Genomic DNA, 59454 nt, shown 5'->3' with positions numbered 1-59454 from the left:
CTCGATCCCAGGGCCCTGGGATCGAGCCCCACATCGGGCTCCCTGCTCGGCGGGAAGCCTGCTTCTCCCTCTCCCACTCCCCCTGCTTGTGTTCCCTCTCTCGCTGTGACTCTCTCTGTCAAATAAATAAATAAAATCTTAAAAAAAAAAAAAAAAAAAAAAACTTGGGAAGCACTCTCTTCAGGAGCAGTGAAGCTAGAATAACGTGAGGTGGCGCCTGTAATTGCACTGGAATCTGCCCGCGGCTGCAGTTCTCACGTAAATTGACTAATGTGGTGGTGCTTGTTCTAAAGCTGCAAAGGCTTCCCACAGCGCTGTCGAACCAAACCCCAGGGCTCATCCTCTCTAGACTGTTAACAAAGAGATGATGGGAAATGGTCTACATAGAAACCTGAGCAAGGTATCTATAAATGTAATGCTTTGGGGGGAAAAAATACAAATGGAGTGCAAATTCCACTCATTATAACAAGTGGGCTTTGTACTATGAGAAGAAAAATGTAGGCTGATTTCTTTATGGAAAAAAACCACATTTATATTTGAGAATATCTGCATGGGGTTTCCATACAATCTGAGAAAATTTTGTATTTACATTAGAAGCTATAATTATTTTTTTTAAGATTTTTATTTATTTATGAGAGAGAGAATGAGAGAGAGAGAACACATGAGAGGGGGGAGTGGGAGAGGGAGAAGCAGACTCCCCGCTGAGCAGGGAGCCCAATGCGGGACTCGATCCAGGGACTCCAGGATCATGACCTGAGCCAAAGGCAGTCGCTTAACCGACTGAGCCACCCAGGCACCCTAGAAGCTATAATTATTTTAGTGAAATTAACACTCTGAACTTTTCTCAAGATTTACCTCTTGGAATATATTTATGAAATTGCTGTATCAGGGGGCACCTGGGTGGCTCAGTCGGTTAGGCATCAGACTCTTGATTTCAGCTCAGGTCATGATCTCAGGGTCATGGGATTGAGCCCTGCTTCAGGCTCCACACTCAGCGGGGAGTCTGCTTCTCTCCGTCTCCCTCTGCCTCTCCCCTTGCTCTCTCTCTCTCTCAAATAAGTTAATTAAAAAAGAAAGAAAGAAAGAAAGAAAGAAAGAAAGAAAGAAAGAAAGAAATCGCTGGTTTTGTAGGTCAAAATGGCTGAATATCAGCAGTTCATAGAGGTCAATTCTATACACCAGGCCATAACTCTCTGAGCCTCATAATTTCATTCAACAAACATTTATTGAGGGCCCTAATATGGTGTTTCTTCTCAGGCAACTCCCATTATATTTGGAGATTCTAAAATGTCAACAAATAATTGAAAAACAGAACGATAAATGCAACGATAGAGAAGGTACAGAATGACACAAAGGAAGGTGTGAAAGATTCAGCTCAGTCCAGTGAGGAAAGGCATTGCAAAGCAGATGCTGTTTGAGCTGAGTAACTGGAAAGCGGTTGAGCCAGTTGAGGAATTGGGAGTGTCTTTCCAGGTGGAGGGAACTACTTGTACAAATCTTTGAGGCATAAAACAGGATGACAAGTTCAAGTAACGATGCTGTTAAATCATTTAGGCTGTTTGGATCAAGGGTGAGGGAAAGTGGCTGGAGGCTGCAGGAAAACAGGAGTAAGGACAGAAAATAAGAAGGGAGAGAGGTTGAACAGGTGTGGTTTGTGGAGGGTCTCGGATGTCATACTATAGAGTAAGAATTTTGACTCTCGGGGCGCCTGGGTGACTCAGTTGGTTAAGTCTCTGCCTTCGGCTCAGGTCATGATCCCAGGGTCCTGGGATCAAGCCCCGCATGGGGCTCCTTGCTCGGCGGGAAGCCTGTTTCTCCCTCTTCCTCTGCCTGATGCTCCCCCTACTTGTGCTCTCTCTCTCTCTCTCTCTCTGTCAAATAAATAAATAAAAGTTGACAGAGAGAGAGAGCACAGCAGGGGGAGCAGCAGAGGGAGAGGGAGAAACAGGCTTCCTGCTGAGCAGGGAGCCCCATGCGGGGCTCGATCCCAGGACCCTGGGATCAGGACCTGAACCGAAGGCAGAGACTTAACCGACTGAGCCACCCAGGCGCCCCTCTAATTATCTTAATAATAGAATAAAATCACTGCATGATCAATTCAATTATCATCTAATCGAAAGATTAATTTTCTTTTTTTTTAGACAGAATGCTCATGCACAAGTGGGGGTGGGTGGGGGCAGAGAGGGAAGGAAAGGGAGAGAATCTTAAGCAACACGGAGCCCCTCTGGGGGCTTGATCTTATGACCCTGAGATCATGACCTGAGCAGAAACCAAGAGTCAGGCGCCCAACTGACTGATCCACGCAGGGGCCCCTGGAAAGATGAATTTTATTTTATTTATTTATTTATTTTTATTTTTAATTTTTTAAAAAGATTTTATTTATTTTTTTTGAGAGAGAGAGAGAGTGACAGTGAGAGAGGGAAAACAAGCAGGGGGAGTGGGAAAGGGAGAAGCAGGCTCCCCGCTGAGCAGGGAGCCCGATGTGGGGCTCGATCCCAGGACCCTGGGATCAAACCCCATGTAGGGCTCTGCTCCATGCTCAGGGTGAAGTCTGCTTGTCCTCCTTTGCACCTCCCCCTGCTTGTGCTCTCTTTCTCTCTCTCAAATAAATAAATAAAATATTTTTAAAAAATCAGTTTAATTGGTCATTCTATGTGGTTTCTGCTTGAGACATAATAGTCTACAAATCTTCCACTCCAAAGGAACGTTCTTTCCCTAGTTCTGAGGGAAAGCATTTCTGATATGTGAGAACGGATTTTCATTCTTAAACGGGAGTAGTAATGCCCACAATGTTCTCATCTTCATGTCACCTGAAAAAGGAAAAAGCTAATTTTCTCTTCTCTTCCTCCACCCCAGAAATCACTATCCCTAAGAAATAATCTCAGAAAATAAAAGTTAAGTTTTTACATTAGTTTAATCATTAATTTGGGCAATGATTACTTAAAATTATATATCCATGTGAAAATTTTGAATAATAATACTTAAATGGCCAAATTCCTCCCATTTTTCACTAAAACTTGCCCCAAAAGTTAAGCAAAATAAATAAATCTTTTTCTAGAAATTTCTTTAGAGAGATTTTTAACTGAGGAAAAACATTATATAATGTGCTTTATTAAAATGGACAGTGTTGCTTCTGGTCAACAGATGTTATCTGACAGGACAAATACTTGGCACAGAAATTACTAGCACATTCAGAAACTAATCTTCCCTGAATTCAGCTTTGACTCAAAGGCTGGCTGTGGAATACACTGCATTGGAAAATTCACATTTAAAAAAAAATGGACAGAGTAGTTATCTCAGATTATTTAAGACTGCTCCATACATTTCTTTCAAGAGTGAAAGTTATATTTAAATTTCAGGGGCATGGCACTGATTAAAATATATGTTGTGTTGTTTTTTTGTGTGTGTGTGTTTTTATAAATTTAGTCCTCTTTTATATCCTTGTCTTCATCAAAAAGAACTTGGTTATCTGATTTTGCTGCCATTTTTAATCTTTTGTAACTGGTTTCATATTCTAAGCCCCACACCCTATCCCATTTTGACTTTTTTAAGGTATATTTTTAATTTTATTAAAATCAGCCAATGGTCTAATAATAAAAATATTATTTGTAAAAGACTGTTGTTAAACTTTCATTACATTGCTTGTTAAAGTCTAAAAAAGGCTAATAAAATATAAGTTGCTTTTGGACTTGATAGCTGCTGTTTCAAAAGTTTGTTCTAAATAAATACTGGACTTTAAAAGGAAAAAAATCCTCTGTATGCAGTCACAATTGGCATTTAGTAGTTCTAAAAAATTTTTTCAGAAAAGGCAACAATTGGCCAGAAGGTAAAGCCAGACAAGTTCTGGACCTGCGAGGTACAGCTCATTCTTCCTTCATCCCTGTTGAGGAACGTGACAGGCAACAACACAAAAGCCAGTCTGCACCAAACTCAAAGTTAAGCTTTCTTTCCTAACTATCTTAACTACATATTGCTGCTTACAACTGCCCCAACTTCATGGCTTAGCACACAACCCTCTGATTGCTCACAATTTTATGGATCAGCAATTTGGTCTGGGTGTTCAGCTGGGTGGTTCTTATCTGGTCTTGCCTGGGATCACTCAGTTGCAGTCATCTGGCATGGAGGCTGGAACTGGAGGGTCTAGGATGGCCTGACTCACATATCTGGGCTTAGTGCTGGCTCTAGGTGGAGCCTCTCTCTCCGTAAGTTCTCTTATTCTCATGGAGATCACATGGTAGTCTCAAAGTTCCAAGAAAGTGAGAATTCTCACAAAATCACTTCCACAGCATTCCATCAAAGCAAGGTACAAGGCAAGCTTAAATTCAAGGAGATGGAAAAATAGTCTCCATCTCTTGATGGGAAGATTTTATTTTATTTTTTTATTTTATTTATATTTTATTTTTTTAAAGATTTTATTTACTTATTTGACAGCGAGAGAGGGAACACAAGCAGGGGGAGTGGGAGAGGGAGAAGCAGGCTTCCGGCTGAGCAGGGAGCCCGATGCGGGGCTCCCTGCTCGGCTCGATGCAGGGCTCGATCCCAGGACCCTGGGATCATGACTTGAGCTGGAGCCAAAGGCAGACACTTAACAACTGAGCCACCCAGGCGCCCTTTGATGGGAAGAGATATAAAGGCATACTTCACTGGAGTATATGTGGAAAGAATATATGACTGCTTTTTCCCAGTCTACCACACTAACAATGACTCAAATTTCACAAACAATATGGAAAAAGATTGATCAGTTTAATTATGTAAAAATAAAATTTCTTGTACTACAAAAACACCATAAGTAAAGTAAGAAGATGGATGACAAACTTGGAAAATACTTATAATTTATATCAGACAAGAGTTTGCTATCTCTAGCACATAAAGAGTTTCTTAAAAATAGAAAAGTAACGGACTAACAACACTATAAAAAATGCATTGGAGGGGCACCTAGGTGGATCAGTTGGTTAAGCCTCCGACTCCTGATTTCAGCTCAGGTCATGATCTCAGGGTCGTGAGATGGAGCCCCGAGTTGGGTTCTGCACTGGGCGTGGAGCCTGCTTAAGATTCTCTCTCTCCCTCGCCCTCTGCCCCCCCAAAAAAAATTTTTAAAAAATGCATTGGAGAGATGAACAGAAACTTTGCAGAAAAAGAAATGTACATAGTCCTTAACCAAATGAAAAAATGTTCAACCTCACTCTTAATAAAGAAAACACAGGGCGCCTGGGTGGCTCAGTTGGTTAAGCGACTGCCTTCGGCTCAGGTCATGATCCCAGGGTCCTGGATCGAGTCCCACATCGGGCTCCCAGCTCAGCAGGAAGCCTGCTTCTCCCTCTCCCACTCCCCCTGCTTGTGTTCCTGCTCTCGCTGTCTCTGTCTCTGTCAAATAAATAAATAAAATCTTAAAAAAAAAAATAAAAAAAATAAAGAAAACGCAAATTAAAACCACACTGAAATATAATTTTTCATCTATCATACCTATCAAAAATCCAAATGTTCGACAATATACTCTGACGGGAAACAGGCACTCATATCCATTGGTTATTTTGGGAATACAAAATAGTATGACTCCTAGGGAAGGACTTTTGCAATAGATAGCAAAATTACTTATGTATTTGATCTAGTAATCCCTCTTTCAGAAATCTATCCTAGTGAAACACTGGCAAAAATGCAAAAAGACATTTTGCAGAAAGTTATTCATTGCAGCAATGTTTATGATAGCAAATAAGAGAAACAACTCAAATGTTCATCAGTAGGAGACTATTGAGTAAATCATAGTACCCACACATGTAGCTCCATGCAACTGTAAAAAGTAATGAGAACTAAGGGCACCTGGGTGGCTCAGTTGGTTAAGCATCTGCCTCTTGGTTTCGGCTCAGGTCATGATCTCAGGGTCGTGGGGTTGAGCCCCAGGTCACGCTCTGTGCTCAGTGGGGAGTCTGTTTGAGATGCTCTCCCTCTGCCCTTCCCCCCATGCTCTCTCCAAAATAAATAAATAAATCTTAAAAAAAAGTAATGAGGATTATCTCTACATAGTACAATAGAGTGATCTCCAGGTGCATAGTTAAATGGAAAAAAAAAGCAAGGTGGAGAAATATATATATAGTGTACGCTGTTTAAGAAAGAAGGGTAACAAATATGTGTGTGTGTGTGTGTGTGTGTGTAGTTTACCCAAAAATATGGAAGGGAAAAAACCCACAAAGTTTTATAGTTTATAGGGGAATGGAAGGAATAAAAAGGTAGACTTCTCTGCATATATCTTGTTCCATAGATTTGACTTTAGAACCAAGTAAGTAGTTTACATTGTTATTAAGAAATTTGGGGATGCCTGGGTGGCTCAGTTGGTTAAGCAGCTGCCTTCAGCTCAGGTCATGATCCCAAGTCTTGAGTCGGGCCCAGGGGGGATTCTGCTTCTCCCTCTCTCTCTGCCACTCCTCCTTGCTCGTGCTCTCTCTCTCTCTCAAATAAATAAATACAATTTAAAAAAAAGCAATTTGACATTGGGGCACTTGGGTGGCTGTCAGTTAAGTGTCCGACTTGGTTTTGGCTCAGGTCATGATCTCAGGGTCATGGGTTTGAGCCCCAGGACAAACTCTGGGCTCAGCGTGGAATTTGCTAGAGATTCTTTCCCCCTCCCCCCTCCCTCCCTTTCTGCTCCTCACTACCCCCACTCAGGCTCTTTCTCTTTCTAAAGTAAGTAAATAAATAAAATCTTAAAAAAAAGGAACTTAAGCAAATATTGATCAACTGCAATTTGTGGACTTTTAAAAACAAAGAACAAACTGAAGGAGGGAAAACGCTTTTGAGGCAGTTGAAGAAATTTGATCACTGACTAGATAATTAGTAATATAAAGAATTGTTGTTATCATTATTATTATTCTACATACAGGCAGCGGTGGTAGTGGAAGATAAGTGGGTGGGACTAAAAATACAGGATTTGCCAAGAGTTGATAATTGGTAATTGGGATGTAGGGCACATGAAGACTCCCTTATACTGTTCTCACTACTTTTGTTTAAAATTGTCCACAATAAAATGTTAAAAAGAAAAAATGTATTTAAATTATTTTTTTTAAGATGAGGACATTCTTCTTTTTGAAAGACTTCTGGGGGACATTATTGTATCTGAATAAAATACTTAAAATTGAGGTGATTCATCCTGTGAATATGAGGAAAGCCTACCAAGGATAAAGCCAAACATTCTTGGTAGTAGAGTAGAATAATAGAAACAACCTGGTTCTTGATGACTGAACCACAGAATAAACCAGCCCTGGAGCAGCTCAACCTCTGGATACCTAGTCAGGTAATAGTTAACTGTCTTTGTTGTTTAACCCATTTTGAGTTGGTTTCTGTTATTTGCAGCAGAAACCATCCTAGGCAAAACAGTGGTGAAGAATGTGTTTTTGTGTGGATGTTGAAGTCATAAATGTGGTACTGAGTAGTGTTTCTGCTTTATCTTACAGAATGTTTGGTAAAACAGCATCCCTTAATGTGCCATGGGCCTTAGGCTTATGAGTCTAATGCAGAGTTGACGCTAAGACAAATTCAGAACAAACCCAAGGTACCATCCTTATCCCAGAGTTAAACATCGCTCTGCAATGATTAAGTCCATATAGTTCAGGTTTCTTTGTACTTCTCAAATTCCAGAGGCATTAAGCCAACAGTAGAGCACCTTCCACCTAAAGGCATACCTCATTTTATTGTGCTTCATGGATATTACATTTTTCACAGACGGAAGGTTTGTTGGCAACCCTGCATGGAACAAGTCTATCACCACCATTTTTTTCTTTTTTCTTTTAAAGATTTTATTTATTCATTTGAGACACAGAGATACAGAGAGAGAGCGAGCATAAGCGGGGGGGGGGGAGGCAGAGGGAGAGGGAGAAGCAGGCTCCCCGCTAAGCCAGGAGCCCGACGGTGGGCTCGATCCCAGGACCCTGGAATCATGACCCGAGCTGAAGGCAGACGCTCAACCATCTGAGCCACCCAGGCGCCCCACCATTTTTTTCTTTTTAAGATTTTATTTATTTGTTGGAGAAAGAGGGAGAGTGAGCCCACGAGCTGGGGGGAGGGGGAGGGGCAGAAGGAGAGGGAGAGGCAGACTCCCTGCTGAGCAGGGAGCCCCGTGTAGACCTCGATCCCAGGACCCTCGGATCATGACCTGAGCTGAAGGTAGATGCCTAACCCATCGAGCCACGCAGGCACCGGGCACAATTTTTTTTCAACAGCATTTGCTCATTTTTGTGTGTCTGTGTCACATATTTGTAATTCTCACAATATTTTAAACTTTTTCATTATTATTAGATTCATTATGGTGATCTTTGATCAGTGATTACTACTTACTGAAAGCTCAGATGATGATTAGCATTCTTTTTTTGGCAAACAAAAATTTTTTTAAGTAGGCTTCACACCCAACATGGGGCTTGAACTCACTATTCTGAGATCAAGAGTCACATGCTCTACCAACTAAGGCAGCTTGATGTCATAACCCTGAGATCACTATCTGAGCTGAAATCAAGAGTCAGACTCTTAATCAACTGACCCACCCAGGCGCCCCTAGGCATAACTTTTATACGCACTGAAAAACAAAAAAATCCATTTGACTTGCTTTATTGCAATACCCGCTTTATTGCAGTGGTCTGGAACCAAACCCACAATATCTCTGAGGTATGCCTGTATATTCCATCCTAGTTTACCATAGGTGAAAATCTCAGCAATCACATTGCTACAGAATGCCAGGAACTAGCAATCTTCCACCTACCACCAGTGATGAGGTCCTTGTTACCATTGAACTGAAGAGTGACAGAATTCCAGAATCCTATTCTTAGTGTCTGTGTTCAAGGACCACATCCAGTACCAATTATCTTAGGTGGAGTTCCCTAAAAACAGAGCAGGAACTTGGGGGCAAGTGATCTACTGAAGGGGTGTTGTTAGAATAGTAGGGAAAAAGCAGGATAGGACAGGAGAGAAAATCTAAGCAAAGATGTAATCTAGATTGGAAACAGCTTCAACCTGAGCCCCCCAGGGAGCTCGAGAGCATGAGTTGTCGCACAGACTTGGCCCCACCTTTTGTACCACTGTGGCAGTCAGTCATTGGTTGTGAACTGTCTGGGGTGAGGATGGGGTGTGTGTGTGTGTGTGTGTGTGTGTGTGTACCACTCACAGAAGCTGGGAGTAAATGGCCCAGGTAAGGGGATCTAGGCAGAGCATCAGAAGCATCCACTACAACACCCCAACGTACTCTAAGTAATAGCCCAAATCGTACAAGACCCTGCCTGATACAGCCCATCTCTGCAGAACCATTGCATTCTTTCTGAAATCATCTCCAACTACTCTCTCTCCTTCCCACTCCACTTTAGCCACTTGACCACCTTACAATTCCCCAAATTCTATAGGATGTTCATGTTTCAGATCCTTTGCACTGCTCAGTTTCCTCATCTGGAATGACTCTTCTTTGCCCATCCCCCCATATCTTCATGACTAGGTCCCTTGTACACCCTTCAGGTTTTTACTCACTAGACATCTTCTTCGTAAGGCTGTCTCTGGCCATCCCATCTAAAATTACACCTTTCACCCCTAACCAACACTTATAAATCCCTTCCCTTTCACTACTTTTCTTTTTAAACACCTATATAGTATCTAGCACAATAGTTTTCTTATGTAGCTTGTTTATTATTTGATCATATTCTAGAATATAAGCTGGGAAGGGTAGGAATTTTTGTCTTTTTTTTTAACCTCAACACTTAAAACAGTGCTTTGTAGGTTATAGGTGCTCACCTAGTATTTGCTGAATACATGAATGAATGAATGAATGAATGATTCCTGGCACTAAGTATAAATTCTCACTAAACATTGTTTGAACTGAAATAAACTGAAATTAAAGATGTTGGCCCAGTCCCCCATGCAATATAGACAGGAGAACAGAGATGTAATGTACATTGCTATACGCAGAGTTGTCCATAGATTATATATTTTCTTTGATTGTTCACGCGATGCTGTATGTTAATCTACAATTGATATTATAACATATATTATACATGATCTTTAATATTATAGATTATTTATACATATACATATTAGTGAATAAAAACAAGCACTAAAGATTTTCCAATTCTATTTTAATGAGTTCAAATCAAAACTCAAGAATCTAGATTAACATAAAGATACAGGTAAAGCAAAATTAAAGTGAATGCAGATTGTATAGATAGCTCAATTCCTATGATATAAAACTTAAATGCAAAGATGGAACTCGGTAAGTTCTTTACTGCAATGTCATATTCTGATCTCAGAGAGCAGGAAACTATTCAGACATGTAAAATCTCAAGTCTCTCAATCCCCAAATCTATCAGTAGATACCAAAACTCTTCAAGGCACATTCAAGTTTTCTAGCAAAGAAGCCTATTCTAAAACTACGATGACTGAAACTACAAAAGCACCTATCGGACACTCGATGGCATTTTTTTTGCTCAAGTGTCCATCAGCGCGAAATTAGCCTTGAGCCAAGGCAGCATCGGAAACCACACTGGCTTCCTCCTGTAAATCATCCCCAGCAGAGGATTCTGATTCAACGGGAGGATTCTTCTTCTCGTTCAGCACTTTCACCAGAGCTTTCCTGCTCCGTTGTCCCTTTATCATCATTTCTGGCAACCGTTTCATGCGAAGCTGCATTCTGAGCCTCTGAGGCCATTTCAGCGCTGCTTTGTGCGGTGGCTCCCAGGGCTGCGGCGGTCACCTCTGGCCCAGCTTCAGCACTGACCGCGCCGGTCTCTGCCGCAGCGGCCTCCGCATCCCCAGGAGAGGCTGAAGCCTCCTCTATGGTTGCAACTGGAGCGTCTGAACTGTCTTCCGCATCTACCTCCGGAACTTCCGCGAAAGATGCTTCACACACTTCTGAACTTGCTTTCTCAGCTCCCGCCACCTTCTCTATTTCACCTTTAAGATTTAAGATTTAATTAAGATTCACCATTAAGCAAAGGGTTAATTTAAAGAGCATGGGAATACAGTGGAAGTCTGCACAGTCATTTGTAAAAATGAGACAAAGCTATATGGACTGATATGAAATGGTCTTCGAGGTAGCCTGTCAAGTGAAAAAAGGCAAGGAAAAGAGCAATGTATACCCTATGGTACTATTTGTGCTAGGACCAAAGGAGGTAGGACATACCTAGATAGTTTTTATTTGTAAAGACTCTCTAGGAGGATACAAAGAAGCTGGTATTACTGATTGCCTCTGGGGAGGGAAAATGGGGATCTGCTTTTTCATAAACCCTTTTGAACCTGTTAAACTTAAAAAAAAAATTACAGGGGCGCCTGGGTGGCTCAGTCGTTAAGCGTCTGCCTTCGGCTCAGGTCATGATCCCAGGGATCGAGCCCCGAATCGGGCTCCCTCCTCGGTGGGAAGCCTGCTTCTCCATCTCCCACTCCCCCTGCTTGTGTTCCCTCTCTTGCTGTCTCTGTCAAAATAAATAAATAAAATCTTAAAAAAAATTACAGGGCGCCTGGGTGGCTCAGTCGTTAAGCGTCTGCCTTCGGCTCAGGTCATGGTCCCAGGGTCCTGGGATCGAGTCCCACATCGGGCTCCCTGCTCCACGGGAAGCCTGCTTCTCCCTCTCCCACTCCCCCTGCTTCTGTTCCTGCTCTCGCTATCTCTCTCTCTGTCAAATAAATAAATAAAATCTTAAAAAAAAATTACAAATATTATTGATTTAAATACAAAGAACATGAAAATAAACAGCCAACCTTTCATGTGAAATAGCCTGGAAGAGCAGCCGACTTACTAGTTGATGACTGAGCAATCAGTAATATTCTCTCAACCTCAGTTTTATCATCTGTAAAATGGGGATATCGATAATATCTGCCTCAAAGAGCTATTGTGAGGATTGATTAAAATCATGTGTATGATAAGGGATTTAAAAACAAAAGTGTGGGGCACCTGGGTGACTCCGTAGGTTAAGCACCTGACTCTTGATTTCGGCTCAGGTCATGATCTCAGGGTTGTGAGAAAGAGCCCCTCAGTGAGCTCCAGGCTTAGTGGGGAGTCCACTTGGGATTCTCTCTCTCCCTCTGCTGTCCCCTCTCTTTCTCTCTCTCCCTGTGTGTGTGTGTGTGTATACATAACGGAAATGCTGTATTTCATTATTATTGCAATCAGCCTTCTCATGATTATATTCAGTAATGTTTACTGAAGACATTCCATTTCTTACTGTTGTCATGACTAAAAGGTTAAAATTGGTTCATAAGTAGCTATTATCTGTCCCTAAATAGTGATCATAGTAATTGATAATAATGGCATTATAATTGAGATGGAAAAAAGTATTTAAAGCAAGCAGTTCAAGGCAAGAAATATGTATTAGGGTGAAAATGTAAAGTTTCTGTTCTAGTAGTTGGCATTTTATCAATCAGATCAACTGAGGGACTTAATAGACATGACTGATTGTACTAATGTCAAGTGTACTTTGGGCAAAGACACATGGGCGAGCTTAGCCAAAACTGAAACAAAAATTAGTTTTATGATTTAAAAAAATATAATGAGGGAAATGAGAGGTGAAGCTGCTGAGAGAGACAGATACTAAAATTATGCTTGCCTGAATGGAAGCCTGAGTAGGGGAAAAGTAATATTACCACACAAAGAATTCAAAGCCACTGGTCAGCAGTACAAATGTAAAACGTTTCATTTATCTAATGCACTCATCCAAAACATATAACAATATTCTTTAGGTTTTGGTTGGGCTTTCCCTTTCTGAATGAACTCCTGCCCAGAGCCATTCTGTCAAGTTAGTAAAGAAGCCAAAAGCAAATAGTGTTCATTGCTAGACTAAGATCATGGAAATCAATGCCTTAAGAGAAAAAAATAATAAATTCACTTTACCTTGAAGTGGATGTAACTCTGCTTTGGTTTTTTCTTTCAAATTTGTTATATGTTCCGTGTGTTTGGCTTGCTCTGATGTGACCGTCTTGTAAGTCTGAAAGTAAATGTGTGCTTAAGTTTATTTCTTGAGCTCTAAAATTCATCATGCCAAGTTCAAAGGTATATAAAATTCAAAGAAGAGAAACCCCACCTACTCTTTTGCTTCCCCTTTGGAAACTTTTGCTATTAAGTAGAACACTTTAAAAAGAAAAGAAACAAATGCTCTAACAGGAGTCAAAGATAACAGAAAACACACAGTAGATACAAAGATGAAGACAAAGAAGAAAAACAAATTATGCTAGAATCAAAATATTCTGACAGGCATTTGCAGATATCCTCTGGCATTTATCCCAGGGAGATGGGAACTTATGTGCACACAAAATCCTGTACACAAATGTTCACAGTTGCTTTATTTGTAATAGCCAAAAGCTGGAATCAGCCTGGGGGTCTTACAACAGGTGAATGGTTAAGCAAACTGGTACATCCATAACATAGAATGCTACTCAGGATTAAAAAGGAACAAACTGTCAATACAGTATAACAATTTGGATGAATCTCCAGGTAATTATGCTGGGTGAAAAAAGCCAGTCTCAAAATATTATATACCTTATAATTCCATTTATGTAACATTCGTGAAATGGAAAGTTATAGAACTAGAGAACAGATTCCTGGTTGCCAGGGCTGGGAAGAAGTGAGGAGACTGGCAAAAGAGACTGAGCGCAATTACAAAGGGCTACACAAGGGATCCTGTATCTTGACAGTGGTGGTGAATACACGAATCTACACGTGACAGAACTGCCCAGAACTAAATACACACACACACAAAAGTGCAAGTAAATGTGGTGAAATCTGAATAAGAACAATGGATTTTATCAATGTCCATTTCCTGGTTGTGATATTGGATTATCCCTATAAAAGATGTTAATCACTGGGGGAAATGAGGTGAAGACTATATGAGATCTCTCTGTATTAGCTCTTATAACTGCATGTGAAACGCATTCATCTCATAATAAAAATTTTGGAAAAAAATCTTCCAAAATGGCATATTTGTAGACCCTAATGAAGATTCCTTAAGTAAGCTAGAGTTATTCCTTAAAAGCAGCACTGTGACCTGACCATCGGTTATTTCAGAAACAGAATAGGCTAAATGGCCAGCCCAGCAGTGACATCCCAAGGAACATTACTTTTTTTTGTTGCTCAAGGGGCTAAAACACAAGATGGGAAGAAAGACTAGTTTAGGTAGGACTGAAGAGATGATGGTATTAGAATAATTCATACTCAGGTGTGGCCGGAGAAGCTAGCTTTTCCAAATCTAATGCGGACAAACACAGAGTAGAAAAAAGGCCTGTCAGAAGAGGCCTTTGGAAAGCCTCGAGTCTAGACTTTGGAAGTTATTTCTGAATGATATTACTTATTACATGTAAGCGTTTAAAATAGCCCACAAATACCCCAGACCCTCAAAAAATTGACGTGACCTGGGCCTCTCTCAGATTCTATGAGGCCCTCGTAGTAGATTTTACTTGGAAATGAAAAACTGGCTAGTGAGCATCTGTGAATTCAATTCAGATAAATCTAGCAGAGAACTTATTTTAAAGTATAGGACAAGGGGAGGGGGGACTAGAATACAGGTTTTCAAGTGCCTCACATTCTGTATTTCCTCCTGACAAGAGCCTAAGATTCTTGGGAATTAAAGCTTCCAACATTCAAGAGTAAAACCACAAATTCTCAGAGGTGGAAAGGGACTTGGAGCTCATCGCCTTGTCCAACTTCCACTCCCACTGTGAGAGAAAAAGGCCAGAAAGGGCTCGAATGAGAAGCCAGTTTATAACGTCCAGTTTACGATTGCTTTTGCGAAGAAAGATTTAGTGGGCTGGAGAGGTTCATGTCTGGCACTAATAAACATAATTATGGGTATAGTGAGTTCCAGATGAAATTCCATCTTCCAGCTCCCCACATAATCACATGGCCCAGCCCAATCTCTGTTTCTCCAATGGCCTATATCCAACAATAGTAGCCCTGGGCAGTGAATTAACATTAAGCAGTAGAAAGACGGTAGAAGGAAAGGAATCTGGGTATGAGTAAAAGCTGATAGATCAGTGGAGGACAATAATATAAGTGACATATTTGAAGTTTCCTGGTTTCTTGAGGCTCTCAAAATTCTGTAGATTAGAATAAGTTATTTTGGTTTGGCCATCTACATACAAACGGCTCCTAGTTATGCCTAAAAGTCCCTTTATGCATATTTCTTAGGGTCAAACCAAAATGTAGTGACTCTTGTGTACTCTTAGGGTTTCCAAAGAATTTATTTTACTTTTATTCACACTGAAGATTAAATTTTGATTTAGAAAGTTTAGGACAAAATGGGGAATGATTCGGGGTGCCTGGGTGGCTCAGTTGGTTGGGCGACTGCCTTCGGCTCAGGTCATGATCCCGGAGTCCTAGGATCGAGTTCTGCATCGGGCTCCCGGCTCAGCGGGGAGCCTGCTTCTCCCTCTGACCCTCTCCTCTCTCATGCTGTTTCTCTCTCGCTCACTCTCTAATAAATAAATAAATAAAATCTTTAAAAAAAATGGGGAATGATTCAATAGACTTGTTATTACTTATTTAATGCAAAAATATCTCATCATTTTAGCCCCCAAATCATACTATCAAAAGCTTCATTTTATAGTGATTACCTGGAAGGAGTGGGTAAAACATTCTTTTAATTTTGCATATGTCTATTTTGAATTTTTAAAAATATATGAATATTACCTTTTTAAAATAATGAAGGTATATAAAGATATATAAAACTAATAAAAACTATGGAGACAGTAGAAAGATTCAGGGAGGAAGGAATGACTAGGTGGAACACAGGGAATTTTTAGGGCACTGAAACTATACTGTTTGATACTATAATGGATATATCATCATGTATTTGTCCAAACCTATAGAATGTACAATACCGAGAGTGAGCCCTAATGTACACTACAGACTTTAGTTAGTTATAATGTATTGATATTGACTCACCAGTTGTAACAAATGTGCCACACTAATGTGAGACTGTTGATGGAGGGAGTGTTGAGAGGAGGTATGAGAACTCTGTACTTTCTGCAGATTTTTCTGTAAACCTAAAATGCTCTAAAAACATAGTCTATTGGGCACATGGTTGCTCAGTCGGTTAAGTGTCTGCCTTCGGCTCAGGTCATGATCCCAGGGTCCTGGGATCGAGCCCCACAGCTGGCTCCCTGCTCCACGGGAAGCCTGCTTCTCCCTCTCCCACTCCCCCTGCTTGTGTTCCCTCTCTGGCTGTGTCTCTCTCTGTCAAATAAATAAACTGAATCTTTTTAAAAAAAAAAAGTCTATTAATTTAAGTTAATCTTTCAAAACAGTTCTTGTTAAATGTTAATAATAGTACCTACTTACAGAATTACTGTAATTATTAAATGAGCCATGAGTCTGTCATATGAGAAACACTCGAATGTCAACTATTATTAGTATTTATAGTAACATCATTTTAAAAAAAGATTTTATTTATTTATTTGAGAGAGAGCACAAGAAGGGGGAGGGTCAGAGGGAGAAGCAGACTCCCCGCTGAACAGGGAACTCCAGGGACTGCAGGAACATGACCTGAGCCCAAGGCAGTCACTTAACCAACTGAGCCACCCAGGCGCCCCTAATGACATCATTTTTACTAGAAGTCACCCGTACTTGGCAGTGTATGCTGTGTAAGAAATGTTGATTTCACACCTAAAAAAAATCTTCATAATCTTGTATATTTAATTAATCCCATGTCCTGACCTTGACAATGCTTTGAGTTTTACCATAGGTTGTAAAATACACGAATTCCTAAACATTATGGTTACTTAAACACTTACATAATATCCACCAGCACTGACTGTGACACCTACAACCAGATAATAGATCATATTTGATCCAGATGATCCAGGCAATTTATTAGACGACATCCAGCGAAGAGATGCTAGGAAAACAAGTTGAAACAGAGTTTCATGATATTAAGCAAAACTATTTAAAATAATTATATCTTAAAAAAATTTTCCCCTTCGGTGAACTTAGAATCTATTAACATCAAGTGATTTTAGCTTAAGGGAATACAGTATCACAAGGTAGGATAATGATTCCCATTTGACATTTTCCCAATCTCATTTGATAAGTACTTATGAAACCTGTCATCTTCGTGCTTAGCATCATGCTTTTCTTGGAAAGAGTGCGGGCGTGGGTAAGGAGAAATGACAAAAGCACTGAACAATTTTGACAGTCAAACGAGATGTAAAAGAAATCCATTCGCTGTATGTACTCCACACCACAGGATTCAGGGGAAAAGATGATTTTTCCAAAAATTGAATTAAATATATTTGTACTTAAAACTTACATGTTAAATAAAACATGTTGAAATCCAACACATTTCTATAAATCTGTAATACGAATGTCTATATAGGCAGAAATATTAATTTTTCTAACAAAAGCCTTTAAAGATGGGCAGATATAAGCTTGTTTAAGACAAAACGTTACAACATGGTCATGTCTGAAATGGAAGTACAATTCTGTACAAACTAAGAGAAATAGGTAAGCATACTGTATTATTACATCTAAATATATAAAACCATATGCCCTGGAATTGAAATTTTTATAATAGACTCACAGCTAGAAAGAGCTTAAAGTTCATATAGCTCAAATTCTTTACTTTAGAAGATAAAAAAGTAGAGACATTTGTTGAATGAATAAATAAATGTTGAGCACCTACTCTGTGTTTGGCCTTGTTAGAATCATTAAGGATAGAACTGTGAACAAGACATACAAGGTCGCTAGCCTCAAGTAGCTCACCGTGTAGAAGGAGTGAACAAAGGTACAGACAAATGATTGTAGACAAATAACTGCAATGCCGTGTGACAAATGCTGGAACAGAAGCAAGTAGAAGTTGCAACAACAGCAAGAAAATTCAGTGAAAAACCTCAGCTAGTTGCCTCAAGGGACCTGCCACAACTGGAGAGACATGACCTGGGTTTTGAAGGAAAGTAGAGGAGATTGTCAGATAAATAAGGGCAGAGAAAACTGAACCGGAGGCAGAAGGCACAGCATGTGCAGGAGAGCTGAAAAAGTGCCGAGTAATTGGATGTGGCCTGACACAGAGGATGGGCGCGAGGACTAAGAAGTTTTGATTTGCAGAGGGCAAATCTTCAGACATTTGCACTGATTACAAATCTTTGAAGTAGCAATACTGGAAAGATTTCCCGTATGTGTTTTTAGTTTGGATATAAATGACCATCTCTTGGAAAAAAATATTTTTTCCCCCACAAATGTTCCCAAAGAGGCTATGGTAAGAGGGTATAGCTTTGACTTGTAGTGGGGCTTTTGTTGGTTTGAAAATACATCTGTTACTGAACAGGGAATGTGTAGCTTCTGTAGTTGTCAACCAGACATAAATATCAAAAAGATTACTTTAAATAGGAAGGAATAAAGAAAATCATCAGAGATGTAAGTAAAGACTTAAACACAAATACAATTATGCAGTTATTTAAAAGAGCAATGAAATGGGAAATATTTAATAAAGATTAATTAGTTAAATTTGAGCATATCCATACAATATGAAACAGAAGTTTTGCAGGAGAATATTACTTCCGTGAGAAAATATTTACAATATACTAAATGCAAAGTTATAGAATAATCTATACAGGACTATCTCAGTTTGTGGAAGCAATATGCATAAGAATAAAATGCAAGAGGAAAAAAAGGTCTGGAACATTATATATACTAAAACGTAAATGGTGGTATTCCTTGAGTGGTAGGATTACAAGTGACTTCTATTTTGTCTTTCTGCGTTCCTTCCAATGATCTATTACAAACCCAATTATTTACTCATTAAAAAGTTACATTTTTAAAAGCAAAAGCCAGAGAACACAATTTGATGAGGCACAGCTAAAATTTTACCCTTCAATAAAACTGAAAGTTTTCTTTTTCATCAAAACAGTAAGTACCAATAAAAAAGGTCAATTAATGTCCATAACTGAAACCAAATTCCCAGTCAATAATAGTTTTTAAAATACATAAACAAATCAGTGCTACGAAAAAAGTAATTAGACGAAAATTAGAGAAAGATCAGTGTTGCTACAGCCAGTGTTGGCTAACTGCCGATTTAGAATTTTTAACCTACTCTCCCCTTAGCCCAAGTTGGGGAAGAAATTATCTGAAACGCGTCGCTACAAAAGGGGTGTGTGTTTGTGCCTGAAGACCGTGGGGCATGCGGGCGATAACGCAGAAGGCCACGGTCAGGGGGCTCATCTTTCTCCCCTCCCAACCCCCAATCACAACGGCCTCGCTATCTTCAGATGTTTAAAATCAATGGCTTCTATTTGTCAGTGAAAAAAAACTGCTCTGTCTTACTCAGTATAAAGATAAAGAAAAACGAAAAAAATACCTTATTCTGTTACTTGTGAGGCAACTACTTCCTACGAGCATTTTAAGAGAAAAACAAAGCCAGCTGGACAGACCTGCCTTCCCTGCCACCACCACCGTCACCACCACAGGCCTAATCAAAGTGGGGGAAAAAAAAAATCGGCCCATGGAATTTTCCGCAGGAGAGTTTCTCTCTCGGCTCGAATGCACGCTCTGGGCTAAACTACCTCACAAGCCTTACAAAGTAAGGCGAAGTGCAGGGGGAACTAAGAACTTTCCAAGAGGCTGTCTAAGAGCCGGGGGCTAAGCTGGACGGAAAAGACAGAGGAGACGGAGGAGGTCTAGGAAGGAGCGGCTGGGGCCGAACAGCGCGCGAGCGCAAAGCCGGCCGGGGGGCTGCTGGCCGCAGGGAGGAGAAACATGCATGCTCACACTTACTAAACCCCGACAATGTTCCAGGCGCTAGAGTAGGCGGCTTTCCTATTTCTCCAGTTTTAGTTAAGAAGCTTCCAGCTTGCACTGCAACTTCCCTTTAGGAAATTTCTGAATACTATCCCTCTTCCCCTGCATCCCCAAATCTAAAGGTGACAGATAACTGGGACGGCTGAGCCGAACAGCTTAGGATAGCTCCAGGTTTCTGCGCAGACCCAGGGAAAGTGCTTCGAAGGCTCACGGAGCTCCGGCTGCCGAGCCCTGGACAAGCCTTGAGTTTATTTACTCAGGGGTATTTACCGGACATTTACTGGGCCCGCACTCCCTCCCGCGCCCTGCCTGGCTCCATCGTGCCACCCGTTCCTCTGGCTTCCTCGCGAAGTTGGAGAGCGCACAGGTCCCTATACTAATAGAAGGAGTTTAAGCTACGCGGGCGTTAGCCAGGCACTTTTCTAAGCGCTTTTAACTGCCTATTAACTCATTTAAAACTCACACCATTATTGTCCCCATTTTAGAGATGAGGAAGCAGGTGAAATCACTTGCCCAAGATCAAGATTCGAACCCGGGAAGCCTAGGCCGGATTCCGAAGCCGCGCTGGAAAAGTTCCCTAAGTCTTCAAGAACTTCGGGGCGTCTTCCCCGCGACTTTCCTTCATTTCTCCCCCTATCCTCAATCCCAGGCTTCTGCAGCTCGGGCCGGGTTTGGCCCCCAGGGTGCCGGCGGGTACGGGGGCGCCGGCAAATCCGCGCGCAAGGCGCCTGTCCTCTTCAGGCTTGGACGCCCGGGCCGGCGCGGCACTCACCGTCCTTTCGGAGCGGCGCGGGGCCGAAGGGCGCCCTCAGAGGCAGCGCCAGCGTCTTGGAGACCGCCCTGCGGAGATACATCGCGCCCACCGCCCGCCGCCCGCCGCCCGCCGCCCGCCGCCCGCCGCGCAGCCCGCTCCGCAGCCTAGGGCGCGCTGCGGGGCGGGGGGAGCCGCCGCGAGCCCCGCCCCGGGGAGGAGCGCTGGCCCCCGCTCAGCCCCGCCCGTGTGTCCCCGGGAAGTGGGGAGGGGTTGGTCGCCCGCTTCTTCCTCCTCCAACCCAATCTCCAGACTTTGCTGCTTTCTCCGGAATCCGAGAAGCTAGCTGATGGCGCCTTCTCCGAAAAGGGATCGGGAACCGAGAAATCCCCATCACCTGCCTGCCTCGTACTGTTCCACTGTGTTGAACTCCACCGAATAGGCTGGAAATGTTTAGGGATTCGCATCGTGAAAAAGACGGACATGGTTTATCATGCCGATGCAATCTGAACCCATTTTAAGTCACACTCCCCGTTAGTTTTCCTAAGGTGGAAGGGGTAGGTGGAAGTTTCCTGGAGGTGGAATGAGGAGAGGAGCAGTGCACTGGCTGATGTTCAGAATCATAAGAAAATCCCCAGGAATAGTTGAATCTCTAGGCAATTCACTGTTACAAAAACTTTAAGTATAAACTCCTAAAATGCTGTATATTCCTGTATGGGTTGTGGAATTAGTATTTCCACATGAACTAAAAATTCTGAATTATTAGTTTCTTCCCCCAGATTTCAATTTCTTGCTTCATTGTGGCTACAAGAATTTGTCATAATTTGAATATGGAAACCAATAATTTATACTTATAGCATTTTCTAAATGATTAATTTTGGAAGGCACGTTTCCTCCTATTATTATCCCTCATATGTGTTTGGCACTTGATAGTTTATAAAGCACTTGCACATATATTATCTCCTTTAATTCTCATTTCAACCCTCTGAGGAAGACAGTAATTTTACCTTTAGCAAATGGCTTGGTGGTGGGGAGGAATGTCCAGGGACTGATGGTCATGAATTAAAAAATAAAGGACATGATCATAGTTCTTCTAGTTTCAAGTTCTCTTGGCATGTTACAGGCACATTCACACATTTGTTATGTGAATAAACACTGCTCAGAGATTCTACTTCTGTGCCCAATTCTAGTAATATTTAACATATGCTCACTTGAAGAATACAAAGTCAATGGTCAGAACTCGTTTTTTGAGGGGCACCTGGGTGGCTCAGTCCGTTAAACGTCTGCCTTTGGCTCAGGTCATGGTCTCAGAGTCCTGGAATCAAGCCCCACATGGAGCCCTCTGCTTAGAGCGGGGAGTCTGCTTTTCCCTCCCAAAGACAACTGGTTTTTTGTTTTTGGGGTTTTTTTAAAGATTTTATTTATTTATTTGACACAGAGAGAGAGCACAAGTAAGGGGAGCGGCAGAGGGAGAGGGAGAAGCAGGGCTCCCTGCTGAGCAGGGGGCCTGATGTGGGGCTCCATCCCAGGACCCTGGGATCATGACCTGGGCTGAAGGCAGACACTTAACCGACTGAACCACCTAGGCACCCCACAACTGGTTTTTTGGTATTCAGAGTAGCTAGCTATCCCTAGTGATTAAACACTTGAATGAGAGCAAGTAGGTAATCTGTAGTTAATGAGCAATCAAATTTACATTTCCAAGCAGGGCAAGAAGGGGCTAGGTCTCCACCAAGAGGTTGGTATTCCTGAAAGTAGCAAAATGCAGGTTAGTGCAGTTACTACCTTGACCAGCATCAAGTATACATCCTCTGGCAACTAGAGATTAGCTATCTCCCTGGGGTGTAAAATGTTTAATGAACTGCTAGCAGCTAGGACCAATGGACAAATCAAACCAAATCTACCTCCCACTATATCTCATTTGTTCACTGGTATACTTGGGGATGAAGTTTTACTTGGCTGCCAGGGAGAAGAAGTAGTCAAAGGCAGTAAATGCATTTAAATGAATTAATGCATGCATTATACTGTTATTCAATGTGTTAGAAGCGCCCCTAAAAAGGATTCAAGTAAATATTTGTAAATGATGGTGGCTCTTAGGACACTGTTCTAGGCTCCTTTTCAGAATCCAGTTCTATTCTTGTTCTGGATATAGTCTGAGGTCTTCCAGATCACCTCCAGGTTTCATAGTAGCCACCCAATCTCAATCAGTTAAACTGTTAAGTATCTGTCAAAAGGCTTACAAGATGCGAGGGACCATGCTAGATGCTGGAGATTAGTTATAATTTATTTCACAAATATTTATCGAGTATCTATTATGTTAGGCACTGTTCCAAGGCAATCTCCAATGAATAAGATGAAATTTCTGCTATCACACAGATGTTATAGCTGCAGGTAAATGAGACATGGAACCAACATCTTTTCTCAGAGGCAGCTACCAAGCCCACCATCAATGGGGCCAATGATGAAAAGAAATCTCTGATCAGGTATTAATAATAAATGTGATCTAAGGCCTTTGGTGAAAACCAAACTAGTTTTAACAATGCAAACTGATTGGTTTAAATGATGCAAGAATAACACACATGTATAGGCCTTTAAAAGCTTTTCCCAAAGTATTGTCTCATCTATTTTTGTACTTTATCCTCTTAACAATCCCAAGGGATATTGGATAATGCTAATTATCCCTATATCACATATGAGAAAAACTGAGGTAGTATAGTACTATAGTTAAGAATATGAGTTTGGTTGGGGGACGCCTGGGTGGCTCAGTCGTTAAGTGTCTCCCTCCTGCTCAGGTCATGATCCCAGTGTCCTGGGATCGAGCCCCGCATAGGGCTCCCTGCTCAGCAGGGAGACTGTTTCTCTCTCTGCCTGCCACTCCCCCTGCTTGTGCTCTCTCTGACAAATAAATAAAATCTTAAAAAAAAAAAAAAGAATATGAGTTTGGTTGGGATGCCTGGGTGACTCAGTTGGTTAAGAGTCTGTCTTCGGCTGGGGTCATGATCCCAGTTTTGGGATCGAGCCCCACATTGGGCTCCCTGGAGCCTGCTTCTCCCTCTGCCTGCCGCTTCTCCTGCTTGTGCTCTCTCTCTCTGTTAAATAAATAAAATCTTAAAAAAAAAAAAGTATGAGTTTGGGGGGTGCCTGGGTGGCTCAGTCGGTTAAGAGTCTGCCTTCGCCTCAGGTCATGATCCCGGGGTCCTGAGATCCAGCCCTGAAGTGGCTCCTTGCTCAGCAGGGAGCCTGCTTCTCCCTCTCCCTCTGCTGCTCTCCCTGCTTGTGCTCTCTCAAATAAATAAATTTTAAAAATCTTAAAAAAAAAAAAGTATGAGTTTGGGAGCTAGATACCTGGTCTATTTTACTGGTCTGAGTAAAATGTGGACCATTCCTTTATTTATAGAGTTGGGTGTGAGCTCTAAAGCACATTAGGTATGAAATGTGCTCCTCTAGTTGGAGGAGGCAGTGCTAGATTCTGACTTCCAGCCCAGCTGGAGCGCAAGGCTCCTTTTACCATATTCTGCTGCCTTTCAACGCACGTGTGCCAGGATCCACTGTTTTCCACTCTCTTATCAGATGGTATGATCTAGTGGGGAGCCTACCATGTCCTCTAGGTTGGATGTGGCCCTGCCAGCTGGGAGAGGTAAGAATCATGAGTTAAATAGTGCCATTCTCCAGGTCCTATTCATCTTAGTTAAAAGCTTGATGCCTCTCATTTCTTTTTTCTTTTTTTTTTTTTTTCACGTAAGCTCTGTGCCCAGCGTGGGGCTCGAACTCACAGTCCTGAAATCAAGAGCCTCATGCTCCACTGACTGAGCCAGCCAGGCGCCCCAAGCTCAAGGCCTCTTGGATCAGAGGGCATTTTCTACCCACTCTACTACTCCTGTAGAATGTGTAGCTTTCCATTTTGATGGCCAACTCTTCACATCTTGATGAAACATTTCCCATGAGGACATGAGAAGACATGTCCTTGAGTTGTCAAATTCACTCTGTCACAAGCTGTTTCTCCCAAATGCAAGAGAATTTTAGCATAGGTCTTTGCTATAGAAGACTGAGAAGCTCAGACAATAATTTCCCAGCTGTTGGTCACGTTGTTTATAATACTGCCCTTGAGCACGTCCTTGACATTTTTCTTGGTCTGGTTGGGAAAACAAGAATCAAGGGTCAGGGACAATTTGGCTTACCTAAGATGGACTCCCACCTAATTGTGATTGCTGACAAAGAAGATATTAGTCTTGAAAACATATTGTAAGGGTCCTCTATTGGCAATATTAATCATACTTACTCAAGGCTTAAGTGCTATAAATTAAAAGCAATTTTCAAAGACTGAGTGATTTCCTGGGCTCCACCAGAAGTTAAAAAAAGCTTTTCTTTTTTCTTTCTTAAGATTTTATTTGAGAGAGAGAGAGAGAGAGGACACAAATGGGGGGAGGAGCAGAGGGAGAGGGAGCAGCAGACCCCCCGCTGAGCAGGGAGCCCAAAGCAAGGCTGGATCCCAGGACCCTGAGATCATTACCTGAGCTGAAATTAAGAGTGGGACGCTTAACCGACGGAACCATCCAGGCGCCTCACAGCTTTGTTTTTCTTAACACTAAATCCTTAGGGTATAATCTGTACAAATTTGGATGGCTTAGGAGCACAGAAATAGATTCTCACAGTTTGGGGCACTCTAAGTCTGAAATCAAGGTGTCAGCTGGGCCACACCCGCTCTGAAACTAGTAGGGGAGAATCCTTCCTTGCCTTTTCCAGCTTCTGAGTTTGTTGGTAATCCTTGGCTTGCGGATGCATCACTCCAATCAATCTCTGCCTCTATCATTACATGGCGGTCATCTCTCTGTGTGTCTGTGTCTCTTCTCATAAATATACCAGTCATATTAGATTAAGGATCCACTCTAGGCCTGTATGAGCTCATCTTAACTAATTATATCTGCAACTACCGTATTTCCAAATAAGGTCACATTCTGAGATACTGAGGGTTAGGACTACAACATACTTTTGGGGGACACAATTCAACCTATTACTTCCTATACTTGCAACTGAGTTTATATAGTCTGTTTTTTCCATGGCAACTTAAAATAATTTAGGGGCACCTAGCTGGCTCCGTCGGAAGAGCATGCAACTCTTGATCTCAGGGTTGTGAGTTCAAGCCCCACATTGGAGGTAGAGCTTACTTAAAAATGAATGAATGAATGAATGAATAACTAAATGACTACCTCACAGCTACTAAATCTGAAAAAAGGTCTACCTATTTTTAAATTTTTTTAAAGATTTATTTAATTGACAGAGAGAGAGACAGCGAGAGATGGAACACAAGCAAGGGGAGTGGGAGAGGGAGAAACAGGCTTCCCACTTAGCAGGGAGCCTGATGCGAGGCTCAATCCCAGGACCCTGGGATCATGACCTGAGCTGAAGGCAGACACTTAACCACTGAGCCACCCAAGCGCCTCTGATTTTGATCTGATAAAAATCTTGACTGTATTTGACAAAGGATTTTGTCTGCATCTTCTTTTTTATGGAAACTCTCTTACATTATTACTAAAGAAACCATAATTTGACCACAATTCCTCTTGGGAATTTAGAATTAGAATAATTCTTGTTTGGTCCAACCACACTCTTCAACTAAGATGTAAATCTAGTAACTACTGACTGTGGCCTATTACAATATGAATTAGGTTAGAAAAGAAAATTGGGTAAAGAAAACAGCAGGGCTAAGAGCAAGAGTCTTGATAACGTTTGAGTTCCAAACCCCTTATTACTGGGCCCAGGTGCATTCCTGTTTTTGGTGTCTGTGGGTCACTCTGCATCCTCATAACCTTTTTTTTTTTTTTTTTTTTTTTAGCCTCACACAGTTTGAGTTAGGTTTCAGTATTTAACTTAGAAAGCATTTTCACCAGCGCCACTATATGCACAACTCTAGGTTACTCAAAGAATAATTTACATCTGTGCTATCCAATAAAGCAGCCACCAGCCTCATGTGGCTATTCAAATAAATGAAAATGAAATATTCAAAATGCAGTCACATTAATCACATTCCAAATGCTCAATATCCACAAGGGGCTAGTGGATAGCAGAAAAAACATTTCCATCAATACAGAAAAGTTCTTTTGGACAGCCAGGTCTTCAGGAATGGCTCCCCCTGGAGTCATACAGGCATAGTCAAGATGCAAGTCCACACAGGGTAGCTATGTTTGCAGGGCCTGACATACAGCTGATACTGTTTATAATTTATTTCCAACTGAGGTTGCCAGTTTCTGGAATTTCAAGCGTCTTAGAGTTTTCAATTCCCTTTTGGCAGATGTATTTTTAAATGTTTCTTTTAGTGCCTTGATTTGTGAGTTGATACCTGACTTCTTGTTTTACCGTGTGAGGACATTAGTTCCCTACTGCTGCTACAACAGTGTTTTAAAACAACACAAATTTATAACCTTACAAGGTTTTTTTTGTTTTTGTTTTAAGTGAGAAAGCCATCACAGTTCTCACTGGGCTAAAATTAAGGTGTCAGCAGGACTGTGTTCCTTTCGGGAAGCTCCAAGGGAGAATTTGACTTTTCCATTCCTTGGCTCTTGGCCCCTTTCCACCTTCAAAGCTAGCAACAGCCAGCTGAGTCTTTTTCACATCACATCACTGACACACTCTTCTGCCTCCCCCTTCCACTTATACGGACCCTTGTGATTTCACTGGGCCCAACCAAATAATCCAGGATAATCTCCCCCTTTAAGTGTCAAACTTAGTGATTAGCAAACTTAATTCCATCTGTAATCTTAATCCCCCTTGGCCATTTAATCTAACATATCACAGATTCCAAAGAGTAGGCAGTAGTCATCTCTGGAATCTATCACATCTACCACAGTGTTGTTGGGCAAATCACTCTTCACCTCCGGTTTTTGCATTTGTATAATTAATGAGATTGGTCTGTATAACCTCTAAGGTCCTTTCCAGCTCTATCAGCTAGAGCTCCAAACTAACAGAAGTTCATAGTATTATATCTGGCTTTTAACTGAATTTGCATTAAATAATCTGAAATAATGTTAATTCTGAATTTATGTTCAGAAGTGACTTCCAAAGATATTAGGCGATGAATCTCCCAGAATAAGTGTTGGCCACAGCCCCAAACACACACAAAACCAATTACAATGCAGTAAATCTTTCCACTTAATGTCAGAATGGAGACTTAAATAATGAATCTTCAAATGTGTGTACACTGTTTAAATCAAAAGTGAATGAAGTGGCACATAAATAAATTTTAACTGATACACAAGAAAGCCTCTCCCCGTCCCCCCCCCCCCCCCCGCCCACAAGAAAGGATTTTGATGAGGGATAAATGAAGTGTATTTTATTTTGTGTCTATTAACCCTCTCTCCTCTTCCCTCTTTTCTTAGGAGTTTGCTAAGTCATATTACAAAAAGGAACAACAAACTGGTGCCGTAAATGGTGAGTACAAAAGTCATCCAAATGGCAATCATTCAAATTCAAGGAAATGGAGTGAGAACAAACTCTAGTAATAAAAGGATTCACCTTTCCTTTCTGACTTACCAGACTGGCTTCTCTGGAAGAAAACAGTATTTAGGTTCTTTAGTTTTTTGTTTTTTTTAAAGATTTTATTTATTTATTTGACAGAGAGAGACACAGCGAGAGAGGGAACACAAGCAGGGAGAGTGGGAGAGGGAGAAGCAGGCTTCCCGCTGAGCAGGGAGCCCGATGTGGGACTCGATCCCAGGACCCTGGGATCATGACCTGAGCCGAAGGCAGACGCTTATCAACTGAGCCACCCAGGCGCCTCAGGTTCTTTAGTATTTTGAATAATAAAGTAGTTCTATCACCCTGACACACTCAAGAATATTTGGAATAGAAATAAAAAGTTGATACAAGGAAAAAAAAAGTTGACATAGGAGTAAATCCTTCAGCGGTGATTTTTAATCCATTTCCTTAACAAGTTTTCTTACCAATGTGTCCTTAATTACCATTGACCCTGTTATCAGATGGTACTTTCTACATCAAAATACTTCTAATAATACACTTTAGAACTGACATTCACTACATAGCCACAACATATATAATTTGAAGAATACAGAAATATTTTTATTTTTTCATTTAATGATGCAAAACACAAATGCTGATTTGACATACATTCACATATAACTTTTTCTCTCACGTTTACAACTCAACAGATTGGTGAATCCAAAGGAACTAGTATAATCACTATATGGAGGATACCTATAATGAAGAAAAAAAAAATAAAACTATAGCATTAACTAGCAGAAATAATATTAAAATTAGACCATTTTGAATAATTTCTGGGCATCTGGGAAAGTTAGAAAACAAATCCATAAAGAGTATCAACCCTTCGTTTTATTTAAGTTTTAGCAAAAAATATTTTATGTGACCTATAAGAGAGTAGCAAAAGCGTATCTTATTTCATGTTTATCTCTCGATTAGCTAACTAAGTGCCTGGGCAATTTGCTGAAAACATTATGATTAATAAAATAGGGTTCTGTTCTCATGGAATTTACACTCAGGTGTCGTATATAACAGATATTAAGAAATACATACACAAACCTGTCTTCAGTGTTATGAAGTCACTGTGTAGAGTACCATCAGATTTACAAAAATGATATGATTTTGGTTTCATTCTTTTTTGTTTTTTTTAAGATTTTATTTATTTGTCAGAGAGAAAAAGAGAGAGGGTGAGAGTGCGTGCGCATGCACACACACAAGCAGGGGCAATGACAGGCAGAGAAGCAGGCTCCCCACTGCGCAAGGAACCCGACGTGGGACTCGATCCCAGGACCCTGGGATCATGACCTGAGCCGAAGGCAGACGCTTAACTGACTGAGCCACCCAGGCATCCTGATTTTGGTTTCATTCTTAAACACAACTTTCTTTGAACACAGTCAAAGCATAATGATTACAAATGATGCTAAAAAATGATTATGCTGAGAGATGCTTCAGCTAAGGTATTAAAATTCATAAATTTGTCACAGGCAGGAATATCAGTGCTAAAAAGTACAAACTCAATAGGGGAGCCTGGCTGGCTTAGCTGGAGGAGCATGCAACTTGATCTCAGGGTTGTGAGTTCAAGCCTGACATTGGGTGTAGAGATTACTGAAAAAAAAAATAAACTTAAATAAAGTATAAACCCGGGCACCTGGGTGGCTCAGTTGGTTAAGCGACTGCCTTCGGCTCAGGTCATGATCCTGGAGTCCCTGGATCGAGTCCCGCATCGGGCTCCCTGCTCGGCGGGGAGCCTGCTTCTCCCTCTGACCCTCCCCCCTCTCATGTGCTCTCTCTCTCTCATTCTCTCTGTCTCAAATAAATAAATAAAATTAAAAAAAAAAAAAGTATAAACCCAATAAAAAAAACAACCAAAATACATTATTTAGAAAGAGGTCAAATTAACTTGCATAATTAATTAATCCTATAAAACTGCATACTTACCATATTAGTATTTCAATAGTTTATTCCAACCCATTTCTTCTTTTATACTCTAAAACATCTTCATTATGTTGTTTGATGAGCTAGAAGTGGGTAACAATTAAAATTAGAAATGTAACCTTCCTGGCAACTTAAAGAGGCTAACCAATGATACTTATATTTGGTATATAAGAGGAATAAAAATTGTACGTTGTAAAAGAATTACAACTATTCTAGGGGTGAGGGAGGGCATGGGGGCACTGGGGCCTGGATTTGCTTTTCTTTGTCTTTTTTCTTAAAGATTTTATTTATTTGTCAGAGAGAGAGAGAGAGAGAGCACAAGCAGGGGGAGCGGCAGGCAGAGGGAGAAGCAGCTCCCTGCTGAGCAAGGAGCCCGAAGTGGGACTCAATCCCAGGACCCTGGGATCATGACTTGAGCTGAAGGCAGACGCTTAACTGACTGGGCTACCCAGGTTTCCTTCTTTTCCTTTTTTTTAAAGAAAGGGGTTTTTTTTTGTTTTTGTTTTTTAAGATTTTATTTATTCATTTGTCAGAGAGAGAGAGCACACAAGCAGGGGGAGCGGCAGGCAGAGGGGGAAGCAGACTCCCCACTGAGCAGGGAGCCCGCTATGGGGCTCAAATCCAGGACCCTGAGATCATGAGCTGCGCCCAAGGCAGACGTTTAACGAATGAGCCACCCAGGCGCCCCCTTACGATTTTAAATTCAACTTCTGCCAAATAAATTATTTCATTCAGTGGGTAATTATTATTATATGTGCTGCTGAAGCGAGCACTCATTCAGTGGGTAATTAATGTAATAGAATAACTTACCATAGAGGAGCTAAACCAATACAACCAACCAGAACTGAGTATTAAATGAGGTCCAGGCTGGTTGCTGGGTGTGGCATACTTCTAACCTTAGAAGTTTGAATACTATGAGTGACCAATCCCATCCCCCAACTATATGTGTATTAATTAGATGTCACGGGAGATAGACACTTTCTTAGAACCACTGTCTGACAGAATATGCAACCAAAACAATGGTTGATATGGGGTGACATTTGCTGCAATCAAAGATCCAATTTCAGTAAGAGTTCTCAGCAGCAATCAAGTTTTAGGGAAAACTTTAAATTAAAACTTCATTATGACAAATATTATTTTAAAAAGAATTAGTTACTGTTGTTATGTTGTAAATGACTTTCAACATCTCTTACTCCTTATCAACAAGACTTTTTTTAAGATTTTATTTTATTTATTTGACAAAGAGCACAAGCAGGGGGAGTGGCAGGCAGAGGGAGAGGGAGAAGCAGGCTCCCCGCTGCGCAGGGAGCCCAATGCAGGGCTAGATCCCAGGACTTTGGGATCGTGACCCGAGCCAAGGCAGACGTTTAACGACTAAGCCACCCAGGCGCCCCCATCAACAAGCCATTTTAATGAGAAAATCCAAAATAAGAGATCTAAGAATTGGAGGTGGGAGGCAGTGGAGAAAGCCCCTAACCTATTAGAGACAAAAAAAATTTTTTTAAATACTAATATAGCACACAGACTTTTAGTCAACTTCAAGAAAATTTATCTACAGAGAGGCAGTATTTCATAATGGTCTATAGTGTAATTCTGAAGTCAGGGAGAAGTGGGTTTAGCAAACTAATTTCCCCAAGCGTTTTCTTTATAAAAAGTCAACAATAATATTACCTACTATACAGTGTTGTTGAAAAGATTAAATGAGTTTTTACATGTAAAGCATTTGGCATACTGTAAAGACAAAAAAAAAAAAGGCTGCCACACACTAAGTACAATTTCCAACAACGTATTTATGCAAACGTTGATTAAAATCTTATGTTTTGGAAGTCTAGTGGGACTTAATTTGTATAGTTTGTCCATTGATGATTTGTACCTATGGCATCTGAAAAAAAAAGTGTCTTCATAAAACCCAACCAGCTCCCATCCTCATTAGCAAGTAAAGAACAATTAATAGTAAAATTGCCATTCATCATAAAACCATGCTCATTAACAATGAATGAGGTAAGTTTCAGCCTCATCATATTTTCTCGATGCTGCGGAAAACTTTAATATTTCTTTTTAGTCTCTGCGATTTCCGTTATACTTTCCAATTACATAAATATCCAACTGGATGGGAGATAAGCTCAGCAACAATCTCACACTGACATTTCTCCTCCCCACTGTGTTGGGGTCACACGACATCAAGGGAGTAAAAAACTCACATAGATCCACAAGAAGGCGGAGGTGCCCAAGGTCAGTCCAACTTTCAGCCAGTCAGGTCTGTCATGTGGCGGCTCCCGAATGTAGAACTTTGATCGCGCTGAAGCTGAAAGGGGACAGTGTAAATCGATAACGTATCGCCTTGTACTGAAAAACCTAACATTTACGTGTGTATTATTGCATTTAATTCTCTCTTCAACCCCTCTCTCCCCCGCTTAAACAGCCTCGGAAACAGAGGTTCAGAAAGGTCAAGTTAACTCGCACTGAGCCACCGGCACAGCCAGACCGAGTGGCCCCTGTCCTCCAAGACGCCCTCAAAGCCTCGTAAACCGGCTTTTGCGGAGCCTCAGATGACCCTCGAGTTGGCGGGAAGCGGCACCAAGAGGGTCTGCAGGACCCAACCTGCGGCGGGTTGCGGGGGGGGAACCCAGAGTCCATTCGTAGAGACCAAGAGTTGTCGGCACTAAGAAGAGGGTCGGCGGCGGGTGATGGGGAGCCTAGAGTCAGGGCTGGGATCTGGGACGCAGGCCGGCGAAGGTCACTGCAGGACGAGCCCGGGCCCCCTGCCCCCGCGGGCTGGGCTCACCCTGGGAGTGGCAGACAGTAAGGTCGGGTGGGCCTGAGCGGAGAGGGACACTCACAGCCGCTTGGGAGCCTGGCAGGAGCCAACAGCTTGGAGAACAGGCGGAACAACGCGGGCAGCGCCATCTTGCCAGGCAGGGCTCCGCCTTTCCGCAACCCCGTGTCCCCTGGAGTCGGCGCTCATCCGAGCGCCCCCTGGCGGAACGAAGTGCGGGATTCGCTAGCTACGCAGCCGCGCTAAGTAGAGGTGTTAACTCGAGAATCGTGGTTATTGCTTGGTACTCTAGCTCTCCTGGTCTCATCATCCGTTTGTAAAATGGGGTTTGGGAGGAAATGATTAAAAGGCGTAAGGGGTAGTTTATCCATTTCGCTGTCCCATGAGAATTTCAGGCCCCTGCCCCAGGGATACTCAAGAGATTTACTAAAATCTTTTTTTTTTTTTTAAGATTTTATTTATTTGACAGAGAGAGAAACAGCATGAGAGGGGAGAGGGTCAGAGGGAGAAGCAGGCTTCCCGCGGAGCAGGGAGCCCAATGCGGGGCTGGATCCCAGGACCCTGGGATCATGACCTGAGCCGCAGGCAGACGCTTAACGACTGAGCCACACCGGCGCCCCTGAGATTTACTAAAATCTTGCTACATGAGCCAGAAAACTGAAAATGGAGTGCTGTGTTGAGTAACAACTAGCACTTTGAATTCTGTGTTCCAGACACTGTACATTATGCATCCATCATATGGTTTACATACATCGTCTCATTTCATCTTCACAACCACCGCCTGATATACCTTATTATCCTCAGTTTACAGATGAAGCTCAAAGGCAACTGACTCATCCAAGGTGACATACCATATATTTGAAGAGACTTCCCACAACTCCCAAAGTCTGTTCACACGCGCTATCTTAGTAGAGCTTCACAACGCTGTGAGGAAAAGAGAATCTTCGTGTTTTGGAAGTGCCCTGACCAGCTCAGGCTCAGGATCCCACAGCTGGGGAAGGTGAGATTCAGACTGAGGTCTTCTGACCCCAGATCTAGTGATCCTCATTAGCCCACCTAACAGACTTGGACAGTCCCCTGAGGCCATGAGCTGTAGAACAGGGTTCAAAGAGTCAAGTTTAAAATGCCATTCCTGTAGATCATTTTTTAGCTTTTGATTTTTAGGCAAATTACTTAATCTCTCTACACCTCAGTTTTATAGCTATAACATAAAACCTATCCTATATGGTCCTTGGGAAGCTTACGAAGAGTCTGGTAGTTGCAAACAACTCGTTTTTGCTGGTCTACCAAAGACATTGTACTGACAATAGGTTTTATCTTTCATAATTGAGCCAGATTTTGTGCATTCAATTCTCAATTCAATCTGATGTCTAAAGACCATGTAAACATCTATATAAGTAAAAGAAATAATGAATTTTAATAATTTAATCCTTTAAACTTAATGCCATTTAAGATCATTTTAAAAGCACAATGAATGTTAGCAAATCTTTTCTCCCTCTATATTTTCTTTTTCTTAAAAAAAATTTTTTTTAAGCTTTATGCCCAACGTGGGTCTTGAACTCACCACTCCATGATCAAGAGTAGCATGCTCTACTAAGTGTCCACTTTTATATATTTTTTAGCAATATTACTGGGGAAAAAATTTAACCAAAAATTATTGACCAAAGAGTAAAATAATGTACTATACTTTCTGGTTCATTTTTACATGCAACTTATGGCTACCTGGATTGCTAAACTGTGAGTCACATTATAATTTGTAACCTAGTTTGAGCCTCCTAGACTCATGCTCAAGTAAGCAAACCACCCAACTAATATGCTGAGTCAGTTGTTGGTTCTCAACTTCTTGTCCACTCAGCAACCTGACAGTTGAATATTCTTTCTACATCATTCTTTGGAAGCTTGTCCTGACACAGCTTTTGCTAGTATCCAACAAGATGAAACAGAACATATTTAGTCAGAGCATACGGAGCCACTTAGCAAATTACTAATTTCAGTACTGCTGTTGGAAAAAGGTTGGTTTGTTCTTTTGGTCCCTGTATCCTTTTACTAGTGTATATTTTAGGAAAGTGATGAAATATAAGCACATTCCTCTCAGCATGTTAGAGTTGATGGAACCCTACACTTAGAGTAGGCAGCTGTAGGTGAAACTCCATCTTGTTGAAGCAATTCCAGCCAGGAGCTAGTAGCTATGATATTTTGGTAGAAGTTGTGACATGACATTCATTAAACCATTTCCAGAATTTGAATGCTAAAACTTTCTTTATGACCCAGGCAAAAGGAGAGAGGATTTGAGTTAGCAGCTAGAAAACCACAGTTCTAGTCCCAGACTTTTCCACTAGGCAACAGCTTACTCAACTCACACTTCTCATTCCTAGGGAGGGTTAAAGAAGAGCAAAAGTTGAAAACAGTATAAAATATAAGATCACTACATAGATGTTTATTGATTTATGATGCATGAAAATATCATACATCAAATTCAGGATCTGAAGAGGGATGCAGTTCCTGATGTATTGGCAAAATTTAAAAATTTTTTTATTTATTTTTTTAAAAGATTTTATTTATTTGAGAGGGAGAGGCAGAGGATGAGCAGGGGGAGAGGCAGATGGAGAAGCAGACTCCCAGCTGAGTGGGGAGCCCAATGTGGGGCTCGATCCCAGGACTTCAAGATCATGACCTGAGCTGAAGGCAGACGCTTCCCCGACGGAGCCACCCAGGCGCCCCATATCTGCAAATTTTTAAAAAAGATTTTATTTATTTATTTGAGGGAGAGAGAGAGAGACAGAGAGAATGAGCAGTGGGGAGGGGTAGAGGGAGAGGGAGAAGCAGACTCCCTGCTGAGCAGGGAGCCGATGCAGGCCTCATGTTGGGCTTGATCCCAGGACCCTGAGATCATGACCCAAGCCAAAGGGAGAGGCTTGACTGACTGAGCCACCCAGGCGCCTCAAGTATATGCAAATTTTTATTTAAAAAACAATCAGAAGCAATCACAAAATGTTAACATTTGTTAAATCTGGGTGACAAATATATAGACTTGTTTTATGTTGTATTTTTTTTTTTAAGATTTTATTTATTTGACACAGAAAGACACAGTGAGAGAGGGAACACGAGCAGGGGGAGCGGGAGAGGGAGAAGCAGGCTTCCCGCGGAGCAGGGAGCCTGATGTGGGGCTCGATCCCATGACCCTGGGATCACGACCCGTGCCGAAGGCAGATGCTTAACGACTGAGCCACTGAGGAACCCCTTATGTTGTATTTCTATGAAATTTAAATACTTGATGATTAAGGCAAAAAGTGTTGATAGAGAACATCTTACATATATGGAGATGGAGAATTTTCACTCTACATATCCCTTTTGTAGAGTTAAAGTTTGGAGGTTATTTATTTATATATTTATTTATGGTTAATTTTTCTTGTGAAGAGGCACTTTGGCAATAGTGATATGCAAATACTTAGGGTACGATGAATGAAATAACCATCATCATCATCATCATCATCATCATCACCACCATCCTCATCATCTGTCATCATCCAGCTTTGGATATGTTAATTTCCTGCATAGCTGTCAATGACAGCATACAGGTTAAATAGGATCTGTTAGTCAAACAGTGGTGATCTGTGAGAGCAGGTATTTTATTATTGAGTTCAGGCTATCAAATCATGGACTGTATGGTCCAACTGTTATCTATTGGTGCATTTTAACTAGGAAATGACTCAGATAAATGTTAATGCAAACTAGTATTCACTGAGTCTTTTTTTTTTTTTTAAGATTTTTTATTTATTCATAAGAGACAGAGAGAGAGAGGCAGAGGGAGAAGCAGGCTCCCCGCTGAGCAGGGAGCCCGATGTGGGACTCGATCCCAGGACCCTGGGACCATGACCTGAGCTGAAGGCAGACGCCCAACCATCTGAGCCACCCAGGCGCCCTAGTATTCACTGAGTCTTAAAAATTTGTTATCAGCCAAAAAGAAGGTAACATTTGCCGAACTATATTGTTGTCTCATCTATTCAGGTACTCAGCCTTTGGTGGGGACTACTGTTTGTTTCAAACATCAGAAATTTTCTTCCCTCAAGAGGAAAATAGTATATTATTCAAAGGAGAAATTTAGAAAACCTTAGCAAATAATACTAGTGTAGGAACTTCTGGATATGAAGCCAGAGATTTGGAAACCAAAGTTGGTAGTGAAGCTAAAATTATCACTGTAAGTTAGATAATTTTTCTACTTCTTAATAGGTGAGATGGTTGAAAGAAAGACCTCTTGGGGGCAGTGAAGTTCAAACGTTATCATTGAATGACAACTGTTTTTATGAATTCTATGTTTGTTCTTAGTTTTTTTTTTTAAAGTTAAGGTTAAAAAACTGGGCGTATTCCAAAACTCAAACATCTGTAGATACAGGTTTCCTGTAGATACTTTTTTCAATGAAACTTTTGAACAAAGATAACAGAATTTGAAGGAATTGCAGGATCTGATTCACCAAACCTAATTTATGATCCAGGCAAAAGAAGAGGACATTTGAGATAGCAACTAGAAGACCCGAGCATTAGTCCCAGATTTTTACAATGGGAAATATCTCACTCACCTTACACCTTCTAGGGAGGATTAAAGAAGTGCAAGCTGAAACAGTAAAATATCTGGGTAAATACATTTAAAAGAGCAAAGTTAATGCACATATAATGCAAAGATTCATGATGCAAAGAATGCTACGGATGGAATTTAGCATCTGGAGAGAGATCGTCAAAAATAATCAAGCATAAAAATGGCTCACAGAAGGGAAAAATTGGAGCTCATCAATGGAATGCCAGCTTTAAAATAGTTTTACTGTCAATTAAAAAAAATTTTTTTTAAGTAGGCTCCATGCCTAAATTGGGTCTCAAACTCACCACTCTGATATCAAGAGTCACATGCTCTACGGACTGAGCCAGCCAGGCACCCCTTTACTGTCAGTTGTTCGTGAAATTACTTATACATATACACATAAATGGAAAAGGTCCTCTTCGGCATCTAGTTTGATATTGCCTACTGCAGCAGTTCTCTAGTATCCCTGCCTGATACTCCGGTGTTTAACATTTGAGGATTTCTGGCGATGGGGAGTTCAACACTCACAATATTAAGCACTAGCTTTTACCCAGCTCCAGGGGAGTCAATGTCCCTGAACTCTACTCCAAGATGACTCAAACAGTCGTGAACCCTTCATTGTATGGACTCAACAATGAAATAAAACACATTTTAACTTTCAGATGCTTCTTTGGCAGTGCAAATACGGCACTTAGGATCTGGCTCTTTCCAGGCTCACCTTAAGTAATAAACTAAATCACCGATACTCCAGCCAGCCCATTTAACTGGTCAAACTCTTCCACGGTTTTCAGAATCCATTAAGCCTCTCCTTTCCGTATTGGTTTACAAGCCCCGCCTGGGGTGAAGCCTTCATTTCCCTTCCGCCTCTGCTGCTTAATTAGGCACTTCACGATCAAACGCAGAACTTCTTGAACACCTGCACTTCAGCACTTCAGGCTCCAAGTATGATCATGCAGGCTGGGAGAATCTACCCAATGAATGAAAGGCCACTTTGGCAGCAAACAGCTGAAAGGCTATTTCTGAGTTTGCGACAGCCGGAACCGCACTTAGCGACTCTCCCCTAGCTCTCCCCGGAGGCCTCCAAGACGCGCTGCGACCGAGGAATGGGCGGGGCCTGCCGCGACCCTCGCGGCCTCCGCCCACCCGCGGGCCTCCTGGTTTCCCAGCAAGCTCTAGGACAGAGGAGGTGGGGAAAGGAGGTCATCGCGCCTGCGTGCTAGGAGGTGTGACCCGGGTGGGAAAGCCCTCCGCGTCCGCCATTTTGGCTGCCTCTGTCGGTCTGTTCAGTTACCACGTGAACCGCCGACGGAGACCCGTGGGGGGGAGGCGGCGGCAGCGTTAAGTGAGAAAGGAAAAAAGACAACGAGGGGAAGGGGGTGTCGGGGTTGGGCGACGCGGTGACACTCGAGGCTTGGTGGCGGCGGTGGATCGGGGCAATCAAGGCTGAAGCAGCCAGGGGACGGCGGCGGCGGCGGCGGCGGTCGGACAAACAGACTGACCGAGCCGGGCGGTGGCGGGAGCAGCGGGAGGAGCCGGAACGATGCCGGCCGTGAGCCTCCCGCCCAAGGAGAACGCTCTCTTCAAGCGGATCTTGGTAAGTGTGAGACTCTGGGCAAGCAGTGGGGAGGATTTAGCCGGTACACGGGCCTGTCACCCCTAACCTCGGCCCGGCGGGTACCGGGCCACCTCCGCCAGGAACCCCGCCTTCATACTCCTAGTCAAGCCGAATGCCCCCCTTCGTCCCCTCCCTATGATTCCTACATCACCCCGCGCGCCCCGGGCCATGGGCTTCCTCCTCCTGTCTCCACGCTTCGGAGGCCGTGGTTCCGGAGTAGGCCCCGTTTTCCTAGCTTCTAGACTGCGGGTTTTCATCCGCCCCGAGTGGAGAGGACCGGCCCGGCCTTTTAGCAGGGAAGCTTGCAACACGGGCAGGAGTCGCGGCCGGGGTGGTGCGGTAACACTGCCGGCAGGTCGGGGTGGCACCCTTGGAAGGAACAGGTGGTGCGGATGCGGCACAGCTCATTCATTGCCCAAGCGCCGCTCTCCCTCCTTCGTCCGTCCCTCCCTCTTCCTCTCTTGATATTCACCTGTCCCCGCCCGGCCGGGGGTCACTGAATGACTTGGAAGGAGGGAAGGAAGGGGTTCAGAAGAGGAAAGGAAGCTTACTAAACGACTACCTCCTTGTAGTTAGTTTCATACTCGAGTCTGCAGATTCTCGGCCTCTCTTTTTCCCTCGTTTCTGGATGGAGTAGGGAAAAAGACATTTATTTCTTAGTTTCCGAGCGGGAAACAGCCCCACCCCATACCCTACTCGGGAGGTGGGGCCCACTGCGAGGGGGCGGTCCGGTTGGAAGTGAAGTTACAGAGTTTCTGGTTGAGACGTTCTAGACATGGATTTTCTCAGAGACTGAAGCGTATTATCTCTGATGCAAAAATTTAGCAGCAAAGACAACTTAAGAACTTTGAGATGGATCTTATAGACGGTAGCTCAAACTCACTTATTTCCTACATTTCAAACGTGTGCAGTTTGCTTTTTTTTTTTTTAAATACTATAAAATACAGTGATGTTTGGGGGGACAGTTTACGTTGTAAAATATATCTTGTGGCCCTGGCGCTATAATTAATACATCATGGCACATTTTTGTTTTGGCATTTAGTGTGTGGGTTGCCTCTTCATCCAAACATTTCTTTATGAAAGAATTAACTGTTTGCCAAACTTAAAACTTTTAAAATTTGGAGTGTGTGCATGAAAGTGTTAGCTGTTTTCCCTTACAATTTTAATTTGCTTCACTTATTTGAAAAGTAGAACAATTTTGGGGATCCAGTCTAGGAAAGAGTAATCCATGTTGAACTAACGTTGATTTTACAAAAATATCCATATGCCTTACAGATTTAGTCAATTTATGTTGAAAAACTTACCGGAAAGGCACATCCAATACCACGTGACTCTTTCCCTTTGAAATCCTTATTGCCGTTTTGTTTTAAGAATAACTAGTATAGATAGGACTATCACGTGGTTTTTTAAAAAAATAGAATGATTTATTTGCTTTTAAATCTTTTATTTATTTTAAAAGATTTTATTTACTTATCTGACACAGAAAAAGAGAGAGAGGGCGAGCGTGCGCACAATCGGGGGAGTGGGAAGCAGAGGGAGAGGGAGAAGCAGGTTCCCGCTGAGCAAGGACCCGGGGGCGGGGCTGGATCCCAGGACCCCAGGATCATGACCTGAGCTGAAGGCAGGCGCCCAACTGACTGAGCCACCCAGGCACTCCTACTTTTTTTTTTTTTTTTAAAGATTTTATTTATTTATTTGAGAGAGAGAATGAGAGACAGAGAGCACGAGAGGGAAGAGGGCAGAGGGTGGAAGCAGACCACCCGCTGAGCAGGGAGCCCGATGTGGGACTTGATCCCGGGACTCCAGGATCATGACCTGAGCCGAAGGCAGTCTGAGCCACCCAGGCGCCCCCAGGCACTCCTGCTTTTAAATCTTTTGAAAGACTAACTGGTGTGTAAGTTCAACTGAAACATAGTTTTAGGACAAAAATGTGTCTTAAATCTTACTCCTTAACTTTTTTTGAAAAAAATTCAAGTAGAAAAGTTGATAGAAGAGTACAAGGAGCACTCATAAACCCTTTACCTTAATTTAGTATGTTAACATTTTGCCAGATTGGCTTTCTCTCTTTTCCCATACACAGAAGAGTAAGTTGCAGACATATTTCATCCATAAATGCACCAGCACGCATTTCCTGAGAATAAGGATATTGTCCTGTATAGCTATAATACTGTTAACAGTCATTCCCTAATACTGTGGAATATCCAGTTCATATTGAAATTATCCCAACTGTTAGGGTCGCAGTTTTTAAAAAAGCAAACTTTTTATTTTGAGATAACTGTAGATTCCCATGTAGTTTTAAGGAATAATACAGAGATCCCTTGTACCCTTTACCCAGTTTCCCAGGGCTAACACCTTGCAGAACTATAGTTCAGTATCATAACATTGATACTCTTTATCAATCTTATTCATATTTCTCCAGTTTACTTGCACTAATTTGTGTGTGTATTTAGTTCTGTGCAGTGTTATCACAATTGTAATTACATAACCCCCACTACAGTCAGTATGCAGAATGGTTCCATCAGCACAAGGATCCTTCTGTTGCCTTTTACAACCACACCCTCCCACCTGCTTTCCATCTCCTCTACCCCCAAACTCTGGCAGCCACTACTGTTCTGTTTTCTATTTCTATAATTTTGTCATTCCATGAATGTTTACTGAAAAGAATCATACAGCATATAACTTTTTAGGATTGTCTTGTTTTAATGCAATGTAATTTCCTTGAGATTCATCCAAGTTGTTGGGTATCAGTTTGTTCCTTTTTATTGTTGAGTAGAATTCTGTGATAGGGATGTACCACAGTTTAACCATTCATAGAGTAACGTTTTTTGATTAATCATTTTACACATTTTTTTTTTCCTGGTTGTGATAGTGGGGCAGAACCTTTACGTTCATTGCTAAAATTGAAGTGCTAAAGAGTTTATTGTGATAAGGTATATGCAGAAAAAATGTGAAAATTACTAAAGAGAAGGGGATAGAATGTTCTTGTTGTCCTATTACATTAGGAATGAAGAAAACTGTGCTAACCAAAAGTATAGTTAGTATTTGCTTTTTAAAAATTCCTTCTGCTTCCTCAATTTTTATGGTATATTAGCTGTCTTGATTTTAAGCCCCCCCAACGAAAAGTTGGGCATACTTTAATGCCTGTAACCAAGTGTTGCTGCGTTGGTACTGTTAAATCATTCCAGGAGTATTCACTTTTTGAGCTGCTACTTTGTTAGTTGTACCATACTTGTTTGTAGTAAATTCCTTTAGCAAATGAAGTTAGTTTGTATTTTTAAAATATTTGAAACCTCAATTTCAAAGTAATGAAATATGTTTTTACCTTTATTTTTCAGAGGAAACCCAGAAAGTTTCTGTAGTGGATTTGCCTGGCTTGTTCTAGTTTAGTTGATATCTAAAATTCAGTTTTGGGGTTGCCTGGGTGGCTCAGTCAGTTAAGCATCTGCCCTTCAGCTCAGGTCATGATCCCAGGGTCCTGGGATCGAGCCCCGCATCAGGCTCCTTGCTTGGCAGGGAGCCTGCTTCTCCCTCTCCCACTCCCCCCTGCTTGTGTTCCCTCTCTCGCTGTGTCTCTCTCAAATAAATAAATAAAATCTTTAAAAAAAAATAATAAAATTCAGTTTTGTTGCATATTGGGCCCTTTTTTCATATATTAACTGTTTTCTGATTAAAGAACTGTTTTAAGTTGGTCAAAATGTCTACAGAATGTTTCTTGTCTATAATTTGTCTAGAGAAAGGGCAGGGGATGAATTTAATGTAACATATATTATGTAGGAGTTTAGTTTAAAGAAGACTTATGTGTGTTTACCAGAAGTGGGTTTTTTTGCGGGATTTTTGTTGTAATTATACACTATTTTAACAGTTTGGAAAACTGGGTCATTAGAAAATTGTGCCTTTGCCTACTCTTGATGCTATTTGTTTGTCGAAATAGTTTGAGGACATTACCAGATCTCTACACCACTTTTTTAGGATCTAGGTTAAGGTAGGAAAAATGAGTTGCTGGAGTGGAACGAAGTTCACACCTTTTTAGATTTTAGCCCACTTGGACAAGTTGGAGAGCCCCTCCTGCGCTGCCGTTAAGTAGTGCCAGGGCGGTGACCGCCGCTGCTCCGCCCTGCTTCTCAGGTGGTAATGTGAGCTGTTGGGAGTGCTTAAAATATTTTACACCATTACTCTAGTTTTGGACTTTTGCCTGAATGATTTATGTTGTTAAAAGTCTAGAGGACAGAATTTCTCTTTCCTAGAAAAGTGGTAAGAGAAGTTAGTATAGCATGGTGATACTCTTTGTGACTTAACTGAAAACTTACCATTTGTACTGCACAATAGAACTTTCTGCGATGAGGGAAATGCCCTGTATCTACTCTGTCCAATATGGTAGTTGTTAGTCACTTGTGACTGTTGTACACCTGAAGTATAGCTAGTGCAATTGAACTCAATTTTTAAATTAAGTTTAAATTCAAATAGCCACTTGTGGTGGTATGCAGTTGCCGTTTTGGACAGTGCCCCTTGTGGATCCTTCTTTATTCTTAAAACTTCCCAAGGTGGGGACATTTTTATTAAGGAAACAGACTGAGATTAAGGTTAACAGCTTAGTTTTAGATTCAGGAATCAGTTTTTTTGTTTGTTAGCTCAGGGCATTTATACCATACCTGCCTAGTGTTTAATCTCTTTGGTGGGGTTGGGGAGGTTGTAGGGAGAAGGAGTTAGGTAAAAGTGTTGTAATAATTGTAGGTGGCTAGATGTATTGTGGGTACCTACACATTGTAGGTAAATTATTTTATTTGATTTATTGCATTTGGAAAAATGTGCTCTTTTTACAGTTAATGATACTTAGGTTGGATTTAGTTGCAGATGAAATTAAGATTAGGAACTGTCAAGTAAATTTCCATATGTACATGGAAGGTCTTTTGACTTAAATTTCTATGTGATCTAGTTTGCAACTGAATTTGGACAGCAACCTTGAAATTGTTTTGTTTTGTTTTTAAGATTTATTTATTTATTTGAGAGAGTGAGAAAGAGAGAGAGAGAGTATATGAGACGGGGGAGGGTTAGAGGGAGAAGCAGGCTCCTCGCCGAGCAGGGAGCCGGATGCGGGACTCGATCCAGGGACTCTAGGATCATGACCTGAGCGAAACGCAGCCGCTCAACCAACTGAGCCACCCAGGCGCCCTGAAATTGGTTTTAATATGCTTTTGTCTGCCCTGCATGTGTTCAGAATGTAACAAAGAAAAAAAAAAAAAGAAATGGAAACAAAGTTTTACCTGCTGTGAAGTCATTTTTCTTTTTTTAATTTTTATTTATTAGAGAGGGTGAAGCAAGTGAAAACATGAGTAGGGGGAGAGGGGCAGAAGGAGAGGGAGAAGCAGGCTGAGCAGGGAGCCCGATGTGGGGCTCAGTGCTGAGACCCTGGGATCAGGACCTGAGCTGAAGGCAAAAGATCAACTGACTGAGCCACCCAGGTGCCCCTAAAGTCCTTTTCTTTTGTACACTGTAGGTAATCAGATGTTTAAGCTAGAATAAATTTCTTCCTGAAAGTGTACTAGAAAAGGAAATGCAAATTTGCTATGATGTAAATATACTATATTAGAAAATACACAAAATACTTTTTTTAAAAGTCGGTAAAAATATTAGGAGAAAAAACCTTTTGATAATGTGGTGAATTCACTGTTTTGTTTTCCTTTATACTTCTGCCCTAAATCCTTTCTGGAATGTTATGTAGTATGAATGAACAAACAAAGATACGTTTTTACTTAAATTGACAAAGCGTATGTGTATGTACATATATGTGTGTGTGTGTGTATACATATATATATATTTTTTTTTTTTTTTGAGAGAGAATCTTACTTAAGCAGGCTCCACGCCCAGCATGGAGCCAGACACGGGGCTCGATCTCAAGACCCTGAGATCGTGACTTGAGCTGAAATCGGTGGCCTAACTTACTGCACCACCCAGGCGCCCCCAAAGCATATATTTTTTAAATTGTTTATTGTGTTAGAAACCTGAAATGTTTCAAAAGTGATTCTTTTGGGTTGAGAGTAGGTTAAAGTACTTGTTTGTGTAGATTATTTGGAGAATAGAGTACTTTGGTTTAAAAAAAAAAAAGATTGGCCACAGTTTAGTTTTTTTTTTTTTTTTTAAAGATTTTATTTATTTATTTATTTGAGAGAGAGAGAAACAGCATGAGAGGGGATAGGGTCAGAGGGAGAAGCAGGCTCTCCGAGAGCCGGGAGCCCGGAGCCCGATGCGGGACTCGATCCCGGGACTCCGGGATCATGACCTGAGCCGAAGGCAGTCGCTTAACCAACTGAGCCACCCAGGCGCCCCACAGTTTAGTTTTTAATAGTAGGGTACAACATATATGTTCAGAAAAGCATACAAAATTCTTAACAGGAATTGAATTAAAGTTCGGTTCTGTGGGTATTTTAAAGGCTTGCAGTCCTGGGTCATTATTGGGGATAATACAAACTAAGTTATTTGATGATAATAGAATTGCTATCTCAACTATTACTTTGAAGCACTGGTTAAAAGACAGTTACCACAGAGGCAGGAATGGTGCCCTGTATGGCTGGAGGACTGGAGAACTACTGGCCAACCTGCTTTACCTTAAGGGATCTCTTTGTTTAGTGTGCATTATTTCCTTTAATATTTATGCTTCTGACAATGCAGTTCTCACAGAGCATTGATTCAAATATATCTTCTTTGTTCATAAAAGTGGTTTTGAACATAAAAAGCCAGGTTATATAAGGGATCATATGCAAAGGACTGTTCAGAATTTTCTCTCCCGTCAGATACCTGCCTGGCACATTTCTTCTCTTAGAATTCTCTTCAGATGTTCTCTAAATGTTGTATAGAGGCCTTCCTTAACCAGAAGTCCTCCTCAGCTCAATCTTATTTTCTTCCTTAATTTATTTCTTTCTATATCACTTTATTACCATATGATATATATGTGCAAGTAATTTATCACATCTTCTATAATTAAAATGTAGGTTTTATGATGATAGGACCTTCTTTCTGTTAATTACTATACCTCCATTGGTTAGAATAATGTACCATAATAGACATTGAATAAGTACTTGTTGCATAAAATGAGTGTATAAAGAGTGACAAGAGAGAAAGCTCTTTGGATTATGTTCTTGTATAAAGATTTTTGAAAAAGGGAGTTACTGGGCCTTGGCATCATAGAGTACATTGTTACATGAGGTAATCGTAGGATATCAGGCAGAACCTGTATTACCCGGTAAGACCTTAGAAGTTTCATTTACAGATGAATCATAGTATTAGTTTGTTTACATGGCCTTTCTCCAGTCACAGAAGCATAATAAGAGGAAATTTTATTGTTTCTGTTTTGGTTGTTTTAGCACTGGAGGAAAAAATGGCATCTGGATTAAATGAGGATGTTTGTCGTGAGGAGCCTGCTGAATCAGATAGTAAGGCTCAGTCATCTGTAGTTTCATAAAGCTCTACAACTGACTCCAGTACAGATTTGGGGGTGAGGACCAGTGCAAATATTATAAAACAGGGAGGGAATATTTTGTAGATTAGAGTTGCTTTGTGAGTGTTTTACAGAAAATGTAAAGATGAAGTTGAATTTTTGGAATTGGAAAGGTATGCTGGGAAGCTGGTGTGGCAGAGCAAGCCACATAACTAATCATTGAGCCTAGCCAGCCATCAGCATTCGCATATAAATACAACTTTGCTGTCTATTTATAGATAGTAGCCTTACTGAAGAGAGGAAAACTTAAGATTCTTAGTGAAAAATAGTTTTGAAAAGAATGTCAGTTGCCAGTGCTGATGGTGAGAAGAGCAAGTGAAGAGGTGTAAAAGAGTGATGGTTCTTAATATAAATATTAGGGTTTGGAGAGGAGGGAATTTTATGCTCTTATTGCATTCTTGACTTTTGGGAATTTCCCTGGAATATCAGCCGTATACCTAACATCTGTGCTGTTTTATAATGCATATTGTACAAACTTGTGTTGAAGTTTTAACTTTTAAAAAACTAGTTTAACTTGTTGCATATGGTTTTCCCCCCTTAGGTAAAATAGGAATTATATTGTTCACTACTAATTTGGAATTAAAATAATTCTTTAAAATTTTAATTTAATAAAGCAATCTTTTTGAATATTTAAAAGTAAAATAAAAATTGCAGTATGGAAATAAATAATGGAGAGGTTAATGTTTTTGTTGCCTGATGTGTTCTATTCCATTGAAATTTTCTTTGGCTAGTATAATAGGCACACATTTTCAGTTGAGATAATTTGAAATTTCTGTCAAAGCCTACTGGGGAAATTATAATCTTATTTTAAGCCAATATTTTTTTTCTTTTTTCTTTTTTAAGTAAGCCCTAGGCCCAACATGGGGCTTGAACCCACGACCCCAAGATCAAGGGTTGCATGCTCTACCCACTGAGCCAGCCGGACACCTCTAGCCAGTGATATTTTAACTCTTAAAGATTCCATTTGATTTTATTATGTAGGAGATTACTTAAATATTCCCGTGTGTTATCTGTAAGAGTTGTTCTATTTCCATATCTTGTATATAAAAGGAGAAATGAAAGTTTGCTTTTGAAAGTATAGACCTAGAAAAAAAAAAAAAACCTTAAGGTTGGTTGTTTACTTCCACACATGGTTGTTTCAGTTAAAAAAATTATTTTTCTCCTTATAATAATGGCTTCCAGTTAATATGGTACTCTTTATTTTTCAGAGATCTCATTGGAGATTACAAGATCATCTTTGATTATCAGTGCTTTGGAACTGAATCAGAATCTTTAAGAAGAGGGGAAATGAAGTAAACTGGCACTTATTGAGTATATATTTTGAGCCACATTTATGCTAGGCTTTCCTTACACATTAGTTGATGTAAAACTTGCATCTCTCCTTCAAGGAAATTGTAATAAGTATAGTCCATACTTATGTTATTGTTAAAAGTAGATTTCTGATTGCTTTATATACAGTTAGTTGTGCTGTATCAGGACAAATGGGTTCCTAAAAGTCACTGCACTATGCAAAATCATGCAATAAAAACCACAGGGCTTATGGAAAAAATGGGATTAGGCACAACACTCAAAAATTTCATTAGTGAGGGCCACCTGGCTCAGGTCATGATCCTGGAGACCAGGATCAAGCCCCGCATTGGGCTTCCTGTTCAGCAGGGAGTTCTCTTCTTCTCCCTCTCAAATAAATAAATAAAATCTTTAAAAAATTTTTTTCATTAGTGAAGAAAGCAAAGGTAAGAACCAAATTAAAATCAGCATAATTTTTACATATGTTAAATGGTTAACAAATACATAAATACTATAGAATTAATACTGCACTTTAACATGGAAAAGACCAGAAGTTTGTTTGTGGAAGTGAGTGTCGGAAGGATTGCAGCTTGTGAATTGTTTTGAAGTAATGGAAGGAAAGTTATCTAAAATCTGAGGGAAAGTTGTAACACCAGATTGGGATGGGCGTGGCTCATAACACAGCCAGAACTGATGTAGCTGGTAGACGTTTGAGGTGTATGTCTGTCCTGTACATGCCTATGTGGTTTGTTTCAGCTGAGTGCAGTTTTCTTTGTTCACCTAGTACTTCTGGTGGGCAAAATCCCACAGAAACAATCATGAAATTTGAAATTTAGTGTGTTCAAAATACTCCTTAATATGTCAATGATGTTGGAACAAACGTGTTTTCCAAACAAGCATTATAGCAGAGCTGCTTGTATATTACCTAACTTTGTGTTGTAGTGATCACATAGCCTAGGTTTGGGTAACTCTTCTTCACTCTGGCATGTGATTATTTGGGTTACTAGGCTAGAACTTCTTGCATTTAGGACCTGAGATAGTATCACATTCTTTGTCTGCCATCTTAGTTGCCACTGCCACTATGAAGTCTTAAATTTATTTCAGTGTTTTCCTTGTTAAAGAGAAGCTTTGTTCCAGACTATCAAAAGTTTCAAGCCAATTCATCTTTTTTTTTTTTTTTAAGATTTTATTTATTTACTTGACAGAGAGAATATAAGCAGGGGTAGCAGCAGTGAGGGGGGGAAAGCAGGCTCCCCGCTGACGCTTAACCGACTGCAGTCGCTTAACCAACTGAGCCACCCAGGCACCCTCCTTTGCCTCTTTTTATCTTTTACTTTTCCTTTGATTCTTTTCACCTTTGTTTCTTTTTCACTTACTTGAGAAGTATTCCTATTTTCTTTAGATCATATCTCTTGAAGTTTAGTCTTCATTTCTGAGATGCAGTTGGGTTTCTCTTGTTTCTTTAGTTCAGTCTCCACCTGGTTTATATTTTCCTATTGTTTGTCCATTATTTAAAATTTTGAACATCTGATTTGAGGTGTTCTTTTATATCTTCATCTGGTATATAATTATTTTTTTCCAGTTATATTGAGAAGTAACTGATATACCTCACTGTAAGTCATACAGCATTATTTAATTATTTTTAATTTGTGATGGAATTGTATTACATGTTTCTTTTTTATCGCTAGGCTTTTTGGGTGTGTTTTCATCTGCCACAAGGTTTTTTACTTGTTTTTATTCCATATAAGTAGCTTGGTATAGATGCTGGGTTCTTTTTTCTGTTCAGGTTGTGATGGATTTTACTAGACTAACACTATGGACAGTTTTATTTATTTTTTATTTATTTTAAAGATTTTTTTATTAGAGAGAGAGAATGACCAGAGGGAGAGGGAGAAGCAGATTCCCCGCTGAGCAGGGAGCCTGATGGGGGCTCGATCCCAGGACCCTGAGACCATGACCTGAGCTGAAGGCAGACGCTTAACCAACTGAGCCACTCAGACGCCCCTAGACAGTTTTATTTTTAGATTGAAGTTTGTGTGGCTTCCTCAACCTCTTAGTTCAAGAGAGCACCCTCTTTTGTTGCTACAGTGAACTGTTTTTATTTTTTTGTTTTTTTTAAAGATTTTATTTATTTATTTGACAGATAGAGAGCACAAGTAGGCAGAGAGGCAGGCAGAGGGAGAGGGAGAAGCAGGCTGGAGCCGGATGTGGGGCTCGATCCCAGGACCCTGGAATCAGGACCCGAGCCGAAGGCAGCCGTTTAACTGACTGAGCCACCCAGGTGCCCCTGTTTTTAAATAATTATCTCTTCCACCCCTTTCCAATTGTTGTATCATTATTTTAGTAGAGTCTTCATCTTCAGTGGCTTCTTTCTCTATGAGGCCTTCAAGTGTCAATCCCTTCTTCTAAAGTGCCTCCTTCTCCCTGAGTGCTATGCCTTGCTAAAACTGCTATCTTTGGTCTTTTTTGTTTTTTAAGTTTTATTTAAATTCCAGTTAACATACAGTGTAATATTAGTTTCAGGTGTACAGTATAGCGATTCAACACTTCATACATCACCCTGCGCTCGTCAAAAGTGCACTCCTTAATCTCCATCACCTATTTCACCCATCCCCCACCCACCTCCCCTCTGGTAACCATCAGTTTGTTTTCTACAGTTAGGAGTCTGTTTCTTGGTTTGCCCCCCCCGCCCCCATTTTCCCCTTTGCTCATTTGTTTCTAAATTCCACATGGGAGTGAAATCATGGTATGTCTTTCTCTGTCTTATTTCACTTAGTGTAATACGCTCTCCCTCCATCCATGTCATTGCAAGTGGCAAGATTTCATTCTTTTTTATGGCTGAGTAATATCCCATTGTGCATATATACCACATCTTGTTTATCCATTCATCATTCAGTGGACGTTTGGGCTTTTTACATAATTTGGCTATTGTTGATAATGCTGTAAGCATTGGGGTGCATGTATCCCTTTGAATTAGTATTTTTGTATTCTTTGGGTAAATGTCTAGTAGTGTAATTGCTGGATTGTAAGGTAGTTCTATTTTTAACTTTTTAAGATTTTATTTTATTTTATTTTTTAGATTTTATTTGAGAGAGAGAATGAGGGAGAGAGCGCATGAGAGGGGGGAGGGTCAGAGGGAGAAGCAGACTCCCTGCCGAGCAGGGAGCCCGATGCGGGACTCGATCCCGGGACTCCAGGATCATGACCTGAGCCGAAGGCAGTCGCTTAACCAACTGAGCCACCCAGGCGCCCCTTTAAGATTTTATTTTTAAGGGGCGCCTGGGTAGCTCAGTTGGTTAAGCATCTGCCTTCGGCTCAGGTCATGATCCCAGGGTCCTGGAATTGAGCCCTGACATCGGGCTCCCTGCTCAGCAGGCAGTCTGCTTCTCCCTCTCGCTCTGCCCCTGCTCCCCTCCCCCGCTCATGCTCTCTCTCACTTGCTCTCTTTCTCAAGTAAATATATAAAATCTTAAAAATAAAAGATTTTAAGTAATCTTTTAAAGTAATTCCAACACGGGGCTTGAACCGACAACCCTGAGATCAAGAGTTCCATGCTCTACCAACTGAGCCAGCCAGGTGCCCCTATTTTTAACTTTTTTTTTTAAGTGGGCTACACATGGAGCCCAGCATGGGGCTTGAACTCACACCCCTGAGATCAAGACCTAAGCTGAGATCAAGAGTCAGATGCTTAACAAACTGAGCCACCCAGGCACCCCTATTTTTAACTTTTTTTTTTTAAAGATTTTATTTATTTGAGAGAAAAAGCATGTATGAGAGAACACAAGTTGGGGGGGCATGGAGAGGGAGAAGCAGACTCCCCACTTAGCAGGGAGCCTGATTTGGGTCTCAGTCCTAGGACCCTGGGATCATTACCTGAACTGAAGGCAGACGTTTAACCAACCGAGTGAGCCATCCAGGCACCCCTATTTTTAACTTTTTGAGGAAATCTCCATATTGTTTTCTACGGTGGCTACCAGTTTGCATTCCCACCGTAAGTGCAAAAGGGTTCCCCTTTCTCCACATCCTCGCCAACACCTGTTTGTTGTGTTGTTGATTTTAGCCATTTTGACAGGTGTGAGGTGGTGATATCTCATTGTAGTTTTGATTTGCACTTCCCTGATGGTAAGTGATGTTGAGCATCTTTTCATGTGTCTGTTGGCCATCTGTATGTCTTCTTTGGAGAAGTGTCTTTTCGTGTCTTCTGTCCATTTTTTAATTGGATTATTCGTATTTTGGGTGTTGAGTTTTGCAAATTATATATTTTGGATAGTAACCCTTTATTAGTATGTCATTTGTAAATATCTTCTTCCATTCAGTAGGTTGCCTTTTTGTTTGTTGATTGTTTCCATCACTCTGCAGAAGCTTTTTACTTTGATGTAGTCCTAATAGTTTATTTTTGCTTTTGTCTTCCTTCCCTCAGGAGACATATCTAGAAGTTGCTACTGCTAATGTCAAAGAAACTGTAGCCTGTGTTCTCTTCTAGTATTTTTCTGGTTTCATGTGTCACATTTAGGTCTTCCATCCATTTTGAATTTTTTGTGTATGGTGTAAGAAAGTGGTCCAGTTTCATTCCTGTGCATGTTGCTGTCCAGTTTTCCCAACACCATTTGTTGAAGAGATGGTCTTCACAGACTTTATAAGCCTCTTCTTCTTGACTTCTTGAGTAATAGCCATTATTCTCATCTGTCGTGTCTCTAAGTACTTCCTTTCAGAATGGGGCCTTCTTCTGAGTGAATTCTAGTTAATATTACATGTATTCAGTCACCACTTCGACCCTCTTGTATTGCTCTTTTGGACAGTTCCCATTGGAGCTTCTGATCTTGGGTGTTTATGCACATATATGTAAGTTGGAATTTTTTACTTATCTTTTTTTTTTATTTATTCATGAGAGACAGAGAGAGAGAGAGAGGCAGAGGGAGAAGCAGGCTCCCAAGGAGCAGGGAGCCCGATGCGGGACTCGATCCCAGGACCCTGGGATCATGACCTGAGCCGAAGGCAGACGCTTAACCATCTGAGCCACCCAGGCGCCCTACTTATCTTCTTATAAAGCTGGCTTTGGGTGATTTTATTTGCTCTCTTTCTTGGCCTGTATGGTTTTTGTGAGGATTTGTGGAGTGTTTCGAAATTAGAGGGCAACCATTATGTTATAAAGAATTTATTTTTGGTTTTATATGCTATGCTTGACAATAATTTTTTTTTTTTAATTGTAGTTCAGGTTTTATATATATAAATTGAATAATTGGTTATACTTCTGTTTCTGTGTCCTCATGGCCACTCCATTGTTTCTTTTCAAACTCTCCTGGGAGTATTTATTATTGAAATAATTATGAAGTTCTAGTATATAATTGACTATCAAATGTGTATATAGCTATGAGTTTTACTGAATTTTGTCCTATCCCTAGCATTAGAGTTCATAGCTAACAGCATTTCTTTAGCAGACTTCTATTCATATTAGCAGAATCTGACATCTTCAACTTTTTTCTCCAGTGACACAGTTTAATGCTAAAAAAAAAAAAAGTAAAATAAAACACATTTTACAGTGCATTAACAGTGGTGTAGTATCCAGAAAGCAGATGGTGATTGTCACATTGAATTTTGCTGCTAGTAAGACCGTATCTAATTTTAACTTCTGGGTCCAAAACTGAGAGAGATAGAGACCAGTGACTCCCTGAGGCTGATATGCCACAAGAATATTGGTGTAAAATTCCCACAGACCTTTCTTTGTTTTATTCTGAGACTGTGTATTTGTTACTTTTAAAATACTGAAATGCCTTTTGTTTTGCGAAATATTAATGACAGATTTTTTAAAAAATGGTTTTTTTAGAAAAAATAAAATTTAGCAACCTCATTTAAATGATCCATTGTTTTTGAAATTTTACTAGTTTTGAAAAATTATACACGTATGGAAACAATACTGTATCAACCTCAGAGAGTGGCCCAGGTTGTTAAAGGACTTAAAACTTTCTTACAAGAACAGTTGAAGAACAAAGATGGTTAGCTTGAAAGAGAAAACTGAACTCTTACAGAGCTAAAATCAGTAAACAGAAGTTAAGAGTGAGATAAGAGTTTGGCTCAGTGTATCTGTAACAGAGTGAACTGGCAGCACACATGAGCTGTGTGACCACTTTCACCAGATGATGTTTAAGGTCTCTCCAACTAGAGACTATAAAATAGCTTTGACTTGTTAAGTCTTATCTCAGTGGATCTTAGTTTTTTTTTTTTATTGTAGAAGTAAGAGAAATGTTAAAAAAAATAGTATAAAACTAGGAGGAGAAGAGTCATCCTTAGGATTTGTGTTCATGGTTGTTGTAGTTGGCCGGAAATTGTATATGAAAAGGACAACATGCTGTCTGCAAATGGAAGTTCCAACTAAAATAATTTTGGGAAAGGGAGGATAGAGGTAGAGATCCTATGTTGGCTTTGTTTTTTAAAGATTTATTTATTTATTTTGGAGAGAGAGAGTGCAGCAGGGAAAGGCAGAAGGGGAAGGAGGGAGAGTCTGAAGCTGACTCTTGGCTGAGCGCAGAGCCCGACTTGGGACTCGATCTCATGTCCCTGAGATCACAACCTGAGCTGAAACCAAGAGTCGGATGCCTAACCGACTGTGCCATACTGGCGTCCCTCTATGTTTTCTTTTTAGATTTTATTTATTTGTCAGAGACAGAGCACAAACGGGGAGCGGCAGGCAGAGGGAGAAGCAGGCTCCATGCTGAGCCATCCAGGTGTCCCTCTGTGTTTTCTTTAAAAAAAAAAAAATTGAAAAATTAAAGTATAATATACAGTAAAATGCACAGGACTTGAGTGTACTATTTTATTAGTTGTCTTGAGGGTACAGTTTTTTTTTTTTTTTTAAGATTTTATTTATTTATTTGAGAGAGAGAGAATGAGAGAGAGCACATGAGAGGGGGGAGGGTCAGAGGGAGAAGCAGACTCCCTGATGAGCAGGGAGCCCGATGCGGGACTCGATCCAGGGACTCCAGGATCATGACCTGAGCCGAAGGCAGTCGCTTAACCAACTGAGCCACCCAGGAGCCCTTGAGGGTACAGTTCTATTTATTTTGACAATTGCATATACCCATGAAAACCTATGCCCTTTTCAAAATGTAGAACATTTCCATCATCTCAGACCCTCTGTTCCCCTTCATTGTATAATTTAATTTAGTTTCTGCTTTCATATTTCTCTGCATTGAGTCAAGCTGGGTTAGGTCTAAATATTGTAAGCTGTAACTGATAACATAGTGCTTTATTTAAACTTAAAAAAAAAATTTTTTTTTTTTTTTTTTTAAGTAAACTCTACCCCCATTGTGGGGCTGGAACTCAAAACCGGGAGCTCAAGAGTCACATGCTCCACCGACTGAGCCAGCCAGATGCTTCTATTTAAACATTTTTATTGAGTGCTTATTCAGGTTCTTTATATATGTTTGCATTCAGTTCATATATTCAGTTTGCATTCTAAACCCTCCATGGTGGTTGATGATATAGTTGAGGCTATAGTTAGGCCAGTGATACAAAACTGTTTATTAAGTGGTTGCTAAGATTTGAACTCTAGACCATTGTTGTCCAATTGAATTTTTCATGATGATGGAAGTGTTCTACATCTGAGTTTCCAGGACATTAGCTACTGTTCACATGTGGCTGTTGAACACCTGAGATATGGGTAGTGTGACTGAGGAGCTTTACTGAAGAATTTTAATTTTTTTTTTTTAAAGATTTTTTATTTATTTATCTGAGAGAGAGAATGGGAGACAGAGAGCATGAGAGGGGGAGGGTCAGAGGGAGAAGCAGACTCCCCGCTGAGCAGGGAGCCCGATGCGGGACTCGATCCCAGGACTCCAGGATCATGACCTGAGCCGAAGGCAGTCGCTTAACCAACTGAGCCACCCAGGCGCCCCTTAATTTTTTTTTTTGAGGGAAAAAGTGGGGAGGGGCAGGGGAGAGGGAGAGAGAAAGAATCTTAAGCAGGCTTCACGCCCAGCATGAGCCCAGTGTGGACTTGATCTCATAACCCTGAGAACATGACCTAAGCTGAAATCAGGGGTCAGATGCTTTTTTTTTTTTTTTTGGACACAGAGAGACACAGAGAAGGAACACAAGCAGGGGGAGTGGGAGAGGGAGAAGCAGGCTTCCCGCAGAGCAGGGAGCCCGATGCGGGGCTCGATCCCAGGACCCTGGGACCATGACCTGAGCTGAAGGCAGACGCTTAATGACTGAGTCACCCAGGTGCCCCAGGGGTCAGATGCTAAAGTGACTGAGCCAGCCAGGTGCCCCTTAAGAATTTTAATTTTTATTTAATTATTGATGAACTGAAATGTTAAATGGCTACAGCTCTAATCTCTGGCTCCTAAGGCTTTATGTGCTCTTTCTCTATACCTTTCTGCTCTTAGGAAGTAGAACCACTAAAGTAGCTCCAATACACTGGCACTAAGTGCCAGTCAGGCTTCTGGTAAGTGAATAAACGCTACTTGATTTGATTTTGGCATACCTAAATTTTTAACTTTTTAATGGTGAAAATTTTCAAACGTGAAAATAAAATATAATGAACCTATCTCCTAATTTTGACAGTTACCAACTTTAGTTCATTCTTTTTCATCTGTGACCTCTACCCCGTAGACTGTTTTGAAGAAATCCCAGGCATCATTTCAACATGGTTGACTTTTAAAGCCAAGTTCGGCTTTTATCATTTACCTTGATTTGAAGCTGCATTCTTTTTAATCAGTTTCAAAGAATGAAATGTTTCCTGGCATTAGCTGAGGGAAAGCAATGGAAGGATATATATATATATATATATATAAAGAAAATTATGTAATTTTAATGCCAATTCTAAATTGTGTGTAGTTTTTGCCTAGTTTCTTTATTTGCCCTGTCATAGTTCCCACTTCTTAGGGAACTGTTTTTTTCTGTAACAAGAATTCAGAAAAGGATGATGAACTTTCTTTCTGGGCAATAGATAACCTTATGTAGTTTATCTGGGCTTTTCACAGCTTGTCCAGCTATTCTGTTTACTCTATTTATTTACTTTTTAAAGATTTAGAGAGTACTTGTGTGAGTGGGGGGGAGGGGCAGAGGGAGAGCATCTTCAAGACAACTCCCCATTGAGCACCAAGCCCCAGGTGGGGGCTCAATCCCACAATGAGACCACGACCTGATCCAAAACTAAGAGTCAGTTGCCCAACTGCTTGAGCCACCCAGGCACCCCCAGCTATTCTGTTCTATTTATATAAACAGCCACCTGTTTTGGAGATTTCTTAACTGCCTTCATATTCATTTCATTATATATGTAGAGGGCGAGAGAGAGAGAGAAACCCAGGCAGGCTCCATGCCCAGCATGGAGCCCAACGCAGGGCTCGATCCCACAACCCTGAGATCATGACCCAAGCTGAAATAGAGAGTCGGACACTTAACCAACTGAGCCACCCAGGTGCCCCAGCCTCCTTCATATTAGTCAAATTAGAGATCATTTTTCTAGGAAGAACAATGGAATAATTTTCAATATTATGACAGAAGTTCTGTTACTTAACATCATGAATTTTATTTGCTATGATCTCATGGTACCATAGTGCCTCACCTCAGACATTGGTGCTGATGAACTGTGCTGGAGGATCCCAGAGGATCCCCTCTTTTGGGATTCCTCTGGCACAAGTGCCTAAGGCTGTGTTCATTTTTTTAAAAATCTCTTCTCTGTTTTTCAGATTGGATAAATTTTATTGATTTACCAGTACACTGATTCTTTCCTGTTATCTCCATTCTGGTATTGAGCCCATATGATGAGTTTTCTTATCTTCCCAAAAAAAGGTGTTACAAAGTGTTCAGTAATTGCTTCCTCTGGTATTTTTTTTTTTTTTTAATTTTTTTTTTTTTTTTTTTTAAGATTTTATTTATTTGCGAGAGAGACAATGAGAGACAGAGAGCATGAGAGGGAGGAAGGTCAGAGGGAGAAGCAGACTCCCTGCCGAGCAGGGAGCCCGATGCGGGACTCGACCCCGGGACTCCAGGATCATGACCTGAGCCGAAGGCAGTCGCTTAACCAACTGAGCCACCCAGGCGCCCCTCCTCTGGTATTTTTATAATAGCTAATTTAAAGTCTTAAATCTCTCTCATTTCCACATTGGCATCTGTAAATTGTCTTTTTCCTTGCAAGTTGAGATTTTTCCTGTTTCTTCACATGCCATATAATTATGGATTTTATCCTGGACATTTTAAATATCAGCTTATCAGAATCTGGGTCTTATTGAGATCCTGTGGAGAATGTTAATTTTGTTTTAGCAAATCTGGTTAGGTTTAAGCTGCACGTCTCAACTCTTTTCTTTGGGCTGTGGTTCTAGTATCAGTTCAGTTTTTAAAATCTTTGTAGTCAGTTTTAAAATCCTGTTGATGTGCCACTGAGGAACTAGTCTGAGTCCTGGACAGTGTATTTGTTACTTCATTTATCAGTCTTCAGTGTCGTGAATAGGATCAGATCCAAGCGTGTGCAGTTTAGGGGTGAGCCATAAGTAACTGTGGGGTGCTTTCTCTAGTTCCTCCTTCTCTGTGATATTCTTGGTACTTTGTTTCCCTGAGTCTTCTTTTTTCATCCTCTGGCTAGAAAGCTGGGGTTCTAGTTATTTTACCGTGCTCTGCACTTTTGTGATTATGCCTGAAACTGGCTAGAACTTATCAAATTCATTGGTCTCAAAAGAGCTAGCTTTTGGTTTCAGTGATTTCCTCAGTTTTTCTTTTTTCTATTACATTTTCTATTACATTTTGCTCTTAACCTTTTTTGTTTCCTTTCTGCTTACTTGGGAGTTTAATTTGCTCTTATTTTTCTAATTTCTTAAGGTAGAAGCTGAGATAATTGGAGACCTTCTTTTGTAATACAGGCTTTTTTCTAACTAGTTCCCTAATTTTCTCTTTTGTTGTTACTTTTCAGCAATTGGATTGTGATGTGCCTCTGTTCTCCTCCTATCTTTTTTCAGTTTATCCTATTTGGGATTTGTTGAGATTCTTGGATCTGTGGATTTAGTTTTTATCAAATTTGCATGTTTTTTTTAAGATTTATTTTTTTATTTGACACAGCGAGTCAGTGAGCACACAAGCAGGGGGAGCGGGAGAGGGAGAAGCAGGTTCCCCGCTGATCAGGGAGCCTGATGAGGGGCTCAGTCCCGGGACCCTGAGATCATGACCTAAGCTGAAGGCAGACACTGAACTGACCAAGCCACCCAGGCTCCCCACATTTGCATTTTTTTGTATTTATCCCACTTCAGTCTTTATTTCCTTTTGATGCTCCTGTTACATTTATGTGTTCCACTATTAGACTACTTGTTATTGTTCCACAGGTCATTGAGTTTCTCTGTTTTCTTTTCCTGCTACCCTCTTTATTTTCTTTTTGTGGCTTCCATTTTGGATCATTTCTGATACATTTTCACGTTCATTGCAGCCACTTTAAGTTGTCTCATTCGTTTTATATTCACTGCACTGGCTTCAAATTCACTGCAGTGTCTATATTTTAAATCTATATGATTAACTTTTCACTTTTTGGTATTTTTTATTCTACAAGGTCCATATTTTTAAGTTTCCGCTTTTCCTGTGTTTTAAATACATACTTCAAAAATTTATTTTTAGGTAATCTCTATACCCAACATGGGGCTTGAAACCCTTCAACCCCAAGATCAAAAGTTACATGTTCCACAGGCTGAGCCAGGCACCCCTGTTTTTCTTTTTCTTTCTTTTCTTTCTTTCTTTCTTTTCTTTCTTTCTTTTCTTTCTTTCTTTCTTTCTTTCTTTCTTTCTTTCTTTCTTTCTTTCTTTCTTTCTTTCTTT

At 40.9% G+C, this 59454-nt stretch overlaps 2 protein-coding genes across 2 annotated transcripts; both read right to left on the bottom strand.

Annotated features, from left to right (window-relative positions):
* Window positions 1-10546: 10546 nt before the first annotated feature.
* LOC110571255 (mitochondria localized glutamic acid rich protein) lies at window positions 10547-20592 on the bottom strand. The gene is made up of 4 exons (XM_021679355.2): window positions 20511-20592; window positions 16741-16844; window positions 12848-12941; window positions 10547-10914 (listed from the first exon to the last, which is right to left on the bottom strand). Exons 1-4 carry the CDS (start codon window positions 20590-20592, stop codon window positions 10547-10549), a joined length of 648 nt encoding a protein of 215 aa, XP_021535030.2.
* A 7945-nt stretch (window positions 20593-28537) lies between these two features.
* Window positions 28538-32902, bottom strand: NDUFC1 (NADH:ubiquinone oxidoreductase subunit C1). Its single transcript, XM_021679340.1, has 4 exons — window positions 32756-32902; window positions 32117-32220; window positions 29919-29998; window positions 28538-28697 (listed from the first exon to the last, which is right to left on the bottom strand). Exons 1-3 carry the CDS (start codon window positions 32820-32822, stop codon window positions 29939-29941), a joined length of 231 nt encoding a protein of 76 aa, XP_021535015.1. The 5' UTR covers window positions 32823-32902; the 3' UTR covers window positions 28538-28697; window positions 29919-29938.
* Between the last annotated feature and the right edge of the window lie 26552 nt (window positions 32903-59454).

The sequence above is a fragment of the Neomonachus schauinslandi genome, chromosome 2 (genome assembly GCF_002201575.2).
Source record: "Neomonachus schauinslandi chromosome 2, ASM220157v2, whole genome shotgun sequence".
NCBI classification, from domain to species: Eukaryota; Metazoa; Chordata; class Mammalia; order Carnivora; family Phocidae; genus Neomonachus; species Neomonachus schauinslandi.
The sequence above is the reverse complement of the archived record's forward strand: the minus strand, read 5'-3'. Positions and strand labels throughout refer to the sequence as shown.

What these genes read in the sequence shown, in the direction of transcription:
- LOC110571255 (XM_021679355.2), bottom strand. Translation starts at nt 20,592, where the DNA reads ATGTATCTCCGCAGGGCGGTCTCCAAGACGCTGGCGCTGCCTCTGAGG. An exon ending in TCAGTGCTGGTGGATATTAT is followed by an intron (nt 12,942 to 16,740) that starts GTAAGTGTTTAA and finishes ATTTACTTTCAG; the next exon opens with ACTTACAAGACGGTCACATC. An exon ending in AGAGTTACATCCACTTCAAG is followed by an intron (nt 10,915 to 12,847) that starts GTAAAGTGAATT and finishes TAAATCTTAAAG; the next exon opens with GTGAAATAGAGAAGGTGGCG.
- NDUFC1 (XM_021679340.1), bottom strand. Translation starts at nt 32,822, where the DNA reads ATGGCGCTGCCCGCGTTGTTCCGCCTGTTCTCCAAGCTGTTGGCTCCT. An exon ending in TGCCAGGCTCCCAAGCGGCT is followed by an intron (nt 32,221 to 32,755) that starts GTGAGTGTCCCT and finishes GTCCCCTTTCAG; the next exon opens with CTTCAGCGCGATCAAAGTTC. An exon ending in CCGCCTTCTTGTGGATCTAT is followed by an intron (nt 29,999 to 32,116) that starts GTGAGTTTTTTA and finishes ACCCACTTCTAG; the next exon opens with CTCATCAAACAACATAATGA.